Source organism: Echinococcus granulosus (genome assembly GCF_000524195.1).
Source record: "Echinococcus granulosus chromosome Unknown EG_S00070, whole genome shotgun sequence".
In the NCBI taxonomy this organism is placed as follows: Eukaryota; Metazoa; Platyhelminthes; class Cestoda; order Cyclophyllidea; family Taeniidae; genus Echinococcus; species Echinococcus granulosus.
The window spans coordinates 1-64,472 of record NW_020170450.1 but is presented as its reverse complement, the minus strand read 5'-3'; the positions used below and the strand labels follow the sequence as shown (position 1 = coordinate 64,472).

The following is a 64,472-nucleotide window of genomic DNA, read 5'->3' as shown; positions in this document are numbered from 1 at the left end:
CCACCCCCAAGTTGCCCGCCGCCCGTTTGTCCACCACCTCAAAAACCTTCCTGCTGCCCACCTCGGATGCTAACATGTCAAATGTGCCCTCCGAAGACTGCTTTACCCTCCTGTTGTCCAAAGATTCGATCCGCTCCTAACTCTCAAAGCTGTTGTCCACCTCCGATGCCGCCTTGTTGTCCTAAGCCATCATGCCTGATTGGCTGTCCAACGTGCCCACCACCTTCAAACTGTTGTCAGCCATCACAGCCACCATCTCACAATCTTCTAGCTTCAGCGATTCGTCCAAAACCGCCTTGTTGCCAGAATCCCCGGCCAAAGTGTTGTCCAGATGCTCCACCAGCACCACCGATTTGTTACATCAGGTCAATTTCCTGTTCCCCTCCGGTGAACTCGTGTCGAGGTTGTGCTGTTTCCCCTTCGCCTACTTGCTGTCGACCTACAATGACAAGATCAACATCTTTATGCGGTGATTCTGGAGGGAGTAAGAACTGCCAATCTACGCCCTGTCCTGGGGGTCCTTACTGTCCGAAAAGGCCGCCGTGTCCACGACCAAATTGTTAGGGCCACGTGAAATGGAAAATCTGCCAGACTACAAGTTTTATTTCTGGTCTTCTTTCTTTTTTCATTCTCTGCGTTCATGTTCTTTTATTTATGTTTGTTAATTTGAAGAATATACTATTATTTTAACCTCAGATTATCGGCGTCTTGTTACTTAGATAGGATTAAGTAGTATATGTCTTATAACAGATGGATATCGCGTCTAGAAAATTTTGATGTAATTGCTTAATAATTAGATGGTATATTTAGGCAAAAATGATTGCTTATGCGTCTAATAATTTTGTGCTTAAAGGATATTCATTGGCTTAACTAGTGCAGACCAATTTTGGTCGCCTACGATTCATCCCTCGTGTTGGTGTCATGGGAGGGGTCTACAAGCTTCTTGGCTATTACAAAATTTGCGATAAGCTTAAATTCCACTTTGGTGACTGTAGTTAGCAAGTTTGCGCCGAAAAAAATCAACAGTATTAAGTCTTACTGGCTGGGTACTTGATAAAAGCGTTACAAGGACTCAATTCAGACCTACGGATAACAGTTGCTGATAGATCTTAGATTGGAATAATCTATAGCAGCAGTGAATTCCAAAAAGGTAATATTTATGACCACCATGTGCAGATGGGGTGTCTGTTTATGGTGCTGGTAACTGAGATGAACGTTTGAGTCATCCTGCTGCAACGACTTGTCGTAATCAGTGAGGGCCCCAGAAATGCGGGCGTAATGAAACACCGTTCACTGTGTTCCGGACTATTGTCCTCAGAATTTGCAGTCTCGTATACTTAGATGCCGACATCGTTTAATCGCGAAACCTTCCTTGCACCTTCATGTTTGGTGGCTGCAAAAGCTGATTCGGGTTATGAAGCACTCAAAGGGAGGCGCGTCACTGTCAAAATGGCTCCCTCTTCTTCATAATACAGGAGAGATGTTAAGGTGTCAAGAGTAACCCGTGAAAATGGAATATCTTGGCGAAAGCGCTTCATAAGGTGCATCGTAGACAGAAATTATCAGATAGGCAATTATGAGTGGGGTGCTCCCGGAGGCGTGCAGGAGCGCTTTCACCAGGGTCGGTATGAACTAGTCACTCAGTCGTGTTTCTCTTCCTCTTAAAGCAGGGGAAGCTAGAATCTCCTATTACAATATTCATCCATGAATAGATTCATATTTTACTAGAGGGTGGCGGATGAGGTTTGCTGTCTAGTCCCTATTCTCACCTTTCGACCTTCGTATCCTCCCTCACGCACCTGAGTAGTTACCACCTTTTGTAGGCATTATGCATTTACATGATCACTGACGGAATCGAATGCACATTATTCAATTTATCAAGGTTGGGAAATGGAGGCGACAGAGGCTAACTGCCACCTCATAAGTGGCAGGTGATCTTACTTTGAGCTGTCAGTTGTAATAAGGCTGACCTACTTATCATATTAAAGCCACTTATGACTTGTGACCAAAAATTTTGGCACGATGGATGCCTATTGTTACTCGTTTCATCTCAAGCAGTTCTCGTGTACATCAGATTAGCAGAAGTTTGAACAACACCAAATTGTTCGTGCCACTCTGGAGCCGCCTAATTCAAAGTAGCATATTCAAACAAATACTGATGATGATAGTTGTGTAAAATTAATGTCAGAACATAAAAACAGAAAATTTTGAAGGAAAAAAATAAAAAAAACAAAATCTTCACTTCATTTTTTCATCAGTACCTCTCGTGTGATGTATCTTGGAGAACTTGCCGCAGCTAAACCAAGTCTCATTATACTCGAGGAGATTGTCGATGTGTCTGTGTCCTCAGGTAGGATTGGTGTCACCTCTGGATCAAATTCAACATCTACTTCACAATGATTAAGCGCACATCCACAATGGCTACTCACTCCATCATTACTGGGTTTTTTTTCAGGCACAATATAGATGGACTCCGTGGAACAGGCATCATCATCACAACAGGGGGATCCCTTTTGAGCAACGGTGGACCTCCATCGAGGAATAGCCGCGGAACAGTTGCGTGGAATGAAACAGATTGAGCATGGCCTGCATCCCTTGCAAGGATTCTGCTTCACCTGTGGCTGACACTCAAATTCCACGCTGCAAGTGGAGACTGGAGTTTGACAACACTGATCGGTTGATTGGCATGACAATTCAACGCATTGTACCCATTGGTGGCGTTTATCCAGTTCAGAAAACGTCTGAACACAATTGTCTCGCAATATTGGGGTATAGGTGTTACCAAACCATGCATTCGAAGTACTCACGCCCCCACCTAGTGTAGAGCATGAGTATCGTCGATAACACGGCTCCCCTCGGCCCAACTTGGTGCCAGCTCTTCCCTTACAGGGTCGGCAGCAGAAAGTGAAGTCATCGGTGCAAGACTTGGTTCGCGTAATCACCTGGCACTCTGAGTTACTCGCTCCTGTGAAACAATTTTTGGAATCGTCCTTAAGTCGAACTTGATTTCCCTCCTTTTGGCGCAGAATAATCTCGAATCCGCTGTCGCCGCAAGAACTCTCCAGTTCGCGTGTTGTGCCGGGGTTGCCTTTATCGCGACACAAAATTCCTTCGTCGAAACGTCTTTTGTGACGAGAGCTAGAAGGAGGTGGAAGTTCGAAGTTAACCTTTAAATTTCCATCACAGTCACCAACTTTGATTAGTAGGGGTTCCTGTTGGGACTTCCCCGAACCTTTTCTCTTCACCAGGTATCTGCACGAAGAGCATGACTTATTAGTTGAGCTGACAGAATATCTAGAAGGCTGGATTGGGCTTGAAGGAGGAACTGATGAGCAATAGTCTTCTGAACATTCGTCGTCATTGAAGGCGTCAGCATATGGACCTGGTGAACGGTTCTCATAAAAGGAGCTGGAATAAGAATCTGACGATTCATGAATTCTCAGCACGGAGTCCTGACAGTCACTCCAACGTTTCTCAGGTTCCATGGAAATTTGAAGGGTTCTTTTGGAAATAATGCGAGGCTTTCGAGGCACACGATCGCATAAATTGGTCCATTTGACACTTTGGGGGGAATCTTTGCATTCTGGCAACCTGCCTTGGTGACGAGATTTACAAGAACAACTTGTTACCTCACTTACATTATTTGACTGAGCGCCTTCGAGATAGCCCTCTTCTGGAGACGCAACCATACGGGGTGGCGATGTATTATCAACATCACAGCCATGATAATCTATGTTGACATTGCGTTCGCTCGCCTCCATGATACTACTAGATGTCAAGCCATAATTTCCATCTGTTTCGTTGTTAAAATTCGGTGAACATCCCATTAGAAGAGCTGTGTCTGAAAGAGAATTCTCCCCAGATTCATTGAGATTTATTTCCACAGACTCTTCATTTTCCGGAAAGGAGTTGTCAAACCCACACAGCTTAAAAATGTTACTACTGGGAGAGAAATTGTCAATTTTTGATGGTCCACTTCTAACTTTGCAGCCTAGAGGGATGTCAGTGTCATATTTTTCCATGGCAAAGCTGTTGTTAGGTCAAATTTGACCCTTTGAAAAGCATGGAGCTAGGACCTTGACAAAGTCATGTCAAACATGTGGCAAATGCGTGGTGAACCCTTATTGATTATCGATTTTGTGTGACACGCTTCCACATGGCCGCTCATGGAGTAGGGTCCAAAGAGGACGCACCGAGTCCTCGTTTCCCTTTTCCCCTAGAAGAATTATTCCTAATATTTGCGTAATATATTTCTATTAACATCCAGCATTAAAAAATTTATTTTCACTTGATTGCCAATCAGAAAGTAAACTGGGAAACATTTGGGATGGGAACCACTTTTCAAGATGAAAAAGGGATACCGTGACGTCACAATCAAAAATTCGAGTATTTTGTTTACTTTACAAAAAGATTTGTTGGTAATTTTTTGGAGCTGATTTGAAAATCTCTCCATAAATAACAATTGCAAGACCTCTAGATTGAGATACAGATTTGACAATGTCGCTGCCACCGGGATATCGCGGGCTGCAGTCACTCGGGGGTGCCCTGTAAGTGACTTTCTCAACAAGACCCCAAACTGGTCCTGAAGGGCTTGTAGCCTGGCCACTAGCATAAAGATGGGCTGAACGAATGGTAGCAGAGGCGGCATTACCATGGCTTAATGATATTACAAATATGGCTGATTTGTGAGAATATTTAAATAACCAGCCCATTGAAATATGCAAGTTAAACAAGAGATTTTCGTGTACTTATATGTAGCTCCCCTAAACATCTCTGAAGGAGAATTAAGATAGAATACTCGGGTAGACTATGTATCACCAACGCACAAAGGGTTGAGTGTCTACTGACATCTTCCAGGAGCCATGCCGTCCAGTGTTACTACAAGGGCAGAGCTTTAAGTGCCCGCGTAAATAAACCGAAGAGATAAACAATCTAGCTGGCACATACCCACTCTCTTCTTTTGAGCATCTTCCACGGCGCTCTCCTTGGTTAACCTCCAGCTCAAGCCATCTCAGCGCAATCAGTGCTGTAAGAGGGCACCCACGTCCCGGCCGTGTCAGTCATCAGTTCTGTTTGCAAAGGAAGAAATGTTTGATTCCTACGTCATTGACGCCCCTTGGCAGTTCTACTAGAAATGGAGTTTTGTCCTAAATGGGAAGTGGTTTCGGAGATGTGGATTGTGCTGGTCATCACGCGTTTATTGCTAGTCCTAGTCATTTGACGCGGGACGGGGTGTAAAATTATTGCTTGAGGACAAAAATTTGTATTCGTTTCTTCCGGCCAATTTGTTTTCATTTCAGAGCCGCCCATATATGTTTACCTGATTCCCAATCAGTTAGTAAAGGGGGGACTCTGCTGGCCATCGCTCGTGCCCATGCCTGGCGGTGGGAACACTGCCTCGAAGGCAAAGTCATGTGCCAAAGAATGGGTTTGAAAAAAGTTCCATGGGGGTGGAAAAATCGCTTCTCTTCCTACTTGTCGTGTTGTTTTCATTTCAAAACTGCTAATTTGTATCTGTCTATCCGGTTCTTTATCCAGCTAATAAAGAGTTGGTGGAGGTATCGCGAGTTCACATATTTCATATCCTCATGCCGATACGGTCCACAGTTTCATTACAAAACTTTTCCAGGTGGTTCACAGCTGGCGTTGATTTTGCCATTAATAGTTCTGCAGATCACGCAATTAGGGTAGTTGCTGAAGGTAGACGTTATTTACAACCCTATCAATAAAGATCGTCACCGATTCTTTCATCCGTAGCGTATACACTTCTTCCGCCACTCTAATATCAATCACCCAGGATAGATGCCCTCCAAGATCGTGTCTCCTTTCTGCTGGTACCAAAGTATCACCCTGAGACGTCTCTGAAGGCAAAAGAAGGCATAAAAATCAGACAGAACATTTAAATGTAGTCTTCGTGCAGTAAAAGTTGGGGCTACTGGTATGACCCGAACGAAGGTGCAATGGTGGAGCATCCAAGTGACCTTTTTAACAAAACCTCGGGTTAAACAAACAGCCAACGTATTACGTTTTGTCTTTAAACTATCTTGCTGTCATAAAATGTGCAAAAAGAGAGGTGAGAATTTTGGCTACTAAATTTTTGAAAAAAAATAGTAATTTTGAAAAGCAGAAGGCAGTAACTATTAGGGGATAAAGGCAAAAATAAAAGGAGGCAAATTCAATGCAGTGAGCGTAGGACTGCTGACCTTGAAACGTGATCACTAACACAAACAAAAAAGGCGATTTTTTTATGCAGCTCATCACTATGGTGAGATGCACCAAGCACAGGCCACTTATTCCACACTCCTGATACAGCATGGCACAAGTGGGAATTTGACGGCGTCTCATTTGGGGCTCGCACCTGAGGTAACTTTTATTTTCTATTGTATTAATACCTTTTTGTGTCTTAAACACGAATTTCCTCCAGTCTTTTTTCATGTAAAGTTGTAATACTTTCTTGATGTTAAGTACCTGAACTTCTGAGCCCCTCACAAGGAGACAAATAGATAAGCTAGTGAGGGGTATGGACGGCAGGATACCATATGACCAAATGGTAACCCAAATCGTAGGTTTCGTAGGACCTCAATAGTTGGATGTCGCCGTTTTTTGAGCATCATCTCTCCCATTCTCCGTGGATATTTCTTTTAGTTATTGCTTTGTAAAATCACCCCGACCAAAGTTATGTTAGTTTACTGAGCGAAGGCGACGTCCATCTTTTACAATTTCCTCCTCTATGTATACTGGTCTGTAAAAATTTGCTGATACCGTCTTGCTTACGGTTAAATTATGCCTTCGGACAATAGGCGCCATTTGTCAATCGCTGCCTGGGTTTTGAAGTAGCTAAACAGAAGTAAAATATTCTATCTACTCCCTTTTGCCGCTTTTACTTCACTTCAATGCAGTCCAGGATCCGGTGAGCTCTTGAGAGGTTATATTTACTGACACACTACCTCGACCAATAGTTTGGACGTCTCCGAGATGCTCCTGTCTAGCGCTGTTTCACTTGCTGGGCACTTCCTACCGAAACAAGAAATTGGGATGGAGACAGCTTGGATTCACCTTCCATTGTGATCCCCAACAAAGCTAGCCGCCAAAAGCACTTGTCTTTTTGTCCATCACAACTAGTAATGCGGTACCCTGAGCCACTCTTAGAGATCCAAAAAGTCTATAAGAAGTAAGATTTGCTGGCCTCGTGGAGAGGCTCTGACACGTATGACATGTTAACACGGGGAAAGATCAAAGCTTCAGTGACTGGAGAGTGCATGTGATACAATCCTGGAACGAAAAAAATTTCCTTTGTTGAAGTGTTAAAAATTAATGTTAACTGTGATAAATGTTTTTTTTAAAGAATTTGGCTCAAATGTGCCCTTAGCTGATTTGAAGGAAGATGGTCAAACTTATTTCCCTAAAACAGGACAAGAGTACGGATGGAACCATTCATCCACTAAAACAGATTATGGAGAGAAAACAAATAGCTCTGCTTCCCCCTCCAAGTAATCATCGTCTAAATCATCTTTTTGTTACAAAAAATGGCCTTGATTACTTTTTCTCCTTTTGCCAATTTTAGTTGACCAAATTTTATCACTCGAATGCCGCCGTTTATACCAGCCAAAGACACAAATCAAATGGCTTTACTCTCATAGAACAAAACTAGGGGCAAGAATGCAATTCGAGAGCAAAATTGAAATGTCAAACTTGGTATAATGAGCTGACGTTCATGTGGGTGAATCACGACATCTTGAAGATCGTAACCCTTATTTGTCAAGGAATTAAACTTTGAGATTCGGAACCTTTAACATAAACGACTTGCCGGCAGTCCAAGTGGCTGCATCCGCTTTTTAAATGCGGGATTATGGAAGGGTTCCATTTTGTGGAGTCACTGGGTTCTGACTGGCATTGCCTTATTATTGTCGACACTAGCACCCTTCAAGTGTCTCCTCATCATTATTGACCAATGACAAGGAAGAATTCTGGAACTAATGCAAAAAAGGCTTGTGGGAAATTTTGGTACATGAACTAATTCTGAGGTCACAGGCATCTCCGTGAAGTTTGGTGAAATTTTTCCGATGGCCTAAGCACAATTGCGATATTAACTCATTTTCAAATGAGAAAGAAGTTGTAATCTCTAGAAGCAAACAACTAGCGATAGCCTCTGCTACCTCCGATTTTATCTTACATCAAGTTCATGCACATCCAGTTGATTTCCTCTGCGGTCGTGGGATTGGACAATGTCAAGAGAAGGTGGCCCCCGCTTCGAATGGTGCGAAGCGGAAATGAAGGGCAAAAGACGAGGGTGAGGATGAAGACGAGGCAGTATCTCTCTCTCCCTATCTCTCCTCACCCACTCCTCTCTTGAAACCTGAGTCTGCTACATAAGGTCATGCTTTGTCTTGTGGGAAGAAGAGGACAATGGAGAGGAATATGCCATTTTATCCAACCGCTTGACTGACCCAGGCTGCTCCCGATGGAGACTCTCCTTCCATCTAGTTGACATTGAGTGGATAGAAACCAGTCGCAACTATTTGACCTCCAGCCGTATTAAACAATGAGTTAGTGGGTAGTTAAGCGGATACTTCTTTCGGAAGAGCTTAATAAAAAGTCCATGGCGCTAGGATAAAGATTTCTGCTAAACTTAGGCCACATTAGAGATGCCAGAGACTTGTCATACCGTGATTCCGTTCAGCATCAATCTTATTTGTATGTCACACGGCCACAGTACAGATTAATCGCCGTCGACACATGTGCCCACTGAGGGGGTTGAGCTCTCTGTATATAAAAGCATGACGGATAAATAACATTTCAAATTTTCAGCCATTCATAACCACGGTTACGAGATTCGACTAGTATTTTAAATGACTGTCACTTTAGAGGAGAAAAATGCAGGCTGAAGATACTTTGGTAATGTTAAATAAAGCAATAATTATTAAACATCAATCAAAATCTAAAAATTGGCAAAAATTGAAAGTGTGTCAAATGAAAAAGCTGCAATTGCTTATAATATTGCCTTAAATTTAGAATGACCACCCATGAGTTAGCGTTTCCGGGTCACTTGACTCCACCCGATATCCAGGCGTATCAACAATTTTCCAACCAATCTGGCAGTCCCCTCCTTTCAACATATCGGCTCCGTAGCTTTCGAAAATACACGCCTCTCTTAATTGACGGTGTTGATGGACGTCTCAATCCGGAATCCTTCTACATCAAGTCTAAATCTGCTGGCAAGCTTAGGCGAAATCTCCCAGTACGGGCCATTTTGCCAGTAGGCAGATTTTTGGGACTGCCTCCGTTGGATTTATTTGAAAATGAGGTGGGTTCTAAAGCAAGTCGCTTCTAAGATGGTTCAGGACTATCAATCAGAAGAAAAAAAAATCCGTGAGCCATTGGCTATTAATGGATTGGAAATTAGACGACCCAACTCAATTCATCAAGCTGTGGACGCCTATATGAGGAGCGTCGAGGTTAAAAGCTCTTCAAGTACCGAAAAAAACACAAAAATAGAAGCCTTATATGGTTTTTTAATGCCTGAGCCTTCTCTCCATACCTGGAAGATGACTAACGAAATTGTTGAAATGCTCCTTGAAGGTCAAATCTCTTGGAAACAAATTAAAGCCAACTTCAGCTGTCACGAACCAGAAAAACAAGAAATTGAATTATTTTGCCAACTTTCACCCCTACAAAAAAGGGTATACTACATCCAAGCTCCTCATTTTTTGAACCCCCCTAGACCATTCATTTTAGTGCTTCAAAATTAGGATTTCTCGTTACTACCAAAAGCAAAAATACCTGCTTCGAGATTGTCGATAGATGGGGTGTGAGAAGAAATATTAACGGCCCGTTCTGGCCGTTTGGTTTGGGGCCTCTTGGTCCTCCACCAAATCTTCGGGATGGAGTTGAATTGTGGGAAATTGATAGGACACGTCAGATGCGAGAGAAGGTCCTTTCCAAACTGGAACACCTCTTTGTCAGACGGCCAATGGGAGAAGTAGAAGATAATGCGGCCTTCAGGCAACCAATCGTGGTGTTTGATACAGATTCGAGTCCACCAATGGAAGTGAGAATTAGAAGAGCGGATGTTTTGAAAGAGGAGGGGCTATTGATCTTTGAGTCGAGATTTGAGTCGGGCAATCTGAAACAGGCTAGAAGAATGTGAGTTAATGAAATTTTTAACCTGTGTGAAAATGCTAACTTTTGTGCACTATAAATACCCTCAAGGAGATATTTAGGGACTTCCCTAGGACATAATAAAGTAAAAAATTGTAGTACCAACCAACCTTTTTACAAACGCTATGCTGTTCTTCCCCTTTTTAACTGCTAGATGCTGACATATGAAAGCATGTAAAACTATCTGGCACATTACTTTTAGTGGCACCTACGAATACGAACTTGTGTTGACTCCAGATCTAGTGACCGAATCGCATGTCCAGTGGTACTTCTTCCAGCTAGCTGGCGCCCAGTGTGGCGTGGAGTACACCTTTCGTATCGTAAACTTGCTTAAAAGTAAACGGCTAGTGAAAAGTGGTACGTTTTAATCCTTTGCGTTTACAATCGCTTTTATGTAGGCGAAAAAATTCTATTTCATTCAAAGAAATTGGCCGAGAAAACGGGTAATGGATGGACCAGAGTTGGAACGGATACAAGGTAAAAAATTAAAAAATTATGCTTATTTATTATCAGTATCATTATTAATTGTTAATAAGTTGCTTTAAAGAGTATGAATCAGGATAGTTTGAGTTGTTATGGTTAGTGAAAATCTAAATTTTCCTGTAATCGATCACAAAGACAACACAGAAAGGCAAGTAAGAAGCTAGTTTAACTTGCAATTTCGCCAATTTAAGTGAGTGTAAACATGATAAGCCCTTTTAAATGTTTGTTTTGATAAAAATGAAATAAGATAAAGTGAGTTGCATTTGCTTTGTTTTGTCTGGCTGCATTCTAACTCAGCTACGGGAGGAATCTGAGGTCAGAAAAAAATCCGGTCCTGAAGAGGGGCACTACCTACTACGAATTAATTTGGAAAATGGTAGGTGGTGTAAGTGCATACTTCCCGATGAAAAACAGGCAAGTTAGACGGTTTGTGTGGTTCTTTGTGACTTGAAGAAGAGACTTTGAAATGCTTGTATTATAAGCCATAAGTAGGTGTCAGTTGGCCAACAGGGCAACTTTTTCTCATTCCTCGTCTTCCCGTACTTTTCCGAGGCATGAGCAGCGCCTATTTTGACCTGGTCACAGTCGAGAAGTGAAAGTGAGATAGCAAGGGATGTGGCTAGAGTTAGGCCTGATTGTTTCCTTATAGCGATGAATTACTTCACAGTGAGCCTTTTTCCTGTTGGAAAGAGCTAACAGATCACAGCCGTGTTTAGTCTAAATGGAAAAAAATGTAGATTTTGAGGAGCTGTTTGACATTTTTTACATTTTGCTGCAACATGAAACCGGAGAAGTTATACGGCCGCCTGACAGTTATACGACTTTTAGGTTTTTCCCTACAATAACGATGTGTGCGTATTTGCCCACTGTTATCCCTACACATATACCGATTTGAAAGTGGACATTAGTGATATGATGCAAAGGGCGGGAAAGTTACCCTCCGGCAGTGTTAGATGTGAGAAGTTGTGCTCCACTTTTGCCGGAAATACCTGCTTTCTCATAACTATTACTGACCCGGGTAAGTCCTTCGCATCTGGCATAATCTACCTTGCTTATTGCCCCGGGGTGTCATTTTTCCCTTGCCCATAGACTGCATTGTCAAAAGACTTAAAAATGGAATCTTTTATAACTTTAGTTTTTAAAAAACTGCTCAGTTGAGTTTTGTCTCTTATTAATAACTCGTTAACAAAGTGAATGCCATCATACTTCATTTAATGCATAAACTGTACAATGTCGAAGTTTCCGAGCCTCCATTCAGTACTCCAGTCAGCGGCTTAAAATTTGCAAGAAAACTTTGCTGGATTTTTTAAGTAATGAAGATAGTGGAGTTATGATTAGACGATGAAGCCTCAGTTGAATTTCACCTTTGGCACCCTATCAAATTCATTGGTCAAAAAATCGCCTTTTGGGGTAAAAGGTTAAAAGGCGGAAAAAAGATCCATCTAGACTGCCAATCTTTAATCCTTTTATGCAGAATCAGGTGCTTTTATGAACAAAATTCGAAAGAACTTGGAGCACAGTACCTAAGTAGCGTCTATTGTGTTGTCACTTTGATTGTCCTTTACCTTGCTGTGGGTAGTGTCGCATTTAAAGTCGATCTGCACACAATACTGACTAATCAGGAGGAACTCGGCAAGAGACCCGCCTAGAATTGGCTTTTAGAACCTTCTAAGACTCCTGAAATCCAAAAATTGTAACGCTGTATCCGCGGTCATAGGCAACTCTGACAGTTTCAACACTGAACTTGAAATGGGCAGCTGGGTGAATAATTGGGTAAAGTCGTTAATGGGTAGCAAGATAGATGGGTGAATGGCCAAAAGTATTATCTTATAGATGAAATATCTTGTAGCGGATTGGCAAATATAAGAACGAGTGGATCTGTAGACAAGTGGCCTGAAGAAAGGTAAAATGATCAGAAACGACTGACGTTTGGTAGCTGAACGAAATAAGGGTTGATGTTTAGATATGGGACGATGTGCAAGAATTTGATGAATGGTTGGATGGATGGACTGGTGATTAGACGGATAAGATAGGAAATGTACACACTTGAGCGAGTTTGTAATGTGTATGCCATGATGGATTGGCAATTTGGTAGACTGGGCACGGGTAGACTGGTAGACTAGAGTTGCTTTCAGCTAAGGTGTGAAGTATCTGTATCAAGGCAAACTCCTTCTTTGTTGTACGTTTCTCCTTTCTTTTAATACCTTTAACAAATTTCTTTTTTGTTTGCCATCCTAACGGCCTATCTTTCTTTCAGCTAAAAACAACTTTTCATTGAGTGCAAGCTCAAAAATCTGTCTCGTTTCATTATAATACACTAGTATCATTCAAACCTACCATTCATGCTAGAAGTAGTTAACGATGGCATAAAGTATTGAAGCACTATCCTCCATTGGATGCATTAACATATCTGATAAATAAAGTGGATGCATTAAAATGTTTCCCATTAAAATCATTTGTTTGTAAATCCTTTAAAATTAGTAAATTTAATTAGGCTTTCGCTATGCAACTTATAACTGAGGGACATTCTACTGATAAATAATTAAGTAGATGTTCCACTTTGCCAGCGATTCCGGATAGTGAGAAATATGCTGCAGTTCTTACTGCACGCGTTCATCCCGGTGAAACGGTTGGTTCGTGGAACATGAAGGGTATAATGGAATTCCTGACCCATCCGCGTAACGAAAAAGCTAAGGAATTGAGACGTCGGTACGTTTTTAAGCTGGTCCCAATGTTGAATGCAGATGGAGTCATAGTGGGAAATTATAGGTGAGAGGAGAGAGTTTGATATTCTGTAATGAGATATTTTAGATGTTCGCTTGTTGGTAGAGATGTCAATAGGACGTACACTATCTATGGGCCGGATAGTATACCAGAAGTGCACTATACGAGAAAACTTGTACAGCACTGTCAGGAAATCTGCAAAGTAATTTACTATCATGAACATGGGAGATTATTTTGATCATACTGATATTGCTTTCACAGGATGTGATATTCTGCGATTTCCATGGACACAGCCAGGCCTTCAATGCATTCATCTACGGAACAGACTCCGAATACCGATCTGTTAGCGTCGGAGGTCTAATCGAACCACCCAAGACATATCTTACAAATCCAAAACAATACTTAGTCGACAGAATGATTCCCTTTCTGATTAGCAAACAAGTAAAAAGATTTTTACTTCGTTAAAAAAAAGAAATTAAAATTGCTTATTTATTTCACATACAAATCCATCAAATTTAGTCAAATGCGCATACAAAAACCCCTTCAGCCAATAAACACGATTGCTACTTAATTTATGTAAAAGAATTTTTTCATTTATTTACAGGATCCACGTCGATTTTCCTTCCAAAGTTGTCGGTTTTCCTTACAGCCCTGGCGAGAGGGATGCGCTCGGATATCCCTATGGCGGCTGTTCAAATTAACCCACTGTTTTACCATGGAAACGTCACTTTTTGGCACCAATCTAGAGCCTGGGTATGTCAATTCATTCTTCAAGCCTAACTCTCCTCCTCGTTTAACCTCAGATCCACTCTTCGCTACTTCGATCGCGGAGACCTTCAGGCACTTGGCCAAAGCGTCGTCCTAGCTCTCTTAGAATTTCACAAAATTCAAAGCAACGAAACGTAAGCCAGAAGTGATTGCAATTACTGGTACTTTTTAACAGTAGGTTTACGGAAACACTGATTGAAATGGGCAAAGCTATGCTGCAAGAGATGATGCTTAATCGAATCGTGGCGATGAGAACAAAAAACTCTCTGAAATCTTCAAACCCTAGTATTGCTTTATCTAAAAATATGCCTTAAAGCTGTTACTTGAAACTATTTAAGTAGACGTGTTTAAACTACAAAACCTTTAGGGCAACTGGAAATTAACAAAGAATTAGAAAATAATATACACTCTGTGGATGATTTTGCGAGTGCCTTCTATGAATATGGCGATCTTTTGGTGGAAGGAGAAGAGGTCGAAAGTAGCAGTGCTTCTGATGCCAGCTCCATCCGTGATTATGACTTCATTACGGAAGAGTCCCAAAACATGGAGGAGGGGGAAAACTATGCGCCAGTGATGCAACGCAAAAGGCGACGTCGCAAGCATCGAAAGTGTAGGCGACGAAGGAAGAATCGGAGGCGTAGACTAGCACTCCAGAAATCCGCATCAGAAAATAAACCAAAGGTTTTTGATTATTTATCGTATGGCTGGTTCTACTTACTTCTTATAAGTAGCTGCTCATCTTAAAATTCAAAAACATCCGATGCTTACATTGATGTGTTTTATAAAATGGCAGAAATCAGCGAATACTCACCTGAAGAACTATTTGTTATCTTAAATGTTAGCAATCCCATTTTTTGAACGCTGTGTTACAACTTTGTTACTTTTAAGGTAGCTTAAAATTCCTCCATTTTCTTCACTACAATATGCAAGCAATTCATAAAAGAAAAATGTCTGCTATATTTACCACCAAAAATGAATTAACCTCACCAGCCCGCCCTTCGTAAACTTGTGAAATTCAAACCGTAAACTGCGGTTTGATCAAAGAGAGTTTTAAGAATTGTCACATCAGGCCCAGCCTTTATTTTTAAACTCTTTTACCCTCGGGCTAATTGGTTTCCACAATTAATTAACTTGTTTTTTTAAAATAAAACCCGTATTTGATTTTCCAAATAATCAGAAGACACGCCTACACAATACATATTTTACTTTTTAACCAGCACTCTAGAATGTCCTTAGCTTTGGTGGCTGTCCTAGGGCAACTTAACTGACCCAGTATCCTGATTGTACCAACTTGTGGATGGAGGATTGTGGATGAAGACAGGAGTGTGTGGATTCGAGTTATGCAAGTGAACAAATAAAAAAGCGCAGCTGTCGTTATGCCGGTTTTTTCAAAATTTAAACCCTGTACGCACATTCGAACGCCTCGAATGGTTAAGCGTGTCATCTGATCTTCTCACATGTATTTCGATGAGCAAATGCAAATCAACAACTATTTTTTCCAAGCATTATCATCAGGAAGTTGTGGGTAAAACCAAATGATGCAGCTCCTTTTCCATGGCTATTCAATAAAGAAGCTGTTTTTAATTGTCTACCAAGGTATTCGGGGAATGGCCTTCATAATTTTTTTTGTCCTTTTGGTATTCCTTTGACGAATGGTTATGCGTGATTTTCCATTACCGCAAGGAATAGAGGACATTCTCGAAGGTGAGACATCATCTACCATTTCTGATGGTAGTAGTAAATTTCGCTGTAGCATCTTCTTTAAATTCCGTGCAACACCTCGTATGCACAGCTCCTCCAGCTTTAGAACCAATTTAAACTCGCTTTGTATGGTAATCATACTTAAATTCCATCCGCCCGATTCAACCAGACGAGAGTAAAGCGGACTAAATGACCAACTTCCGTGTTCCACACCTCATCCGTGTAAACAATCGTAGACATTTAGCAGGCTCGTGTGATTTACTAGCTATTTACATCTAGCATATGAAGTCCTTTCCTGCTTGACGGAAGTTAACGCCCCAATGACAAATTGATGAGCGCATTGTTTACTTACAGCAAACGGCTCCTTAAATTTTGCACTTCGAAGCTAAGTTATTCACTAAACAAAGGAAACTGCAGTTGTAAACCTCTTTTTGTTTGCACTTTTTTGTTTCCTAGGCCCTGGTGATCAACTGACCATCTCAGGATTCATATTCCTTTCCTGCTTTTGCATTAAGATGTCTTATTTATAAATAATTTAATAACTTCAGCAATTTTAACATCTTATTGTCCCAAATATTAAAATAATGAGTTTTTAAGGTTCCTTTTAGGGGAATCGACGCCTCTATAAAACCACCTATACCACTTTCCCTAATCAAGCGGACCAACAGTCTAAGAATCTATCAATGAAAGATGTCTCACTTCTAATTAGTGTCTCATCTGCTACCGATTCAGCATTTTACGACCTTTGTTTTCAAAATGAGGGACTCATTTGGCTTGTTTTAAGCGAAGATTTCCTTGCGCAAAAACACAATTTTCCACCCCTTAATCAGGCTGATTCACAGTCCGAACATCAACCGAATGGACCAATAGAGAGCGGACGAGTGGAAAGGCGTTCTTCTTCCAAACGCGTATCTTCAGGACCTCAAGTGAGGATCACTTTTTTCTGCTGGGAGAGATTTGAGACATGAGTACAATAGGCGGGTAGGTTAAGGTTGCCACTGCCAATTACGATAGGCGACTTATTTCACTCACCCACCATCAAGCCCCCGTTAGCCTGTTTTGGCTAATCTACCATAAAATGATTGCACAATCGACATCACATGATAAAGTCATATATTCAAGGCAAAACAACGGATGTGAGACGAAAGTGGCGATTGCAAGCTGACAAGAATGACAATTATGAGGTAGTGTATTTCTCAGGGACTCAGCAGCTTCGATACATGAATGAAGGACCAGAATCTCCGTGGATGAAACTGAAGGAATAACTGGATGAGTAGATGGAAAGATAACACACGGATGGACAGATCTAAATGGATGCATGAACCAGTGACAAATACACGAATGGGTAGAAGCAAAGCAGTTTGGACAGGTATCCAGGTAAACAGATCATTGCGTGATATTACGGATGACTGGATCTGAAACGGATACATTTGGTGTAGATTGAGGGATGGACGATCAGAAATGACAATGTGTGCTATAAAGACGAAGCTCCGATGGCTTAATCTTTAGCCCGTACGCATTGTCAGTACCGTCAAATACTCCACTTAAAAGTCTCATTGAATGAGAACAACTACGTCTTTGTTATTACATCTCGATCTAATTAATCCACCTTTTCCTCCTTCAGAAATGCAAACATGACCCAGTAGGAAGAATGGGAAAAAAGAAACCGCCCAATAGAACGGTGCTAAAACTGCCCATGCGTTCCCCTTCCCTGTTTGACCTTGAAGTCGCCTACACCAGCCAACCAGAGACAAGAACAAAGCCAATTGATAGAAGTAACTTCATCCGACAACGAAGGAAAAAAAATTTCCCTAGTCGATTAGCTTAACTTGGAAAATAAAACTCGCCTATTTCGAACTTCGAAGTCTACAAATGGTTTTGTGCTCTTTTGGGGCCAAAGTCAGCTTCCGGGTTCCTAATAAACCAAAAATAATGCCGCAGCAGGGGAGTAGTCAAAATCAACTTTTTTTCTGGCTCATAAATTTAATAAAGTTCACGAATCGCCGGGATGTACAGGGAATTTGACAAGCCAGCCTAACCTCGGATGACAATGCGAGCATAGCAAGCGCCGGTAGCCGGGGTTATTGCTAAACACGGTTTTGGAAAACATTATTTTCTGTAACAAAAAAAGCAAAAAAAACCACACTTTTTGTCTGCTAATAGAGGGATGCTTCTCTCAGATGCCACTGCGATGACTCGATTTAGCAGCCAACCCACACCCTAAAAGTGTCACATGACAGAATGATAAACAAAAGCAGACTTGCCATTGGAAAGTACCAACCTGCACTCTAGAATGAAACAAAGTGGCAGCACAGAAAATGCCTCAAGGGATGGGAGAAATGAACGTTGGCTAGCTAATTTCTACGTGGAAGTTATATCCCATTCTGATAAGCGGTTTTGACCAAGTAAACGAACCAGTCAGCCAGGATGCACCACAGCAACCAGATCTGAGACCAAGGCGGTGATGATGCAGTAAAAGTGGATGACGAAGTGGAAGTAGCAATTTAATGAAAACCATTCATTAATTAATAAGGCTTTTATTGTTTGATCAAGGTTACTCAATTGTCAAAGCTAGCAGATCATGAGAATAACAACAGTGTAAGAGTAGGGACCTAATTTTATGCCACGCAGTTGTCACCTTTTCCGGCTTCAGCAAGAAATTGGACAACCTCGCCCACATCTTCTGAACTGCCAAGGTAGATGGGAGTCCGTTGATGAATGCGAGTTGGTTTAATGTCCAAAATGCTCAAACCATTCTTTGCCATCGCCTTGCCACCAGCTTGTTCTACTATGTAGGCCATTGGAATACACTCATAGAGTAATCGTAGCTAAAAAGAACAATCGGGACACTGAAGTGTCCGGCAAAAGGCACGTAAAGTTGCAAAAAATGTTGGCAGAAAAAAGGCATTCCTTCCACGAGGGATTAATGGAGAGATAAAACAATGAAAGACTGGAAGGTGGGTGAATAAGTAAACCGAATGGATGGATACGAAGTGGATGGGTGAGTGGAAAGGTCGCTGTTTCGCTACTATCTGCCAAAGTGTACGAATTGTTAAGAATGTCAAGTCGCATCGCGTCCCTTCGCAATTTGATCGAAGGTAGGCTAGGGATGCCTGCGAGCCCTGAAAAACCGTTCCCGTTCAATTTCCTAGGAGTGCCAACTGTGCCCAACCTCCAAACATTCCGTCTCTCCTGATTGCTTTGTATCAAGCGGAGATGTGTCCGATGAGTACTGACGCCCACTCAAAGGTTGAGGTAAGTCAACTACTAGAAAAACGTGCGACTGAAATCATCAGCACACAGACACTCAGGGCGGACCTCGTTCCCTAGCCGCCATAGCTGTGTGCACCGATCGTAGTCCCCACGATTACGCATTTACGTCGGTGACAAAGACACCTGCCCTGAAGTCTTTGTCATTTATCTGGTTGGGTATTTGGATAGGATGCTGGCTATGCGAACATAGAAACCCCAGTCTCCAATATCTACCGACAAGGTTTACGCCAGCTAGACGTGGGAGTCAGGAGATGGATAGATTCCTGCTCCGAAGGAAGGTTTAATGGATGCACGAAAGGGATGGACGCACAAAAATATGGGTTGGTAGTTACATGGCCGGAGTAAGGAACACAACGAACCTAGAGTGAACTAGAACAATCATAGCCAAAATTCCAGACTTTTTTCCAAGGCCGATGTCTTCCCCACACCTTCTATTTACCTGATGGATTGCCAGAGCGATGCACTAGTGAAGGAATTAGACGTAGGGACGGTTGTACTGGTGGAGAGCCAGACGGTTGCATGGATGAATGATTAAATGGACGATTGAACTAATGGATGGATGATAAGTGATTTTCAGCGCATATGTCAAAAAAGATGAATAGGCACTGAAACAAATATTGGAACGAATCTCCAAAGAATGGATAGAAGGCTGGGTTGAAGAACAGCAAGATGATGAAAAATGGGTTGATAATGAAATTATTGTACAGATGAGTAGAAAAAAGGGTACGATTGAGCCGACAACTAAATCCGTGCTCGGATGCATAGAGCAATTGATAGAGTCAAATAGTTGAGCGGTGTCAGGTAGGAGGTAACCGCTAAATAGGTAGGAATGATGGTCGGATAGGCCTGAGTAAGAGGAGAGGGGAGGCGGGGGAACGAATGGATGAGAGGCGGTACAATGGAATGTAGGAATGGTTGACAGATGAAATCTTGACAAGTAGGCAGCTAACTGATTGATATGATGAACGGGTAGAGTGAAGGATGAATGGATAGAAGGTGGAAAAGATTCAATCCATGGACTCACAAAAGAAGGGCAAATTAACGAACAGATAGATGAAACACACAAATCCCAATTATTTGCCAATTGTTTGTAACTTTGGGTGGTTTGGTAAGAACACATTTCAAAAAAATGGTGCTCACAAACTCCTTGAAAGTTAGGCCACCTTAATTTTCTCTCACCTTTCGACCAAATCTCCTCCCAATTCCTTTTTTAAAAACGGCAAGTATGCCTCCAATTTAATCTCATTTCCAGTTTTAAAAGTATTTATTTACATATCATCAAATTCATTACCTACCAGATGAGTATGGAACAAACGATTCGTTGATCAGTAAGTAAAGGGACTCACCTTGCCTTCAGGAGCAGTGCTTAGGTCGGGATAAAGAAAGATACCTCCGTAGAGCAAGGTTCGATGAACATCGGCTACCATGGATCCAATGTACCGACTCGCATAGGGCTTACCATTCTAAAATAAATAGATCAGTATAAGTTCACACGCCAAGATGAAGAAAGCGAAATAAATTAGGAAATTTGACCGGCTTCCCATAAATGTGTGATCCTTGTACCACGTGATTCTGTCCGTCTGCGATTCAGAGGGGTTCTTCACCTATTTTACTCGGTTAAAGGCTCACTACTTTATTCATTCCATCCTCCACCGACGACGAGAGGCGCAACAAAAGTGAACAAGAAGGAGATTGCCTCAGTCATTTTACTTTTTTGTTGGTCCAGAGTTCACTTTACATGTGGTTGCCCAGTGCCAGGAAAAAGTGGGGACAATGGGCTATCTTCCGCTACCTCTCGCCCCATATCCTCCCATCTCTGAGTCTACACCTTTTCACAAGAAAGACAAATCCTTTCCTTTGATGGATTAATGGACTTTGGCTAGTTTTCAAGATCACACTTGTCTCATCTCAGCTAGGGATTTCCACAACCGCAGATAACATCCCTGCTTTGAGTTTCTAGGATCTATTTTTCTTCATGTCTAAAGCCAGCCCGTGCGCATACAGTGCACCCGCAGCCTACTCAGGCTTATTGGCAACAAATAGCTTCGTATTGAAGTCGTTATCTCTCATCTGATCTGAGTGGAAGCTCGGCAGGAGTTTGTAACAATCTTCGAGTTGGATTACTGTGTTTGGCGCTGCATGGTGTTGATAAAGCTCAGTCATAAATGTTTGAACTTCATTAAGTTAATAGCTCATTGTAACTGATTCCCTATGTAGTTCTTCATGCGAACCAGGCAAGGTTTTCTAGGGTTGAAACAACACATGCCTTGAAAATTACCATTTAGGAGTAGTCAAAGAACCAACTCTTATCACAAATCAAGCAGTCAGACAGCAAACAATCCTTTCCTAACAAATTAGGTTCTCGGGTTAGATAAGGTTAAAAATAAGAACAAACCTTTGGGAACTTCTTTTCATGAATATAGTTCGCTATGCCTTTGAACCAACAGGAGGCGTAGCCTTCGTTAATGGAGTAAATTTTGCCGCGTTTGGGAATCGTAATATTCGGTGAAGTGAGAATGAACTCGCCCAAGGACTAGGATCACAAAAATTATGACATTACACGATTGAAGAAAGAAGGCAGCTGCACATATAGATGAGCAAACTGAATTAAAATCGGGTTGATGAAATAGGTGAAAGATTCAGTGAACACAAGGTGGGTGGATGGGCGGATGAATTGATGCATACGGTATGGATGGACAGATGGATAAGGGAGGGATGGATGAATCTATAAGGTGGGCGTAGATGCCAGATGGATGGAAGCATGCAATGAATGACATCTTCCTATCTAATTTGTTAAGAATCTCACCGGATCCAGCGTGAATCCATGCACTCCCAATCCCAAGGACAGCACAATCATCGTCGAGCTCCCATAGATCGCATATCCTGCAGCCACCGCATTCCGTCCGCTCTGCAGTGCCTCACTCAGGTCCGCTCGACTATGATCTTGGCGCTTTCTCCGAAACACTGTAAAAATTGATCCCACCGAACCCAAGCAGTCAATATTTGATGAACCATCCAGCGGATCGAAAGCCACAATATACTTTCCCTGGTGTGTTGGTTCCACAATAATCGGTTCTTCGTTCTCCTCCGAGATAAGCATGCAGGTAGTGTAGGACGAAATCATCATGTTGATGAAGAGTTCATTGGAAATGACATCTAGCTTCTTCACTTCTTCGCCTTGAATGTTTGAGCTCCCCGTGAAGCCATAGCTGCAGTAAAGACGGTGAATCTATTAAACTGAAGAGTCTTCTAGCAGTGACACGTGAGTACGTTTGTGATTTTTTCCCGTAGCTGGTTTGGTTCAGAGATCTAATTCAAAGTGGGAAATGTAACAAAGTGCTGTCTGTGGCTAGAAAAGCGAAGATTCAGACAACATCAACATCGGCGTTGACGTAGTTAGCGAAAATATGCACCACCACCACCACCAATGAACTCTATAACCTCGATGTAAAGCAGGTTCATGATCATCAAATCGTCGTGATCGCAGTCTCGGCGATTAAGCAATGGATGGGTGAAACGTGTCTACAGACGATGACCACTCACATTGTTGCGAAGCTCAATGTACTATAGAAGCGCACGCATAACTCTGGGGAAATCGAATAGGTCAGTGTGGTTCCCTGTCCGAAAAAAAATGAACTATTGCAAAAAAACATCCCGTAAGTTCCACTGTGAAACAACTAAGCCCAGCCCCAAGTCATTGCAGTGAGTCATTTTGAAGAACGCATGAACTTCTTTGATTCCATAATAACAATTGAAAGCGGACGGAGGATTACTCGAGAATCAATGCTGACAAACGAATAGAAAGGGGACTATATAGTATGCCGTGAATGCTTTCAGTCTACCATAGGTGCGTGACGCAGCTTCTGCGCCAGTTGTAAGGGCACAGCGCGGTCCCATTTATCTTTCGTCCGACCGTGCATACTTCTTACCTTCCTTTTGGGATGTGCAGGATCTTGTAATGTATCCTCCAAAAAATTAAGCATCATTTGTGAAATCTCAGCTACTTCTATTTGTCTGACTTATAATCCTCATTAACGAACAGCAAAAGTTAAAAATGGGGAGGCAAATGTACGGTTACTTACAGTTCGGCGATACCCGCCTTCCTCACACCATTTGAAATCGCCTTCACAGCCGTTTGAATTCCATTCATGAGTTGCGTCAACTCGCCGGAGGCTGCGGGGTACTTCATCTGCTCGTTGATAATGAATCGAGTCAGAGTCATACAGTTGGTGTCGATTTTGTGGGAAGTCATGGTGCCTGAAACAGCAAACAGCCAAGATCGACTCCAATTTACTAAGAAGGTGAGACTACAGGATTTGGCTTAGCACATAAATTATATGGAATACTACCAATGACAGGCTTATTAGGACATATTTATGCCTGGTGCTGTTTCCAAATTATATAAATGAATGCTTTACTCTACGATAACTAATGTCAGAAGATATGACAGGTAAAGCGGGTGTTTACTATTCACCTTCATCGAGTTCTTTTCAACAAATGAAATGAAAAAAGACAGCACGCCGCTTCAATTCTGCCTCTAATTCCTCTAAAAAACCCATATGTACGCTCGATAGTGTGGAAATACCAGAGAAACGGTACTAAGGGTTTATTATATCGCTTTAATGAGTGGATACCTAATTTATAGAAGACGAGGTAAGTGGCCTTATTAATTCTACTATACAATTTTTATTGTCGACATGGAAATAAAGTGTCCGTATAATTTGTAGACTAGCGTTTAAAAAGCGACAGTTTAGTCTACCTAGAATTAGATACATTTTTTTAATTGTGTATGTGAACACTGCCATGCTAAAAGTACACATATGCTGGGTAAAAACAGGCTGATATTTAACACACAAACAGGAAGTCTTTCATAGCATAATCTATGATACAAACACGGAAGAGGATGTTACCAAGTAACCTCGATTCCTCCCAAGATTGGAAAGTATCTTTGCAACATATATGTAGAATTCGCTTCGATGATACAGGTTTATACAGATTGATAGATTTTCCAAGCACAAGAGGATGTGAAAAGTTACAAAATGGTAAATGAAATTTAAAATGGCATTTGTAGAGGGACAAGTAAGCTGCTGCTTATCAATGGTAAGCAAGGACTATGAACTATCATCTAAAATACCCAAGAACTAGAAGTAATTGTAAACGCAACGAAAGCAGCTTTGAATTAATGGACAAAAACTGTGCAAAGTTACAACCCTCAACGAGATGTTAGAACGTGTTGTAAGGGAAAAATGTGATCAAGATATTAAAAAGCAACATAAAAAACAGAAAATCCACTAAAATCAGACCAAATATCATTCCTTATAGCTATGATAAAGTCAAAAGGCTTCCGTAGACTGAAGGTGAAATTCTAACAACCGATCTGGTCGAGTTATATTGCGACGGATAAAAACAAAACCCGCTACTAATAGATGTGACAAAACAAGTTCCACAAAAAGGCAATCGTTCCATTAAACCAGAAAGAGAAATTCAAAATGATTTCACAAACTAAGTCGGCTGCGAAAACACAAACACCCGATGAAACAATACCGCTAGAGAAGTTCCATTTTGAAAGAGGAAACAAATAAATAATTAACCGGGTAAAGTGCATTCACACAAATTAATTGTTAGTCATGTCCCATCAGCGCACTACGCAAAACCGGCAACAGAATTGCCCAAGCACGAGGTAGGCTCATAAAACGCTCAGCAAGCTACGGCGACCTTTACGCAATGTTTGCGTTTGACTGGCTTAAATAAACAAAAAAATTTTTGCAAAGAATATTTTAAAGCTGAAATTTAAAAAATTTTTAAATGTCTTTTAGCTCACTTTAGTGAAAAGCAGAAAGCCGTTCTTTGTGCTACTGTAACTCATGTTTTGCAGAAATTACAATTTAGAAGAACGGATGAATTAAACAATTGCTTTTTTATTATCTAATGAGCAATACCATTTATTGCACCCTAAACACAATTACTGCATGTATGTCTCTAATCGGTCCCAGAATAGCCAGAGAGGTAGTGATTCCTTTGTGATATTCATTAATGGTTTTGCTTTTTGTCACCATTAATCTATGTAGTATAACGGGTAAGATTTTTTTGTTATTAGTCTTGCCTTGTTCGCACACTAGCAAACATACCCTTTTGCATTATTTGAATTTTAGAAAGTGCTGGAATAACTGTTAAAATGATTTTAGACTAAGAAGGTGTATATTATCCACAAGCGACTGACCATTGTTAATCAGTATCGGCTTCCGGTTACAGCCAAGCAACACCAATAGTAGAATGGGAAGACCAGATTTGAGCAAAATCTGAAGAATGAAAAAAAAATTTGATCGAAGTAAAATAGTTGCTACTTAAATGGGTAGTTCAAATGCTTAGTTTAATTGCTACTTGATTTTTGGTACCGAGTAATAGGCTCTGTATTGATTTCTGGTCCCCTGAATAAATATTTACACACCTATGTGTCCTGTATGTAAGACAAGCCGACAACCTCCAGCGGTTACGGACAGTACCTTCTGTCCAGTTCGACCCGGAAACGAACCTATTTCGCCGTCCCATTTGGGAGACATCATTCATCTGGAACACTGGTGTTTATTAGCCACCCTTTTGACACATTCCAGTCTCGTGCGTCCATGTTATCTACGCATTCGACCTGTCAGTTACCTATTCATGTGTCTCATCGTTTTGCAATTGATCAAATAACTCATTCATCCATCTTTCTACTCAAGTCAGACTTTAATTCATTTGTCAATCTCTCACTTCCTCCATCCATCTACTGATATTGCTAACTCTCCTTTTATTTATCTAACCGTCGATCTGTCGATCAGGCCATCTTTTAGGTATACTTGATCGTCTTTTGGTTGGCTACCAAAACCATTAATTTGTCAAGGAGTTATTCCATTGTTAGATTCATTTATCCTTTCACCCATCTCCAATCCATTCAGTCCTATCTATCCGCCAGCTCATAAATTTAACAACGCGAAGCCGTCTTGTTTCTACCGACCCAGATTTATCCAAAAATCCATGTATCAGCCTATTTGGTTCCTTTACTCCGATGACCTGCTTCAAAATATTCATCAGTGTTGGAGAGATAGTTAAATTAAAAATATAACGAGTTGCTTTAAGGTAATGCACATTGGGCAGAGAAATTATGAAATAATTGTGAGATGAATGAATGGGTGGATACGGGTTGAGTGGGTTAAGAATGGATGGATGGATGGACGGACACAGGATGGTTGGATGACACGTCAACACTTCACTTCCTTGCTTTAACCACTCGCCTACCTTCACTACCTTCACCTTTAGTTCCGCATATCTGGTTCACTTCCAAAAGTTTTTTATCAAACAGGCTAGTAGCCTGATTTTGTGAGATGGAAACAATTAGTCTTTTCCATTTTCACCGCTTTAAATGTCTTTTGCTTAAATTTTTAGTAAATTTGAAGGGCCTCCTATGCTGTTTAATTACGATGAACGGAAAGCCTCCCGCGCAACCGAAATAAACTAAACCTTTTGCGTAATTATCTAAATAACTTCAAACGTATTTCATTTTTTTTCTGCCCAGTTATCACCATAACAATCCATTCGGACGTAAGCCTATTAATTTCACTCCTCCTTAGCTCTTTTCCCTTTCTCTGGAAGCACACAAACAGGGATGCCTGGGCCCAGGCTATTCACTTTGCGCGTGATTGCGCAATGGCAGGAAGGGAAAAGAATGAGAGAGTATCATCTTCTCTCCCTTTCTCTGTTCACACGTAGTTTGCTTCGTTTTTATGTGAATAGCACGCTCTTCACTTATGGCTCATTTTTGGCTGATTTATTGCCTCTGGCACTTTCCCACCTTCAAGGTGTACCATTTTTTGTTGCACTGAGCCAAAGTATGATTGTTTGGCTGTCAAAAAATCTAACACTCCATTGTGAGCAATTTCGTAAGCAGTCTACGTTACAAATGCACACACGAAGCTAGCACAGTCTTCTAACGTTGAAAGTAAAATGTCGTCTAAAGGTAATCAATGAGACGCCCAATGAAAAGGCATCTCTCATTAGAAAACAATCAGTCAGGCCGCAAGCAATCTTCTCCACACAGTGCGTTTTAGAACCTGCGGAGATGGTGATGATCTTAGGTGTTGGAGTCATCCTGTGTTTATGGATGGCTTCAAACTTCAGCCACGACTCTCTTACCTAAGGCGCTTTGTATAGATACTATTGACATTTCGAAAGTGGTGCATTAATCGATCCTCAAAAATTCATCACAAGCTCTGAAATGTACTTTCCAACATTGCATTTACTTAGAATACCACAAAATGCATTGTACGTGCAGTTTTTCTAGCATTAGAAGTGACTAATCTGGCATCGTAAAAAACAATCTCATATCGCATCAGTTTCATTCAGCATCGCATGTGTAACAATTCATAGTATGAGAAAAGTAGAAGAGTGTCAAAAGTATGGATAGACAGATTCATACTCATGCTTTATAACGTGTCACAACAACCACAATTTTCAAGCACTCAAAATATTCCACAACTTCTAGCTGCGAGGTGCAATGTAGACCCACACTATCTCCTTTTGGCTACCTGATATGGTTTTAACACCTAATACCAATGTGTGATTTCACCGCAAATTCCTACCTCCAAAAAAAATTATCAAAGTGCCCAAATCATTAAAACGGTAAAAGGACAACTTAGAGGTCCACCGTTCGCTGAATTCGGATTGGTTATAAGTGATGTCACGCGTAAATCGATAACAGCCAATGAACGTCTTCCTATCTAGCCAAAACGCAACTCCAAAGCATTGTCAAATACTGCCAAAATATCACCGGCAAATGGTGACTGATTAAGTGCTGACACCCCTTTGAATAAACACTGACATGAATAATAACCATTGGAATTGAACAAGTGCGTAAGAAATGATTGGCGGCACATTGAAATCAAGGCACTTGAATGTTGCTTGCTTTAGCCAAATCTGCAACAGCCTTTTATGAAAGCAAGTAAATGGCATCTTTTGCAACCACTCCATACCACATACTTCTTTCAGTGGTAACGAATGAGTGGAGTAACATTACGCTTGAAAGATTCTAAGTGCTCACCATGGGAGCGACAATGCTACTCACTTTGAAATGTGTCATTTACGTAAGCAATGCTAACTGTTGCTTCTAACAACATGCAACTGCTGCTTCTGCACGTCCCTTTTCAAATGCTATTCGCACCCTGAGGAATCCGGGACTCAGGCTTACGCAAAGGCAAACTTTACTCACTCCAGTCACAACTGATCAACTCGTGACGACTGGTGCATGAATAAAATAGGAGGCAAGATATGTACCCACCCAAATTCTTTCCTCTCCCTTCGTCTTGCCACAGACTGGAAGTCAAGATTCGAAGAAGGAAGGAAAGGAGGATATTTTGAGTAGCAATGCCGTTCTTTAGAAGAGAAGTACTTCAAGCGACACAAGGCCTGAACCTTCGTTCTACATTTACCAACCACCTTCAAATGTCAAATATTTTTCTTGCATATAAGTTAACTTTGTGAAGTGATTCACGCATTGTACTGGCCTTCACATTATGCCGATTCTTTCACCCAAAGTAGAAACGGGTACACTTATATATGTGCCCTCTTCTTAGCTTACTTTAGGCTCTATTTACCCTAGGCTTTAGCAGGGAATACACAAGTCATCTGAAAACAGAAGTGGTCATTCGCCAGATTCTTATCGCCACGATCTCACCGGCCCATTCACAAGCCGACAATAAACCAACCCAAGGTCGCGCATAAAATGGATGGAAGTGATGACCAATGCAAGTCCACGAAGTGAGTAATTAGTAGGTGGCTCTCCATACCTAGGGTAATTCGAGTACATTGTGCAAAAATGGAAAATGCTACCGCTTAATTAGCAGTTAGAAATGATAGAGTGGCTGTAAGCCCCTGACTAAGTTAAGAAGGAATTATCTATGTGAGTGTTTTGGTGGAATATTGTTCTACCTCACAACCTGCAAGCCTCAGAAATGAACAATCATTGCCTTACCTTTTGTTGAGTAGACCACAGCTCCTCCGGGTCTTCAAGCTCCACCTCTATTTTAAACCCCTTATACAGTTACTACGTTTGATGTTCCGGGAAGTGTAACGCTGCCAAACGTGCTCTCCGTGTACCAATCACTACGCTCGAATATCTATTAAGGTAAACAATGTTACGAAATTGTTTTCCGCACTCACTTGGCTGTAGATGTGGTCGACTATGCGACAGGTAATATTCAGACAACGTGACGCTTTCACTACTGACAACGCATGCACGGGATGTCCTGACTTCCCCGTTTGTGCTTACGGTGTCCGATATATGCAGTATGACAGCGCCGCTTTTTTCGCTAATTATCTCACATAATCTTTGGCTAGGGATAGTCTAGACGATCCTATTTTGAGCAATAACTGGCTAATAGCCGAATTCTAAATGTTTCTATTAAAACTTACGTCAATTAATTAGTAAAGATGGCACTTAAATTTCGGCTTATTTATTTTAGAGGATTTCGGTCATTTTCAGTATATGATTGGTTATTCTAACAACTGACCAATAACCTGTCGACACCATTTGACCTTGAAATAGTGGATTGGCTAATTTACATCTTCGCAAATGGTTAAAATTAACCAGTTTTATGCAGGCGTAACAACCCGCGACTTCACTAGAGGCGAAAAGAACGCATAATATTCGTTTATAATATATACATTTTACACATAATAGGGCCTAGGGCTACTGGCATTGCCTGTGGGCGAGCCCACTCGTCGATGATACAATACCGGAGCTCCGAAGTGGCCCCTCTAGCAAAACCGAGAGTTAAACAACCAACATATTACGTAGTCCCTCTCCTCTTTTGACTCACAAGGTTACAGTCCACTCAATACTGCAAAAGTACACAGATTATAGCAAGCCTAACTTACCACATGATCACTTGCACAAAAATCACCTCTGGCATGTGACAAGTATTAAATGAGGCAAATAAGTGCATTTACTCCTTACTAAAAACTAAAATGCAGATCTACAAATTACAAAATCGCGATAGGATGAATTCTGCTGTCTGTTTATATTAGCTCTCTCCTGATTGGTCTTTTCAAGGGGTTGAAGAAACCTCAACCAATCAGTTGCCGAGTTGGAGGTCTACCGTACGTAAACCTCCTCATTTTGATCTGTAGGCTCAGGTGAGGCCCAGTCCATGTTTAGTCAAAGCAATTTTGCATTATTCAAGGTAATTTTGCAAGACCCATAAACTGAAAAACTTGGTTGTTTGTAGGGGACTTTGAATACCCTTGCACAAGTTAGCCATTAACATTTTCCTCAGGAGTGACTCATCATGGAATGGTTAATAGTCACCTAGAAAATGAAATTTAATCTCTCTTTGTGACTAGGTAAAATAAACTTTAATTTGCCCATTCAAATGACATCTTTGCAGTTTCCACTTCGTCAATGGTAAAAAACTCAGCTGATTGTGTTTGGGCTTAATTAGGACCTACATTCGCATCCTTAAAATATTTTGAGTGTGCTTGCTGGGAACTTTCTTAGCAAACCTCTAAAAATAAAAGAGCACTTGAATATCATTCTTTTATCACAATTCGGACTATTTATATGTATTAATCAGCCATTCAGATCTTTAAGGATAATTTTTACATTAGTATATTCTCACTTGATCTATTTCTGGTCGCAATGTGATGGTTTTAAAGTCCGAGAGTTTTAATAACCCTTTTATTGCAAATCTTTAGAGGCTCAACAATCCCTAGCAGGTATCTATTAGGCATTAGTCTAGTCAGTCAGCCATGGAAACGATAAAAGTTGTATTATTTTGATTTAGCTTTGTTATCAACATCCAGGAAGGGAAGGCGCCTACTGGTGCCGATGACAGGGACAACAGTGAATCACAATTGGCCAAAGTTTCCACGATTCATTTTTTTAAGCTAAAAAAGAATAATTTCTGGAAGAATCAAAATGAAAAGTTCTACCGAATCATCTAAAAGTGCAGAATGCTCTAAAGTTGCTTTCCGGTTAAAATACTGGATGGATTGACTCTGAATTTCATTGACAAAACCCGCTTTCATAGGTTTGACACAGAAGCTTGACTATTTTATTGCTGAAAGAACCACTTTCGCAAGATTCTGTGCAATAGCAATCATCAAAAACTTGGAGATAACGTATGACACATATGAGTAATATTCAGAGGAAACAGGAACTTCAAAAGTTTCCCACTTTAGCCATTGGTGACCAGTGAAAGGAGCATGTGGTTTGGAGTGGTTGCAAAGACTGTTGCGATTTGGCTGGGCGTTCTGTTGTGCACCAGCACGAATCGAAACAAGCACGGACTTTGCTTTCCATCCTCACTATCTAAATGAGGCATTAACGCACATTGGGTAGGATTGTTGTCCACTTGTATCCGCCCCACATATTGCGTTCTCCAGGGAGACGCTGCGAGTTGTGAGGATGTGGTGGAGTGCTGTCAGACGTTTTTATAAAACAGAAAGTGTTTTAGAACTCACAGCATTTTAAGGATACCGAGAAAGGCAAACTGCAAGAATGTTCATTTCGAAATCAACAAAATCATTTCCCTTTTTTGTCCTGACACAGAGAAGCATTTACCTTATTTAGTGGATGGAGGAAGTGCAAAGTGGAAGGCAATTCATCCTTTCCAATTTGCACCACTTTACCTAATCGACGTGAATGCAAGATTTCCTAATCATTTTCTCCATGACTTCTCACTCGGCTTTGTTAATTCAGTCCCTTTTTTTTACTTTTCCACTAATTGGGATGGAGGAGAATTACACTTTCGACGTTGTTGAAGCTCATCTCTCTCGGCTACGCACGCAGTACAGCGGTAGGATCTTTGCCTCAACCTCTTCTAGTTTCCTTGCATTTGATAAACCGAGACATCTGCAAAATCTTCTCTAATTCACACATAACCACGCAAAAAGATGCTATTTACTCGTTTTATTGAAAGGCGGTAGCGGATTTGGGTGAAGCAAGCGGCTTTCCATTGCCATGACTTCAATTTGCTCAGAACTATTTTTGCCCACTTGTTCAAGTCCAATGGTAAACATTCAAGTCACTGCTCATACGATAAAACCGTCTGTACTTAACTAGTAATTATTTGTCGGTACTTTTTATGGTAGTATTTGGCAATACTTTAGAGTTGTAGTTATTCAAATAGGAAGACGTTCATTGGCTGTTATCGATTTACGCGTGATACCATTTATGACCAATCACAGTTCAGCGACCGGTTGACCGTTGAATTGCCCCTCCCCTATTGCCATGGTTTAAACACTCGTAGGTATTTCGATCAACTGATTTATTTTTTTGGGGCTAAATGGAATTCGTGATAAAATCACGCAGTCGCAAGCACGCGTCACTTTCTTTTTTGTTTACCATGTTGCTTTTGAAGGGTTATGAGTTGGTGAGGAAAGCTGTCATTCTGTCCAGCATGCATTAACCACTTAAAATTGTAAATGTTCGCAATTGATTATATTCAGACGTTATAAGCGTAGTGTTTTGAGAGAAATAAATACAGTGAAAGTGGATGCTATCAAAGTCAAAATTGGCTTCCATCACTTTCCTGTGCTTCAACTCGTATGTATGAGTGGGTGTCTGTAGGTTTTCTCTTCCATGGGTGGCTCATTTTACAATGTGCAGAAGGGAATAAAAGCACTTCCCTCTTCTCAGTAAGACGATTATGTATCTTGACACACGCTTGAACATAAACTGTGACAATGACTTTATTGTGCTCATTTTAAATAAAAAATACTCTTTCCTCTTGGCTGTCCATTCAGCAGTGCACTAGAATACGCATAGCTGAAAATAATAAACACGTCATGATAACTCCAGCGTTCACTTAATCATGTTTAAACGATAATCCCTCCATCGTGCGATTAGGCGACAATGCATGACGGATACTTAGAACCATCAGAATGGCATATGTTAAGGAGGTGCTCCAAAAAATAGTAATTTCTCCATAATTCGCATACAGGAAGTCCATCTTAAACAGGACTCAGAAAAAATTCAACTACTGGCTTTTTGGTAGGAAGAGCAACAAAGAGACTCCACTTCTTAGTCTCATTCTGTCAAAACAGGATTTGGTCCATTTTTAGGGTCCGATTATTTCAACCAATCTAAACAATCTTCTGCAGCCGTCACCATCCCCTCATTTGATCATTGAAGCGAAGTGCTGCTTTTTTGTGTTGGGTGACTAGGCTCTCTCTCCCTACACCTGCTGCGTCATTTCCTGGTACGATAGCGTGGGTGGATATGGAGTAAAAATCGCTCCATTATCTTTAGAAGGTCAGAACAAGGTAACCCAGAGCATTTTAGGCCTAAACAGACGTAGATGTTTCTGTGAAGGTGATTGTCCGGCAGCAAACCCATTAATCTTTTTTTCTTGGATTGACTAGAACTTCTAACATCTTTGACTGCAACTTTGCGAAAGACTTGTCTTCATTTTAGGACTGGGCGAATATTCTCTACCTACCTAATGAATTTGCCAAATTAATAATGCTCGCTTTGTGTTGGACGGTACGACTTAATTATGTCCGACTATCATCCCAGTCTGTTTTTTTTGTAATTCATCAATTTAAAAACCTTTGCCGGCAGCTGTGTCTCGAATTGTATCATAACGAAGTGGAAGAAGAAATATGATGCCATGGCTTAGATGGCATTCAGCATTAATGACTAAAATTCCCTATTTATTGCTTCTGGTTTTTCTGGCTGATTTAATTACAAGTAGGGTCCCACACAATTTGGATAAGGTGGTAATATACGTCTATTACTAACAGTAACTGTCACCCATTTTCAGAAATCATTTGCTGCTGTTCGTAAAAGTCTGCTGCCTCCTTTTCTAAGCAGCAACTGTAGAGTCGAGAGGTAGACCAGAGGCGCTGTGGAGCGTTCTGCCTCCATCTTGCGTCCTAGCTAGTGAAGCCAAGTTGCTATTGTTAAACCACCTGATCCTGCAGGCGAGAACACACATTGTACACCGCTATCATAGAAGGCGAGGTGAAATGCTCTCAAATGATCCATAAATAAATCAGTAAATTGCTATTAATATATCTCATTTTCTTAATTGAATAGTCGACGTTTCAAACGCCAAGAAAACCAGGTGTCTGGAACTCGCGTATCCATGTCGAAAATAGATGATCATCTAATTGAGGCGAATTCAACTTCAATCGCTTAATTAATTTCCTCGAAATTTGATTGGTTCGGGGTGAGAAAAAAACTGACATCCTATTGGTGTTTCTTCTTTAGGAGTTATTACTTCGCTCTTTTTTTTTAAGGCGGCAAGTTTCTCACACTTTGCTTCCACTTTAGCGGGTCAGCGTTAAAATGACATCATGGGTGCAATTGTGTGTAAAATAACGCGAATTTTTTCATCTCTCCTATGACCTGAAGCATCTAGCTCCTTTTTTAAGTGATGATTGAGCAAATTAGCAAAAGAAAACAGCAATTTTGAGTAACTTTATTTGAATTTAATAAAAGACTGGCAATGCAATAACTCAAATTGGTTGTTTCAAGTCAGCCATTTATCTAGAAACCGGCTGTAGTGCTGAGCATGAGCTGGACGAGTTTCATGAGGGAGTGATATTTTGAACTCGACATCACGCCGACGAGCAGAATTTGGTCACTTGACGGTTCGACGATGCCACGGTTTGAAAAGCCTTAAATCGCATAAGGCAGAACGACAGGCTGATTACAAATGGTTACCAAAGGGGACAAAGCAATAGGCCGTGAAGACGAGATTAAGTCCTTCATGTTGTAGACTTGTTTACGTCACAAGGACGCGCTGACCGATTGTTGTGGTCTTGGCTAGCCGAACTATTCGGTAGCGTCTCACAACCACCACTTTGCAGCACCAAATGCACTTAAGCAGCAGGTGTAGCCTTCAACCAATCAGATTTGCTCTTCGTTGGTCACATTTGAATTAAATACACCGCTGACTGGTCGACTAGGTGGTCAAATGAAAAAATAAACAAATCAAGGTTAACATAAGGCAGTTGGGTATAAATGGGTATTTTGAGAACCAATGACTGTAATACGTTGGTTGTTTACCCCCCGTTCTTGATAAAGAGCCACTTTGATTCGCCATCATTGTGCCTTCGATGGTTAGGATGGTCTCGGGGCCCCAAATGTAGGGCGAACCCGATCCCCAAAACGGTGGTTATCCTGATTTCTACCGCTGGAGCGGAGGAAGTGCACGTGATGCGGATGGGAGGATCAGTGACCAGCCATGACAGAAGGGCTGCAAATGATGTCTACCTTCGGCAACTACCCCAGTCCCGTGGTCGGCAGAAAAGCTATGCACAAAGGAAGCACGAATAGTCGCGAATCATTTGGAACAGTTTCATTATGGAATTGCCTACCATACCTGCATGAAGATGGAACCCAGATAGACTGATATGAATGGGCAGCTTTGAAATGAGAACAAAGTTGCAAGGAGAAATAGGAAAGAAACCCCACCTCCACGAAACTCTGTTCAAACCCGTCCTTTGTTACATGACTCTGCTTTTGGGCCAGTGTTCCTACGACTAGCTGTGGGCACGCATGGTAGTTAGCACATTCCCTTGTCCCCGAATCTAGGTCCCATATAGGATGGAACTCCAGACCTAGTGGGATTGTCAAGAGGGATCAGTGACGCTGCGGTTAAGTGTCGCCTCAGTTGAATGGATATTCGATGACTAGCACGGTTGGCTTGTGAGTGTCAACTTACAGCGACAATTGCATCGTTGTGATGGCCGTTGTGGGACGTTGAACAAAAGACTCACCGAGGACGACATTCGAAAGAGGAGAGAAGCCACGTAAAACGTTAATTGCTTGTTTAACTATCGGTTTTGGTAAAGGGGCCACTTTGGCTCTCCGCCACTGTACATTCGCCGAATGGGTTGACTTCTGGGTTATGCCAGTAACCCCTTGCTCTTCTGCATGTTGAGAATACATGTCCTACCCGAGTACGTTATCTTCAATCGCCTTCAGGGGAATCCCGAGGCACTACAATAACATCCACTCAAGTTACACAAATCCGTAGTTTTAATGCAAGAATTAGTTACGCTGCGCTTTTGTTAAATTAATAATTTGACTCAATAAACAATTTTTATCGTGTAATCACCTTCCTCATATCAGAAAGTGCCCAATTAGTAATGCCAAATAACTGGCAGCGCTGCCATGTCCACTTAACTAATCGATTTGGTGATGTCACCTTTTCTCCTCGTCTAACCAATCACGTGACGCTGCCAGCGTTTGGACCCGCACTGTGTCGGCATGGTGACTCATCCAACCTATGCCAATTTGTGTCGGTGTGTGTGTGCATCGGTACGCCAGGCTTACATAGGCCTCGCGTTTCTGGCATTGGGGGAGGCAGGATTTGATGAAAGTGGGAGAGAGACCCTTCCACTGTTCCTAGAAGAATCGACGAATGGACGTATCCTGAACCGTTAAACGAAATGGATGAGCGGATCTGAGATGGATGGGCACAGATGCAGGTGGATGCAGAAATTAGGGGGTGGCAAATAGATAACTGTGGAATAGATGGAAGGGTGGATGGATGAACGGACAGACGACAAGCGGCCGAAGAATGAATCCCGGAGTCGATGGACCGGGAGGGGATAAACAAATAGCTCTCAGATAGATGAATGCATGCTCTTGCATTGGCAGTACAAGGACGGAGATAGTGGGGATGAAGGCGGGATTTGTGGAGACACGTTGGATAAATGGATGGATGGGTGGATATATTGATTTTGGACGAAGAAATGTGTCGAGGAGAGATGAGTGAATGCGAGTTTGTTGATCAATTAATCGGTGAATAAAATTGCGTTTCGATGGTTAAACAGAGCTGCAGTGGCTCAAGGAAGGATGATTTAGCGGAAGGACTGATTGACGATATAGCAAATTCGATGGAAGGAGAGAACTTGGCTGCGATTAGTCGAATGCCCTTGTTATTTAATTTGACAAAAGACCTAACTATTCAATTTCCGACTTGACAGATGAATGCATAATGCGGAAGAAGAGCCAACGGACAGGTGACTAGCCATCCCGCGCGGATGGATGGATGTATGGTTGAATCAAATTTGGAAATAACGGCTAGACGGGCTGTCAAATGGACGGCCGGATGACGCCTGACCGAATCAGCGGAGAGCGTTGACGGGAAGGTACCTCAATACAGGCGAAAGAATGCTGGTCGAATGCCTTGAAACCCAGATGCTCCGATACGAGTCAACGAATGAAAGATATGATCGACTACTTGTCAACACCTTCAAGTGGAAGTACAATGGACGGACAGATAGTTGGATTGACGTGTACATTCGTCGAAATTAAGGAGCAGAGGAAGCGAAGGACCTACTTCAAGAAAGTCACTTGTACCTTGAACCCTTTCACCAAACGGTGCACAAAATTCGTGTGCAAGTTACCGATCAAAGTTGTAAAAAAAAGTAGTCAATTCACATACCACAATTTGTCACTGGTGGGGTCACGGAGATATCGAAAATTATTTCATTTACCAGAGGTGTTCCACTGGAGCTTGGAAACATTTGTAGGTAAAGCTTGAATCTCCATTACCAGGCCATTCAGAACGCGCCAGACCATACATCCTGACCGGTCGACCTACGTGCTCAGTGACTGCTATGATGTGGTCTGAGAGAGGAACCACCACGGCCTCGCCTGGATTGCCACTAGCCGTTGTGCGGACGCCTTTGAATTTCAACCGTCCTGTAGGTGAGCCCTTCCGACCCGGATGCGAGCATCCAAGGTTTCCGATCCTATGCCTTTGTTCGTGTGAGACAAACTTGATTGACAATGTCTGGATTGAACCTGTCCACGACGTCACACTTATCACCGGTTGAGGGCAAAGACGTCTCTCGCCTCGTCACGATGAAAGCAGCTGATTTTACAATCCACTATGCCTAATTCAGGGAGGCAGAATATCTAGACCTTAAAGAGAGTTGTGAGGTTTCAAATTGAGGAGGAGTTGCTAATGTGCCTTACGGCAAGACTCGGCTTCTGTTCACCTACCTTGTATGATGTGGAAGCGGACGTTCGACGGTTTTCATGATCTTGTCAACCTTTACTCCATTTACCCAACTCAACTCATTCGAACCCCTTCAAAGAACCATCTTAGAGAAATGTGGAAGGCGAGAATGAGACGGTACTCCTTCCCATGCACATCTTCTCATAACTAAGTTTTGAGGTAATAGACTCTCCCGACTGTCTGACTAGTCGCGTCTAGTTTGAGTACGAAGAATCTCTACAACCTTGAGACCGAGTTAAACCCTCCATTGTAAAACCGACAAGCTCAAATCACATTCACCAGATTCAACAGACCCTCGGTGACGGCTCAAGATGTGGCAACAGAGTAGAGGACATTACAAGTACTGCAGAAGTAGGCAGACGCACTTTTGTGGTTCATGCTGGATACAAAAAACCACATTAAACGAGGCATCGAAAGGCTGCATGGAATCTCTTCAATAGAGGACGACTATTCTGGAGGAGCCGAAACGAAGGGCGACAACGATCTATGATGCCGCTTTCCGTCTGCTGCAATCCAACCGTCACGACTCCATAACAGAGGTCCACAATGTCTTGTCTTGTCGCTTTCAAGAACAACTCAACCATCGGCATTACTGGTGGTGTTTGGAACCACTCTAGTCTTTCCATGCTACCTTCAAGACGTTGCCAATGAACGCAGTTGGTAAAAAACCTCATTGTTCCAGAGGAATCCTCCCGGTGGGGAACGCAGTGTACCCAGGCATTCAACACTTCAAAAACATCTCTAGGTCAAACATATTCTTGCCTCTGGTCTTCCAGTTCAGTGGAGTGAAGTGCTTGCATAAATCACAACAAGAGTCAACCATAAAGAGGAATAGAGACTATAAGAAATGCTGTGGATGCATTAAGCGTGCATGAAAAAGCTCTAACCGTCTGCAGTGCGTCTGTGCTCATGCTAGCCCTCCATTCCAGATTGTATCCATGGATTCCATGCTCAAAGCGAAGACAGCGGATCAGAAAATTTCGGCCAAGTAATCCTCAAACCACGGCATATCAGCCAATCAAAGATCAAGGGAGAGTCCCACGTGAGAACTTTCCCCAATAACACTGCAAGTCCAATCAAATTCAATACCAGCACATTGAGAAGAGAGAGAGAGACGTAGAGATGCGTCTAGCGACAATTTCTTCGATTCAGTCACTCATTCGTTCCTCATTCATTCAGTCAGTCAGAATAAAAGAGGAGCTAGGGCAAAGTGGGGTGAAGTGGGCGAGTGGGAGAGTAAGACAATAGCCGCTTAGAAAAAAAAGGAAAAAAAACCAAGAGAAGAAGAGACGGAGAAACGCAAACACACGCGAAGAGGGCGAGAGGGAGAAAAACACACCGAGAAGATAAAGGAAGAATAACCTAGAGAGGGAGCGAGGGCGGGATAGAGCTCAAGCGCATACTGTACACAGTTTCTTTCCTTTTCACTTAACTGGATGTGCGGCTAGGGGGCGTGTGTAGATGTGTTAAGATGTTATAAGGTGGACAAAAACCGACAAGAAATCGATAATCATGAGGCGGAACGGAGCATCTTTTGTCCTCATTTTCTTTTTGAAGCGGGGAAAATGGAGAGGAAAAGGGCAGAACGGGAGGGGGACGTTCGCTTCAAACAAGACTGCAGCTGCGTTTGTTGAGCTTGGTGTGTGGAATTAGAACTGCCCGAATGGCCTCATCAAAGACGGCTTTCAGGCCGGTTTGGGTGAGGGCGGAGCATTCCAGATAGCGGATGGCATTGATCTCCTTAGCGAGAGCCAGTCCCTAAGGCGGGAAAAAGGTGGTTGGAGTGGCGACGATGAAAAGAGGTCGTCACTGGAACGACTTCCCAGGTGTTAGTGACTTGAAAAAAAGCGGCAAGGCAAGTGGCACCGTCGAACGTTAAAATATGAAACAAACGCCTACCAAAGCACCGTCTTGACAGAGCGATTGTTTGCGAATGAGTAAACTCAAGTCCGTGTTTTGTAAGCTGCTTCACAAACAACTGGAATGTGAGTCACCAAGCATGCAAGGACGATGTACCCACCCTCCGCAATTCTGACTCAGCATCAAGATTTTCGAAAAAGTGCTACAACCTTTCAATGCCATTGAAAAAATACGGAAAAGCAGCACATGGAACAAGAAGCCTTTGTAGTTCTTTTTTTCTTAAAACGAAGGTGTAAGAGTTTAAAAAATGGAATCTTGAAACAACCAAATTAAACCAGATTCCCTTTATGAAGAAAAATACGCTTGTGAACAGCAAAAGCTATTTTGCCTTAACCCTTCCCTCCGAAAGCAAAACAGATAGCAAAATGTGAAGCGCCTTGCGTTTTCATAAAAAGCATGATTATTTTACAAGTTCCAAGGCAAAGGTATAATCCCAAGCCATCGGCTGTACAAAGGAGATTAAGCGTGACGATGGTCGGGAATCCAGTTAACCATGGTTCTGATAAAATAGCAAAACGGTAGTTTTATCCGCGAAAACGAGTCAATGTCTTGGAAACCGGACGGTTGAATTTAGGGTAGGAAATCAGAGAAAACGATGAAGACAAGTTCGGCTCCAGTAGTGACCAAAAAAGAGCGAAAATCAAGAGAAAAATGATGCAGGGACAATTACCCCCCTTAAGGCGCACCTTAGCCATGTGCGTAACCGGTTGGATAACTGGCATCTGACGCACGCTAACACATGCTGATCTAAGAAGGAACCGCCACTTACAGAAACCTTAATAATATGACATGATAGTACAAATAAGCTTTTCAATCTAATATCCTGAGCTTTCAGGTGCATTAATGAGCAAATGCTAAAGTAATGTGGAAAATTTAAAGAATCAGACAATTTGGCGCGGAATTGTAGTTTTATTAAGGGCCATTACTTCCAAAAACCAACATCAATGGGAACAACAATCCGCGAGGCTAACAAACTGAAAAAATGAAATTGAGCAGAGTTCCTAGCAAATATAGAGAAGTTTGACAACCTCACTCGCTCAAAAGAACAAATACGCGTTGCTCTGAAGTCGCATGCAGAAATAATTTAGCAGACACAAATAGCAAAAACTTGAACTACGCATAACATGGAAATCCCAGTGACACCCGAGAAGACGGAATACTCTCAGCTGGCCAAGCAAAAAACTGAACTACATTTGATGAAATAGATCGTAGCGCCTACAGCAGACTATGAATGCTAAAAAAGCCGCGTCGGAAGGGTTGACGTCAGTCCTACTTGCCAGAGTATATTACCAGGCCGGAAGGGAAAACACATGAAGACAGATCGCCAAATCAAAAAGAGCACTTGTATGAATTCTATTGACGGTTCTAAAAGCTTAATGCTAAGAGGCTGTTTGCATGGAGAAGTGAAGAGCCAAATTCACAAAAAAATATGCTACCAAACATCTTACATCGACAAGAGTGAAAAGAGCAATTAAATGACACTAACAATGAATACCACACAACAACCCACAAACATAATTTCATCACTTAATTTCGAAAAGTAACTACATCTGCTGAACAATATATAACAAGATCCATAAATGATTAAAAAGCGATAAAAGGGCTGATAAGAGGTGACGAAATTACAAAAACGTGTAAAAACACGAAAGCCCCACATAATAATCACATGATGAAGCTAAAATACATTGGACTTTGATGTGAAGGAATGTACCAAAGATCGTAGTTAATGCTAGACCTTGTTCAACGAATGAAAAGATAGAAATAGGGTAAATTACTGATTAACACTGGCCAACTTCATCCCGACCAGAAAGTCCATTTTTTCCCAACCACAAGCGGAGTCATTCTCGAAATCTTGAAGCAGTGCAAGGCCTTTTTTAAGCATCTGTCGATGTACCCACACGACAACTAGCACAAATAAATAAAGCACACACGCCTGACGCAATCCGAGTTGGATGACCAAACAGTGGAGCGACGAAATTAGAACCCGAAAGAATAAACAAACACACATAAGAAAATACACAAAAAGCTACCTGAGGGTAAGTGATGGGAGCCAGTTTGTGCCCCTTTAGTTTTTCCAACGTCTCCCTATCGTCACGGAGATCCAATTTAGTTCCAACGAGAATGACGGGAGTTTTGGGACAATGATGTCTTACTTCAGGTACCCACTTGGCCCGCACGTTTTCAAACGACGCTGGACTGACCACGGAAAAGCAGATCAAGAAAACGTCGGTCTGTGGATACGACAGAGGTCGCAACCTGTCATAATCTTCCTGACCTAATAACATTTTGAAAAAAAGCTAAAACCCATGTCACAAATAACGTGTCAAAGCATTTTGCGCAAGCCATACACATTATCCAAGGCATAAATCAGTGAAGCGCATGAAATTGGTTCATGCAGTCGAAGTAGATAAAGGCCGGAAGATTACGAAACGGACAAAGACAGGTGATTTCCAAAACAATAACAAGTAAGCAGAAAACAAACCCGCGGTATCCCAGAGAGCCAAGTTGATAGGCTTCTTGTCCACCATAACATTGGCTGAATAATTGTCAAATACAGTGGGAATATATTCGCCGGGGAAAGCGTTGGAAGTGTAACTAATAAGCAGGCAGGTTTTACCCACTGCGCCGTCTCCAACAACAACACATTTAATCGCTTGCATCTTATCCTACTTAGGACTATGTTGACCGAAATAGACAAGGAAACAACTGCAGACGTACAATAAATAAGGCCTTAACGAAAGAGGTCAGGCCCTAGAACAATCCACAGAACCCGCCAATCGCTTATTGACCAATTAAAACGAAACCATCCATGGAAATGTAATGCATCTAGTTTGCTCTAGTAAAAATGTAGTTTAGGTGAAATTTTGCATAAAACATAATAACGATTTCTAATTGTTGTTAAAAAGTATAAAAAATTGAAATTCTGGTTAACTTGTCACACTTGGATAATGTGAAAACTGCAAAATTGGCAAACTAATGATGAACTGCACAAATTCCCATCTGAACTTTATGTGAATATTTTTCGCTAGTGCTATGCAAAAAGATGAAAACTCAATCCATGCAGTCTTTGCATGCACGTTTTCAGTTATTCAAAAATTTATGTAAATGCCTCTGTTTTGATCAAATATTTGTAGAAGACAAGTAAACCCTGATTTTTCCTAGCATTTTTGCTCACTTTTTGCAAAAGTCTCTTTCTGAAATTTTTAAATCTATCTTTCCAATATTGCACCGGTACTGATCAACAATTCGCACCTTTTCGCTTTTCCACCTCTAGCCTCATATCTTTGCATCACGTAGGCCGCTTGGCTGTAGACGTCTTGTGCTGGAGTGACTGTGCATTTTACGATTACTCAAAGTGCATGGAAAACTGGATTTCGTCTTCCCTATGAGATTCGATGATATCTGCTTAGTCATGAGGCTTCTCCGTTCTCTCCACTCGGCACCATTCAAAAAATGTATTGCATCATTTTAATCCCTAATTTTTTCTTACTTGCTTCTTATTTTCCTCTTTAATTTGTTTTCTTAGAAATCAAGTGACTTGAATTCATCCAAATACTTACTTAGTACTCTCAATAGCATTATTCACTTTTAAGCACAGTAGTCAAGTAGTGAGCAAGACCTCTTCACCAAGCTATTCGAAGTATAATTAAGGTAAACGGATGAACATAAGCATGCACCAAACATGTTAATTTTCGAGAAGCAGTCATTTTGCTTTTACAATGGTCCATAATTTATTTCATAATTTAGTGCTTACCAGTCAATCTCGCCACTGGTGCTACTGCCTCAACATATTTGGTCTAATAAAGGTGTAGAGCACCCTTGCAAAATTATGTAGTATTCCACTTAAATAGCATGATTGGTAGCACACCGCTGTGGCTCGGTCTGAATTTGAACGCCAAAGAATAATTGCATTCAAGAGAACTACTACATCCTGCGTCATAGTGTGTAAATTTAACGCTACATTTTGCAAATCCAAGTGAATAAATCCAATCAGACTAAATATTTGCAAACACATGATAACTGAATACTGTAAGGGTTGGGGACTAAAGTAAGGTGTGCACTTGTCACGTACTGTCAACCACCTTTATTGGGTTGGTTTGATAACCTTATTCCATGGAATTCAGTCGATCAGTTAAAGATTTTTGCATGTTTCTGATATTAAAGGAAATTTCTAGGACTAAAAATTAAGATAGAGAAATGATGGCGTGAAATGTGTTACTCGGTAGTTTCCAAATGCATTTAATTGCTTTGGGTCATTATCATTTGGTTTTCAGGTCTTGGAAAAACGATTTCCATCCTAGCTGAAAATATCAGTTAACCAGAGGATCTTTGGCATTATGGATTTTGAATGGCATCTACATTTCACCTGGACTGGAGGCTACCTAAGAAGGATTATCACATCTTCAACCAAACACAAATCTGATTGACTATTGGTGCATAAAGCGGTTAAAAATATCGCAACTATTTTACATTTATAAGTGGCACAACAGATAGAGCAAAGTTATCCACACACTCAATGACTGAGAAAGTTGTAAAGTGTGTTGTCGTAGGAGACGGAATGGTGGGTAAGACCTGCCTCATCCTCCGCTACATCCTTGACGATCTAAGCAGTATGGATGTCTATATACCAACTATTGCGGACACCTACACCTCCAAACTGAAGGCTGGGAATACCTCCGTTGTATTCAATCTCTTGGACACAGCTGGTAAGACATCCGGCCTCTCAATCGCCTAATCACTTCTACTTAAAGGTCAACAGGAGTATGCGCGATTACGACAACTGTCCTATCCCCAAACTGACATCTTTATTGTCTGCTTTGCCGTGAATGACACCGATTCCTATCAAAATGCACGAGAATTGTGGATTCCAGAGGTCCGACACTTCTGCCCAAATGCGTTGATTCTTCTGGCAGGGACTAAAACGGATAAAAGAGGTGCCGATGGACAGGAGCAGCCAATTATCTCCACATCTAAGGTAATTACGGTTACATACCAAATAATATCATCTGCAGTAAAGTAAAATACCTACATTGCTACCAGTCTGTTTGACGAGGATAAAGTAATAGGTGACCTATATTTGTTTGAAATGGTTCCAGCTTGATTTCTTTTGCGCCTAATTTAACAGGGGCATCGACTGGCGAGTCGTATAAAAGTTGCTGGTTACGTTGAATGCTCAGCAATCACAGGCGAGGGAGTAAAAACCGTTTTCGATACAGCTATCAGACTGACTTTGACCCGCAAAATTCATCCCAAAAGGCGCGCCTGCTCCATTATGTAACAAACAGCCAGAAACAGGGACAAGAATAGTTTCCCACTACCCATTATATGTACGAAGATGCAAATAAATTTTTGGCGCTCGGAATTGTGTTATCAATCATTTTTATTGTAAAGGAATCACATAAATTGAGAAAGTGGAAGTGGCTCTATAAAAAGTTGTGCCTCGCAGTCGACCTTGAAGCCCACTAGCTCCATGAGTTTTGAAACTGTTTATGCGCTCCTCCTATTGACCTAATTGGGGCCAGTGAAGAAGCGGCATCAGTGTTCACTCCGCGTATCATTGGTTGATGCACTGTTTGGACAAAATTAGCCCAAATTTGTCACTCATTTCACCTGAAAAGAAGTCAAAATACATTCAGTAGTGGTAATTAAAAGGAAGTTTGTTGGTCATAATATCGAGGGTAATTCATAATTACGGCAAATAAGCAGGGCTAAAAATGTTTTCGCCTTGGGTCTGAACAGATTGTGCGCTCATCCGCTACTTTGCACATGCCGGTGCACGGGTGTATGCACCGAATGCACCAATCACTAGCGCATTAATAAATGTAGGCCAATGAGAGGAGCGAAGGTAGGCCTGTCTGCACACACGTGCGCACTTACAGCCTGTTTTGTTGCAGCTCTCGTTGTATGCGTGCGCGACTGCGTTTAAAACTGCAGCTCCCCTCTCATCATGGCGAATGCAGATCCACCTGCTCCAACACTTGCCTTGGAATCCACCGAAAAACCGCCAAAACCCAAGAAAACGCATCCCCTTCATACCAGCTGGATATTTTATAGTAAGCTCCACCCACTTATTGATTGCGGTTTAAACAACTAGTTGATGGGGCTCAACTGGTCGTGAATAGCCTGTCATTGTAGAGCTGGTGTTATTTCTTTTTTTTTATTTGAATATTTTAACTCCTTCCAAGAGAATATACCATCGTCTTTGTCTGGGAATGATCAGTGCTTGCTGCGGTGTGGACAGTTTCTTACGACCTTTCTTACTGCCGATCTTTTCAGCCAAGTAGACTAGCATCCTATTTTCAGCCTTCATGCATTTATTTCTTGCCTTCATAATGGGGTAGTTATTTGTGATTATGCTGTCTCACCTGTTAATAGCAAAGTGGTCGCTTAAATTGATTGATTTTGTTCATCCAAACTGAAAGTACCGGTTAAAAACGAACCAAAACTGTTTGTGTTTTTATGCTTGACGTGTTTTCCTTATCACATGGATGTGGTGTTCAATCAGCGTTAAATAAACATGCCATAGGCAGTCATGTCATGCCTAGGATGGTGTGGAAACAAACCATTAACAGGAAAGGCACGGAAATGACGGAATTTCACCATAGCACTACAGTTGCATGTTTTTGATAATACTAATTTAGGAAAGGTCGGCTTAAATAGGAAATGGCCTTTCCAGATCCAAAAGCAATTATGTAAATCCCAACCTCTTTGTAAATGCAGTGTTCTCCAGTCGCCTTTCTGGATTATTTTCGATGCCAGATATCTAGATTTTGACTGCATTTTAACCGCGCAATGGTACAAAGAATTTTAGCCTAGAGAACAAGATATGGTAAGAAATAGAAGAACTAATTGTCTGATTAGCATTTGGGAGATCATAGCAAAAAAGGGTTTTGATCGAAAAATTAAGCTCCTTTGCTCCAGTTCGAGCAGGTTTTGTCTGATCAAGTATCTTTGAAATGTCAGTATTGGTAATGGTTAAAAGATTTTCAAGTAAGCAAGCTTTGAATCTGTTCACTTTTCATGCCTCCTATAGCGCTGTCGCATTTGATTCGCAAGGAATTCGACTTTCTCCATTGAACCCCTAAACAAATGGCTCAGCTAAACACCTACAGCATATTGAACAATTCATTTCATAGTCTTCAGGCCCGAAGTAAACTGAAAATTTTCCCACTTTCATCTATAAAGACATTCTGGAAAACTTTTGACCTGAAAATAATTCTCAGTAGCTTTCACTGTTCTGTAAAGAAAACACTGCTATTAAGACTGCACCAAACGTGCTATGATGAGTTGTTTATGTTTAAAATAAGGGGAGATTGATTTCAGGAGGTGGTAGGATATATGAGAAGGTGGTTTTATTCACCTAAAATTACTCTAAAGGCAATTGTTCGGATGAATATCAATCAAGCCATGCTCACACACTTATTTCAGTTAATGAATTACCCCAGGATCAACGCGGTCGTCCCAATGCAAAACATGAAGGCCATCAAATTCGGTGCCTTGGAAAGTGCTCCACAGTGGAGGAGTTCTGGAAAGTGTTCAAAGAGACAGAAAAACCAAGTGAACTTCAGTTCACCGAGGCCTTCTATCTCATGCGTGAACCCTGTGATCCGCAATGGTGAGTTGTTTACAATTTGGTACACTGTATGTACCGAATCCGTCCATCGAATGCTTCAAACATGCCAAATTCACCACTTTGCTATGAAGAAAAGATTGAGCCATCCGCTCAACAATTAGTTCGTCTATCTTGGAGTAATTTGGTCATCAGTCACTTAACTATCAAATTGTTTCTCCCTCTTTTCTTGGTGGTGCTGGTGGTGACTCTCTTCCTCGACTACAACGAGTCGTCCTGTGAGGTGTAGTCGACCACATGGCGTCAACATAATTATTGGGGAAAAAGATGTTTCTTAAACATTCAGGGCGAAGAGAGTTAAACACTAGCTGGGGCATTCGTGCTTAATCTGTTCATTCACCAAAAAATCAGTAAGTAAATTAGTCGAGGCGTGCCTCTACCAATCAGTCCATTCTAGATCTATCCACCTTATCATCCCGAAATCGGCCGTCTCCGGTCGATTCATTCATCCTCAATAAGCTTAAACTACACGAAATTATCCGTCATCTCGTCCTGCATCCATGCATCCTTTTGTCCATCGGTTCCATCTCTTCAAACAGGGAGAAACCAGAGTACTCCAACGGTGGCAGATGGCGTCTGCGCCACGGGGATGTTCGGAGCGCGGACTACCTTTGGTGCGAGTTGGCCATGAGTGCAGTGGGCGAGAAACTCGGTCAACTGGTGGACTCACGCAACTCCATCCTCGGCGTCGGCGTCTCACCACGGCCCACCAGCGTCGTGGTGGAGATCTGGACAGCCTCCTTAGACTTCGACGCCGACAAGACAATCGAATTTGCCGAACGCTTCAACAGTCTTATTCTACCCCACCCTGTCTCCTTCAAGACTGTTTACTATGAAAGTGAGTGAATTGACTAAAATAGTCCCTAGTGTACATAGACCTTTTGAGGTCAAGAGTTTATCTTGAATGATTTAAAAACTCTGCTTCTGGCCTCCTGCCATCAACTGATTTGCCTTCAACATATTTACTGAAAGGCTTCGCGGAGGTACGCAAAAAGGGCGCAAAGTAGAGTTGGGGTCTGACTCACCGAGTCCCGAGCATGTTTCCCTCTGTGATGGCGTCCAAGACGGCTGCTAGTCGATTGGCTCTTCATTCCCGTCCCGCAGAGGTTAATTTTTTCCTGCATAGCACCAGCAACAGTCATTGATACGCGTCAAAATTGTGTACAATTAAACATCATTTATTATCAGAAGTTGATTGTATTTTCAGGCCTTCTTTTTTGTGAAAAAGAGATGGTAATGCTTTGTAATTTACGATGATTTGGGTAAATTTCTCCAAATTCTCCATCATTCCGGTGTCTCGATTTTGTAGGAATTAAAAGGATTCATCATTCTTCTTGTAGCAAAAAGTTAATGGGTTTTTTAGCAGGTTGTTGCCATGGCAAACTCATTTAGCCAAGTCATTCATTCAAGCAGATAATGGGAAAGACTTTCCCTTATTCTAAATATTATTCTAAAAATGTTTTGACCATTCTCTTAGTAAGTCAAATTAAGGATTTCAAAGTATTTGGGCGGGCATTTCCAATTTTGAGGGTATCCATTCTCAAAATCCGAGAATGGACCCCTGAATGCAGCAAAGATTCAGAGCCTTTTTTACTTCGTCTTTTTTACACTACTGAATAAATTCAGTAGTCAATAATTTGTCGAATTGGCAGGTTTGCCTCAGCATTGGTTTGCACACCTACAGAACACTTAACACGTACTGCCAGGGAAATGCCCAAAACCGGAAACGGATCACACGGAAAGGTGCTTAATGGTCAGTTCGATATCTCTCCTTACTGCTGTTCCCCACTCATCCATGATTATGCACAGCATCTTGCAGAGCAGTCGCTTCAAAGGCTTCAACTGAAGACACTGCGGAGTAACCTAAACTGCTCTTCTAGCTGGAAGGATCACACGTTTAACTAAGCTGTGGCCCAATAAAACTTTCTTAAAATAAACTCCTCCTTCCCATTAATTTATTCTTTCTGCCTGCATTAGACTAAACTCGCATTCAATCTCTCAACCGGATATGTCACCATTCCACGCACTTGATAAAAACACGCTTCCAACTTGCACCAGCATCACTGTGGTACCAATGCACACATTTATCCAGAGAGGTGGAGCAGGTGTCAGATTTCATCTAATTTATGGCTTAAAGTTGGGTGCCACAGTGAAGTCAGTGCAAGTAGAAATTGTGTTGTGATCAGTTGCGCGGAATGGCGACATTTTTGACTGCCTTAGAGGGATTAAAAAGAAGTCGTATGATGTGATTTCAAATTTTGACATTCCCAACCAACATGGAGCCGCCTCAACAGGACAGGACAGCGCAGTGTTTGATCACCACGTGATTGAGACGGAAGTAGATGAATCACAACAACGGTCAAGGTGTCGTGTCACCCAACCCCTAAGGCATAACTATATGTCGAGCTTCTGTTCACAACTTATGGGCCTTCAATAGCAGTCAAATAATGATCTTATTCTTGGTGCGCTTCATCGGTATACAAAATAAAAAAAATACATGCACTACAAAGCTAAGTAGCGTGTCATACGGACAATGACATCAAAATCACATTTGATTTATGTTAAAATCCTAAAAAAATGAGGACAAAGGTATTACAAACTGGCTAGGGCCTTGTTTCACGAGCGCCACACAAGTCCACCTCTCCGACGCCTTCCACATGGATCGCACAGCCCAGGCAGTGGTGATAAAAGGCCCGCCTAAGTCCTACCACTCTACCATGTTGGTGATATATATCGTCAGGATAGTTATTACCTAATCCCCGCATTGTGAATCAAACATCGGCAGCCAATGAAGACTTTAACTCAGTGACAAGGTTATTTCAATTTTTTACCTTTAGCTGTCTACCAAACTACGTATAACCTCTCACCTTGAGAGCAAGTATGGACAGGAGGAATCGTCTCAACTACGGGCACCCTGATGTCTGTAAAAAAAACGATAGCTTGAAAATCTCGTATTAAAATTAACTCTTTAATTTAGGAATATGACAAAAGTAGCTGACGCATCCGACACCTAATAATTATTAACTGACTAATAAACTATGTGTTTAACACAATTTAAATTAAAAGAAATTAGAAGTCCTTGATTTTTTTGTGTTCTATTTGAGAGTCAAAGTAATACCTTACGAAAGTACTTTGAAACTGGAATTGACATAGGGATTGATGATGAGCACTGGCGCATGCGGTGAGTGGGACCCGCCCTTGAGTAGTAAATGGAATCGTCACAAAAAATTTACCTATATTTTGCAAAAAAACTTGTTACAAGACTTGCTATTTCCACGTATCCAATCTTCGGTCATGTGTCAAGCGTTTAAAGGAGCATGCGGTGCGCTGCCCATAAATTTGACCTACTTATAAATTAAAATTGGGCATTAAAGGTTTATAAGCGTCAAGGTTGGGCGTGTAATGCAGTACAACGTATTTAAAGTTGTATTAAATCTCTAATAAGGTTATCATATTATCTCATTTTTCGGATGACAAAGTTTGGCATTGCTTAATAACCTTGGCTCAAGGACTTCATGGCAACTGACATGGCATCCATCCATTTGCACATCCATAAAGCAGACACGCATTTGCCACATAGCCACACCAACGGCATTTTGTAAGAAAAAAAGCATAATAAACAAGAAATAAGGTCCAAATGGAGGGATGGGTACGTAAGCAAAAATAGACGATAAATTAGAGGGTGGTGGTAAATCGCATCATAGTACTCCTTTATGACTAGCGAAATGTCTTGAATGAATTTGTATGCTCTATTAAAGCTGGGAATGGAAGAGCTTTGATGTCACATTAGCCTAAACCATGGTTTAGCCAGAATACGTGGGTGTAAGTTTGGTGCCTATAGTATGCCCATACCAGTTTTGCACATACACACTTGCGGGGAAGCTACGTGGACACATCCAAGTGGTCTCCTTTATACGCAATTTAGTGTATTCACCACAAACAAGTGTAAATGCTCCCATGATTGTGGCCTGCGCTTATGGATTTCTTTGAAATGAAACCATTGTTGATCCACACAACGTTTAGTAGCATGAGTAACCGGAGAAAAGTGAAAATTTAATGAAGGACTAAGTGATTGCCATGCGTTGAGGCATTTGCGTATCACCAATATTATCAGCAGTCTAGCCGTAGGTGCCATTTCATTTCAGAGATTAGACCGACTTGGTGCTTCTGCAAACCACTAAGGCCACTTAAATTCACTCAAGTATGCTCACATGGTTAAAGGCGTTTGCGCAACCACATGCAATCGCGCTTCAGGGTATCTTGATGTAGTCTGTGAAGTGTGCATCAGAAGAAGGAGGTAAGCTGAGATTGAAAAGTATGTGTGAAATAACGGGAAGATGGGTGATTATAATCAGACAGGTTTTATAGCATATATATATGTAGATAGAGGAGTCAGTACTTGAATCTTACTAAGTTGAAATTGTTAATCCTCTGTGGATCAAAGTAAAACGGTTTTGGATGTAGTGACTTTTCCAGTTTTGAAAGGGGTTAAATCTTGCTAATTGGCAAAATTGTAACAGTACTTTCACCAATTGTAGACTTAAACTTTGATGCTCACTAATGATTAACGGTATGAATGGCAGTTTGTTTTACTTGGACTGAAGTAGAGGTAAAAGCAAAGCAGATGGGGTTTTCCTAACTTTTTAGACGGAGATGGATCTGCTTGACTTACCAGTCAAGGCCATCAGCACTCCAATGCATTTCACTGCTATTATGGCTCTCCCAAAGACGGCTGATAAAGTTGTAGAGGAAACAAAATCAAATATGTTTAAGAACACTTTATCAATTATGTACCAGTCGTCATCATTTAGGTTCATCAGTGACAGTCGCATCTGAACGTGGGTTGTCACTAAGAGTTTTTCTACAATTTCTTGCGCATGTGAAAATGATAGCCTTTTCTCCTATGAGGCAGTTTCAGTTTACTCCTGTTAAAGTCACCAATCAAGTGAGCATCTAAAAGCAGCTCAACTTCAATTCCTCTTTTTAACTCACATGATCCGCCAATTTGTATAGCAGTTTCCTGCAAGGCACTTACTCGTAAATCATTTTAAAATTGGGGGGATTAGGAGTTTTGCATTCAATAGTTTAGCCTACTGGTTACATTGTAAGTGGGCACATTCGAGCGTAATTAATCAACCATTGTGCGAAATGACTGCTTAACCTATTTCCATCGCAGAGGACCTGCGCTGGTCTACGCTATTGGAGGTGAGATAAATAGATTCCCTTAGCCCTACAGCACACTTTTCTCCATACTCATGATTCTAAGACGGCTATACTATATTCAAGAATCGTAAAAACAAGTTACCACGGCTTCTATTTTCACATCTTCTTCCCAGATGTGACAGCACTCCCATAACCCCCATCCTCTCAAGTCAAAACATTAAAAATGACCAAAGAGGTTTCGTTTCAGGCGTCATTTATATTTTGCTTTAGCTTCTTTCATTTCGTATTGTATTTGTGCTCGAGTCAATACTGGTGCTGATGTAGTTACGATTCCACCAATGAATGAGAAGGATGGTGGAATTAAACATCTTTGTTTTTATTTGCGTATACCTATTTTCTTGTCCACCGACCAACTTTTCTTCCTTCTTTAGCATTGCAAGTACCTCAAAATACACTTGAAAAGCATAGAGGTAAAAAGAACGAGCAAACTTTTACCTTATTTGCAATTTATTACGACTCTTCTTACAGAACTCAAAACTAGGGAATTCACACAAAATGTGCAAGGATAACGGAGAGAAGGAATCCCTAAAATAGCTGCCCTTTGGTGCATACAAGTCGTCAGTGCCTTAAAAAATTATGTGCTAAAACGAAAATAAATTAATATTTAAGTAATCTAGTAACAGTTATTGCGATTCAAAATAAAAGTAGGTTACACAGTTGGCACACAGAAGATTGTTAATCCACTATTAAAACACACAATTATGAGGGAAGTTAGCCCAATTTAGACAGCAATAGACAAAATGGCTCTAGTTGTTTTAAGGCGTATTTCCAAGTCAAAGTAATTTCTCACAGAAATCTGCACATGGCGAAAACAGCGGAGGGATTGGGGGCGAGGGCTATTATCTGCGGTGAGTAGGACCTGCCCTCTAGTTGCAAATGGCAATCATCACAAGCTATTGACGCGCCACACTAACCGAAGAAAAAAATATTGCATAAACACTACTGTGGGACTTGTTGGCTCAGACATCAGATCTTCAGCCATGGACAAAACATTGGCTCAATGTCTCAATGAACTAAACTGGGGACTTAAATTATCACAATGGTCAGGATTAAGCGTATGACATAGTGAGAACATTGAAGGCTGCATTAAATCCAAAAAATTCGCCGATGTAGCATAGCATAGTGGCTGACAGTTTTCAGTGCATCTAATGAGTTGTGACTCAGAGGCATCATGGTGATAAGCACAGCGGCATCGCGATTGGCTAGTTTCCCATTTGTTGCTTCCGCAAATTATCTCTCTTGTATCTATCCACTTATCAATCCATCTACTCATATATCCTGTCATGCTTAATGCCACAAATTTCAAATAATAAGCAAATCAAACACGCATTAACCACACAGACAATTCAGTGGCCTGTTGTGAGACACCCGCTAATTCAAGCCAACAAACTCGTTTAAATAGCACGCGGTGAATTGAGGGTTGGACACAAAATATTTTAATGCATGACATGACAAACGCCAGCATCACTGGAGCATACCAGTATTTCTTTGAATTTGCCCCCGCACCAAAGCTGGCCTAAGTGATCTCTAAATGACGGCATTGCTACCTGAAATTTGAATTATCATCCGTTTTCCACATCGCTTCAACAACCAAATGTCATTGCTTGCCTATAATAGCTCTCAAGTAATTATTTAAATGAGAATTATTTGTGGGTATAACAAGGGCTTTTTATCCAAGCAGATTGACCGGAATTCACTCGCACTTGACCTACAAAAAAGGGCACCCTACGTAAGCAAAGGTGATGAGGGACCACGATGCAAAACGTGTGTGAATTAACTCCTACCAGTGTGGGTAAATAAACATTTTAGGAGCCCAGAGAAGACAGATTTTAAGGAATTGAAAATGCCCTAAGAATAAAAGTGCACTTTATTCAGCAAAGGAGGGAGTGCGCATAAATATATGAAAAGTGAAGAGGGAAAAATGTGTACTGGTGAGGAAGAAAGTGGGCAAGTTTGTTAGGCGAGAGCAGAACCTTCGGTTGCATGTAGTACCGAAGGGTGCACTTCATTTGTCCACCGCGTTGCTACATCCCCACAAACGTCAGCACAAGCACTGACCCGAGCAGGCCTGAAACGCGAAAGTGGGCATTTCAGCACAGAGCTCCATCTACCTCGACAATACAGCATCTCAGCTCAGTATTTTGTGCCTGGAACTTGAAGTGGGCAAGATATAAAAGGAGTTTTGAGCAGAGTATTGCTAGACTGGTAGAAGTATTCACACCAAATCTCACAAAGCTTTGCCGGTTACATGCAAGCCTGTTTTCTTCTGCCGCATTGATAGTCTTGGAGAACAAATGTATTTAATGCAAGCGAGTGCATGATAGGAAATGTGCACTTTCGTGGACTGTGTAATGAGCCATGCGGGAGAGTTGAGTGTTTTCAGGTCATTGGCCGTGCATGTCTTAGCTTACCTCCGACGGTGTGGGTCAGCACAGGTCCTGTGTGATGAACGTAGGGCAAATGAGACAACAGTAGCAGTAAACCATCTATTTAGATGCCCACATCCAAGTTTTAACTTGCCAACTTTGTAGTTGTTCGACCAACTTACTAAGCGGCGCTCTTGTTATTTACGGTAAATTGTTTTCGGAATGGGCAAAAACTTGGGGCATCAATGCAACTGACACGGAAATATTTACACCTTCGCAATTTGGGCACACAGTCGAAGCATGTTATTTGATAGGTAGTGCCGGCAAATTTAGTGAATTATGCACTCACCCGAAAATGTTGTTCCTGATGATGCTACAAGAAAACACAGCGTTTAGGTGCTGGGCCAGCTACATTTGCTTACATACAAAAATGCGTATCATTACAGCAAATCTTTTTGAAACAGTGAAGCCTAATTTACGTTCATCAAGTCAAGCCATGATGAACACTCAATTAGAGCAGCTTCGCTCATCTTTATTACTTGCGTGCATGCTTTACCAAAGGGTTGTAACGTACTCTGCGCCTCCCAGTATTCTAAAAGATAATATTTACAAAGACAACTAAAACACTTGTGCAAAAGCAGGCTTAAGTGGAACTTATCAAGAGCATGAAAGGCCGCCGGTGGCGAAGGGGTCGTTTGGGAGAAATCGTGTTACGGCAGAACTTACGATTGCATTCCGCCACTTCCGGTGACGTGCCTGAAGCCGAAGTTACATTTCTTAATGTATGGAGACAAAAGCTGTCTACTGGTTCTAGCCTCATTTAGTGCATTCAACGGGACCAGACAACGTTTGTAGCTTTCATATAGGTTTCAACCAAGACAGAATGGCTGATCCATATTTCTGATTACAACTGATATAACTACAATTTCGTAATTTCCCCACTCACCATTTTGGGTATAATCCACGGACACTGACAAACCCGAAGTAGTAGTAACCCAACTAAATGTTTCATACTCCACTCCAGGTGGAATAGAAAATGTTCCGCGGAAAATCCGCAGATTTGAACTTGTATTTTTCACTAAATCGGCTGCAAAATTAAATGGAAGAAAGAGAGTTTAAAGTCCTATTTGTGTGATTAATGTAGTTTTATTATTTATTGTGCTCTTTTGAGTTGCCTGGAATGCACACTTACAAGATCCAAAAATATATAACACGCCTTGCAAATTTTAGACATGTTGAACCTACTGCAAACGGTCCTATGATATTCCGTGTTTGTGAAGTTAGCTCCTCTCCATTCGCAGATCACTTTTGACCCACTCTGAAGTGCAACCTATTCAAAATAGTCATGTGACATTAGAACAAATCGCAATCATTTGAAATTGTGTTTGTAAAATTTCGGGCACTTTAACAAATTTTTAATACGATTAAGCGTGTAGGTAGCAAGGAAGTAATTGGGGAATTTGATTTACATCTTCGTTGCTTTCTGCTCCTCCAACGGCAAAATCGAGTTGAAAGGACTTTTGGCCTTTGACAAAGCGTGAGAGGGGGAACGACATCCTCAGATCAACTTCATCTGTCATTAAAAACATGTCACGACATCAAGCCTTTGAAAAGTGATTTGGAGTTAATCGAGTTTAATCACTTTGATACCTTTCCCAGGTTGTGAGAAATTGCAGTATGGGACGAAGAAGGCTGTTAAAAATAGGGAGTCATATCTCACATCTTGATAAATATCAATACTCTTTTGTCGATTCACGTCATCCACGGTGATTGTGGCTGTACCTAATGTTGAAAAGGAAAGAGGAGATAAAAAGTCAAAAGTTAGTGGGTGAATTATCTGCACAAATGATTCGGTTTTAGGCCATCTGGTCATTGTGGATTTTCTTTAGACCCACGCGAGACTCAGCGCATTGGCACTTCGCTCAGGTATAAAGTGGTTTTAAATTAACCAGGATTTTCACACCAGCAATTCTACTGTCAGCGACAAGAGCGGATTTCCATTTGGCTTCAATAACGCGCAAAATCATTCGCATTACTATTGGCTTAGTTAAATTGAAAGTCTAGCAGACAAATCCTGTTTATGTATTTTCAAAGAACTTAATGAGTACTTATTTCGAATCAGTAAAATAGTTCTTAGAATGCACATAAATGAATGCAAACAGACATACCATTACTCATTGTGCAAGGACTGCCCCAAACTGTGCCATTGACTATGCAATTGCCGTCCATAAACGACATGTCTTCAGCCCCTTTTGCAGTGGAAACACGTATACTCTAAATCCAATTATTGTGTAGTCAAGTATTTTTCGTCAAATCTTTGCTCTTGGTAACTGTGAGTACTTGGGTGCAATCAGAAAGAATAATCAAATAAATGGGCTAATCTTTCAGGTAAAAAAATTGGTGCAATTGTTTTCAGAAATGATATTGCATTAATGCACTTACATAGAATGTAGGGATCCGATAGTTCATGACATCCGACCTTCCCATCGGCCTTCCAATGACTCGTGATCCCCACAGCTGTAGGCTTTGTTCGTCTGCGGTGAAAAGTACGCTATGTGACTGCTACCTTATTAATAATGCACTACCAAACAATAACAATTAATGCAGAACAAATGAAAGCAACAAATGATCGGCAAATGAGTGTGACGAAGTAAATACATACGCGTGCAGTAAGCCACACAGAGCAGAATCGCGATTACCGTCAACATGATCTCTCTCTCCGTGGCTAGAGAGGTGCCTGTTGTGCATATATACAAATCTCCTTTCCATCCGGCAAATTTGATTGGAGTCCTGCTCACGCTTCATTTTGCACAAATGCGACTCTGCTTTCCTGTAGACAGAGGCTGGAGTTGCACAAGAGAAAGCAGCGAATGGTACAGTGTCGTCACTGCAATGTAAGTGTGGCTGGGCATATCATGTGGTGGACTCACAAATAATAAAAACAAAGATGAAGCAAGTGGTAGAAGGAATTAATGATAGAAACGAGTTATCGTGAATCAAGTGCTTTCTACTTCCTTTTGCGCTCCCCGACAAACCTGATTTTTCACGGCTCATTGCTGTATCAACTATTTACATTTGTCTTCATTACATGAATTCGTTTTGAGGATTATAGTCGGCAGGACAGCTACTTCAGCAAAATGCATAATTTAAAGCTGTGACGGAGGGTGAAGTCATGTGATGCACTCAGATCAAAGAGGCAAATTTGCTTCCTCGATTTGACTGCGTCCATGTCCACTCACCTTGGCGTCGAGTGGTCAGGGCGACAATTCTCTCAACGACAAATGCAAATCTTATTCACCTTTACAGTTATGCAAATTGATTTTGCTTGTGTGAGATAATTGTTCCCACTTATATTAGGATATGTAAAATTATGGCACAGAGAATGTGCTTCACACATTCTGCTGCTTCATTTTCATTTTACTACCAACCATTTTACTCGCCGAGATATCAAGACACATAAACCCAAGTTTACTTAACGCCCACGTCCACAAGTTGTATGACCTTCTAAGAGATTTCCTATGCCATGGTGGCAGCGTGAGCAAACGTAGAGTGTGCGGCCTACGTCCACTCTACACGTAAAATAGTGTGAAAATTCACCAAACATTAGCTGATGAAGTACAATTTACATGTGCTATTATTTGCCTCCTCCTTATCCACGTTCGAACATCTGAATGTAGGTATCTCACTAATTCCGACTATTTTTGACTTATTTTGCAATTGCATCTCATATCTACCACATGCAACTCGTATTTGCTTCCATAAGTGCATGGGCAGGCTTACGTAATGCAGGCAATGCATCAGTTGCCATTCATCTATTTCGTAAGCTCAGATAATGATAGGTGTATGTCACATTTGACATGTCCGTTTTATTAACTCATTTGTGGTGGGCATTCGTTAACCTCGAGATGGGTTCACCCATATGAGGTGAAGTGGGGCAAGTATTCAGTGACTCTTCTCCTGCCGCTCACTTGGACAACCACGACAGCTCAAATGAAATACTTCTCACACTTTACTTCGACACCTTACATACAACTCAGTGAATGAAAAAAGAGAACTGACTGGTCTTTTCATTCTAGCACACACCAATCTAGCCCCTACTGTGAACTAGTCAGTTTCTTCTTTCATCTCTTTGCCGAACCAAGCATCTTTTGCTTCCGTTTCCCCACATCCGTGCATCAATCCACTTATTTATTCTGTTTTCAAACTACCCAACAGGGATCATCAATCCATTGCACCACAAATATTATCTGCTGACCGGTTTTTCAGGTGCAGCCATGCATTCATTTCTCCATCTACCTCAACGTTGGGGTAGCAGTCCTACTTCCGAAGTGTAATTTCTGCATCTCTTCGACCATGCCAATGTCCAGACATTCGTGTTGCAGGACAACTCCACCAACAACGAATGCGCTAGTGTGCAAGCCAAATGCCAGCCATCCTTACTGAGTTTCAATACATTTGCTGCATGCTCGAGGAATGGGACCTTCGTTAAGAGATAGCGAAGCACCATCCTGGCGAATGATGTGTGCTTGCATAGAGAGAAGGAAATTTCACCGAAACACACTGCCAAGCATGCCCACTAAAAGAATTGCTTGCTGATATCCACCAAGCAAATTTGTAGAGTGGGCGTGAAGCCACACACTCTACGTTTACACACGCTGCCATCACGCCATAAGAAATTTCTTAGAAGGCCAAACAAGTTTTAGACGTGGGTGTTAGGTGAGCTTGGGTTTATGTGTATTGATGTCTCGGCGAGTAAAATGCTTGGTAGTAAATTGTAAATGCAGTTGCAAAGTGTGATGAAATATATTCTCAGTGTCAAAATAATGCATATTCTAAAATAATTCGAGACAATAATCTTCCATTAGCGAAATCAATTTGCATTTGTAGCCAAGCAATTGCAATCACGTTGGCATGACAATTTGAGAAACCGTACGAGGTGGAGTATTTGATGGTGCACGCCAGGGCCTGTGCGCAGCCCTGGAATGATTCGCTCTCCCAAACGAACTAACTAGGAACGCTTTGGTCAAGTCGCATTCACTTTTGCAAGTAACCCCAAAAGCCGGATCTGTCAACGATTCTGACTCCCAGTTGGCTAATTAAGAAAGGGATGACGACGCTAACATTGGAAGTCTACCATTGATCCGGTTCTTCTCTTCAGCAAATATAGGAGCTGGTATAGCCTAGCCTAATATTCGCATTCTGCACCATATTCTCAAACAACGTAAGTTGTAAGTCAATCCAGCGTCTATTTGATCAGACACAGAATGCAAACAACTAATTAATGGGCTTTTATAGGCAATTACTGATATTTATTTTGCTCTATTTCAGTGCATCCACATGGAATCATCCTAGCAATTGTTTAATAACCTATTAGACACGGCAACGGATATTCGAACTCCTTACTTCACAAGCAGTTATCTTCACTTTCGGACAAAGGTGCAACCTAAATATATACACGAAGCAGAAGTACCAGCAAAGCTAGGGTCTCAAATACCTGCATGATTAGAGCAGCTTGAAACAACGATATTTAAAACGAATCAGTCCATCCAGGGAGGTGGGGAGAAATGGGGAGGAATGTAGACATTAAAGTCAACTTCACCGAATGGAAGCAAGGAGATGGATCAGTGTCGAGGTGCATGGATGAATAATCAGAGTAGAGGAAAGTAAAGTGGAGTGTAGATGAATAAAATGCGATAATGTAAGCCAGCAAGCCTGGATGTACCAGAGACGACACCCATTCAGGTACTGAGCCAGCACGACGCAGCATCAATTCGATGGAGACATGGCGATACGAGGTTTCTATGCTGCGTGGTCACTGATGTTGATTGTTCCTCCGCCTCTTATCATTCATCTTCCACCTTCCCGAATTAACTGTGAGTGACATTACTTCCAACTTCTGCAAATCTGCTCCGTTAGTCCTCACCATATCCCTTCCTTCCTTTAATTATTCGTCCCCACGTGCTTCCATCACAGTTAACCAGGAGATACTGGCATTAGTGATTTCCCTCCACCTTGCGTCACGCTCTCTCCCTCACTCCATATTTTACGCTCAGGCCCCCACTTATCCCACTCTCAACCCACATTGAAGTGGCAAACGCAGCTGCCCATGCACTTATGGAGGCAAAAATGAGTTGCATGTGGTGGATATGCGATGTAATTGCAAGGTAAGGCAAGAATAGTCGGAATTAGTGAGATATCTACATTAAACTTCTGAAATTGGTCAAAGAGGAGCAGGAAATGCAGAAAGACCGATTCACATTGTTGCAACATGAAAGGACATGCATCAATTGCTCGCTGTTTCTCAACGTTCATATGCTGCGTGTAATCACAAATATCAGTGCCTGTTGCTGTGAAAGCACCTCCTTCCCCTTTCCTGCGACGGAGTGGAAATGAATTATGGATTGACGTTTGATTGACTTTATTATGGACGCATTATTTGGTAGAGGAGTTGTCGAACAACACGACTGAGTAAGTATTGACACATTAAAGATGGATAGATAAAGTGAGCTGCGCGCATACGATGTGGTGTCCCTATCTAAGTATTAGATGTGCCAGTGTATTTGGATACATCTTGCGACAACCTCTTTGATTTATATTAACGAGCACAGATTATCACTTGGATAGCAGCACTTGACTAGTTAGAAAACCTGCACAAAGCCTTTCAGTCATGCCTTAGGGGAGTAATCTGCCAGCCAGATACAGGCTTTTCATAAAGCATCGGATGCTGATGTCTGGTAGAAAGTTGGTTTGTTCAGGCTGGAAACGAAACCATTTTGAGATGATGGGCAGCCGAACCAAGGCTGCTACCTCTCATATTTCTCGCTACGCCACTTTTTCGCCATCCATGGAAATAATTTTTATGCAAAATCAAAACTGATTTGCTTAACTCTCAAGGCAAACAATGATTGGCATTTGTCGTTGAGACAATAGTTGCGCTGACCAATTGACACCAAGGTGAGTGGACGTGGGCATAGTCAATTTGAAGGAGCAAATTCGCCTCTTAAATTTGAGTGCAATATACGACTTTACCACCGAATGCTGTCTTGAATGATACATTTTGCTGAGGTGGTTAAACTGACGACTAAAATGCTTACGACAAATAAATAAATTGAAGCAAAATATGCATGGATGCTACAGCTTTGTGGGTGAATTACCAAGCTTTGTTAGTAAATATTAAGGTGAATGAAAGGTCACATGGTTCAAAAGATCTTGTTTCAATCATCAGATTATTCTACTATGTGCTTATCTTCTACTAGTAGCATTTACTTTACGATGACAGCAACGTAAGATTCAGCATTTTATCCCTAGCAAATCTGACCCCTACTTACAAGAAACCTAAACCACACTTGTGGCAAATGAAACGTGAGAACGCCTCCAATTAAATTTGGCAAATGATTAGGCCATCTATATAAATACATAATGGGTATTACTCATGTAGCATAGAGGGAGACCATGCTGTTGATAATGACGGTTCTGCTCTGTATGGCATACTGCACGGGTAGGTATTTGCTTTTTCAACTGTATTTCCCGGTTAGTGATTATTATCAGTCCTTTTTTTATTGCTCCCTTTTGTACTAGAATATTGTTAATCTAGTAAAAGTAACATGATATATTTTTAGCAAAAGGTGAAAAAATAGAGCTGTGGGGATCTCGAGTTGTTGGAATACCAAAGGGACAATGGAAAACGATGCAGTTCCGGTTTGAGAAACGATGGGTAAGTGCACTAATGCAGTGAAGTTTGCATAAAAATTTTAAAAAGGAAGTACGAGGAAGTACACGCAGCAGAGTAATTCACTTAGCAGAATATACCTCCTGATTACAGTTGGGTACTTGGGCTAATATAAACAGATTGAATGGTAATTGCATTTGGGCAGCAGTCGATACTAGCAAAGAATCAACGGGTAACTTGACGATTGAAGATGACAAATGCATGGTCAATAATACAGTTTGGGGCAGTCTATGCAGAGAGGAGAAAAGCATGTCTCATTTCACTTATTCCTGCACATTTTAAGCAGTCTCCTAATGATTTGACATATGTTATCTTCATTTCCACTCATTACAGAAAAGTGGGACTCGTCCACTTAACTTATATTCTACCCATGCTACACATGATATGGATTATTTCGCACGTTACTTGACTTTGAATGGAATCTCTTCTACCCATTGTCAGCTTAACCCCTGATATAAACTGTTCCGCTCAAAAACAATGCAAAATTTAAATGATTTGTAACGTATTTAAAGGAAAGCCCGGATAAACAGGAGAAATAACAATTGAATACCCTTCTGCAAGTGAATCATCTTTCGAATGTCATTCACATTCCTCATACTTTTTCAATTATAGACTGTTTACATCACCGTAGATGAAGTAACTTTGCAGAAGAGGCTCGATGTTTTCGAGGGTCAGGAATTTGACACTCCTCTTTCAACTACACTATTCCTACCATACTGTAATTTGTCACCACCTGCAGAAGGTATCGAAGTGAACATCTTTAGCTGTCTTAACACGAGTTTCAAAGTTTCAAATAACAGATGAATTCGATGTGCAGACGTGGTTTCCACTCTCACGCTTTGTCAAGGGCCAAGAGTCCCATCAAATTAATTTTGCAATTGGTGGAGCAGGTAGCAATGGATGGGTAAATCAAATTCTTCAATGATTATTTACCTTTATGCACGTAATTATTGCAGAATATTTGTATAAACTGGAATTTAATGAGCATACTACGGTGATTAAGATTTTAAATGGTGCATAAGTATTTCAAATAGACTCTGCTTGGTGCGAACGGACAGCTGGCCTGTGTATGGAGAGGAGTTAAACTCGAGTGGAATGTCACCGACATTTGCAGTGAGCACAACAGAATCAAAATTAAGAAAACATTGTTTGTATTTGTGGCTTTGATAAGGGTGCTGCACAGCCTACTCAGATGGGCAGTGAAAGTTGATAAAACCATTTTCAAATATTTTGGTAACTGAGGTTTTACTGTTTATTGAAGACCTCATTCAGATTTGCGATATTTTGAAGCGCTTTCTCTGAGCCCATGCTACTATTTAATTTTGCAGCTGACATGAAAATAAACGAAACTTCAAATTTGCGAGTTTTTCGGGCAAAATTCCCTATACGATCTAACGTAGAAGGTGGCAGCATATTTAGGGGTAACAATAGCTCACTTCTGACGGTGACCGTGGATTTTACCCAAAATGGTGAGTTGACGAATT

At 41.3% G+C, this 64,472-nt stretch overlaps 8 protein-coding genes across 8 annotated transcripts; 4 read left to right on the top strand and 4 right to left on the bottom strand. All coding sequences in view use genetic code 11, as the record gives it.

Moving 5' to 3' along the window:
• Positions 1–2,243: 2,243 nt before the first annotated feature.
• Positions 2,244–4,022, bottom strand: EGR_07108 (hypothetical protein; the record flags this gene model as incomplete). The annotated part of the gene is made up of 1 exon (XM_024496357.1): positions 2,244–4,022. One exon carries the CDS (start codon positions 4,020–4,022, stop codon positions 2,244–2,246), a length of 1,779 nt encoding a protein of 592 aa, XP_024349198.1.
• Positions 4,023–9,013: 4,991 nt separating this feature from the next.
• On the top strand, positions 9,014–16,308 carry EGR_07107 (Cytosolic carboxypeptidase 2; the record flags this gene model as incomplete). The annotated part of the gene is made up of 15 exons (XM_024496356.1): positions 9,014–9,304; positions 9,342–9,471; positions 9,750–10,143; positions 10,361–10,515; positions 10,557–10,635; positions 10,939–11,017; positions 11,470–11,659; positions 13,209–13,410; positions 13,453–13,567; positions 13,627–13,806; positions 14,015–14,118; positions 14,169–14,267; positions 14,312–14,418; positions 14,501–14,814; positions 16,291–16,308. 15 exons carry the CDS (start codon positions 9,014–9,016, stop codon positions 16,306–16,308), a joined length of 2,457 nt encoding a protein of 818 aa, XP_024349197.1.
• Positions 16,309–18,452: 2,144 nt separating this feature from the next.
• On the bottom strand, positions 18,453–27,231 carry EGR_07106 (Fructose-1,6-bisphosphatase; the record flags this gene model as incomplete). Its single annotated transcript, XM_024496355.1, has 6 exons — positions 18,453–18,662; positions 20,454–20,570; positions 21,503–21,640; positions 21,914–22,316; positions 23,190–23,364; positions 27,147–27,231. The coding sequence occupies 6 exons, from the start codon at positions 27,229–27,231 to the stop codon at positions 18,453–18,455; spliced, it is 1,128 nt and encodes a 375-aa protein (XP_024349196.1).
• A 12,494-nt stretch (positions 27,232–39,725) lies between these two features.
• Positions 39,726–42,700, bottom strand: EGR_07105 (Ras-related C3 botulinum toxin substrate 2; the record flags this gene model as incomplete). The annotated part of the gene is made up of 3 exons (XM_024496354.1): positions 39,726–39,878; positions 42,071–42,315; positions 42,523–42,700. The coding sequence occupies 3 exons, from the start codon at positions 42,698–42,700 to the stop codon at positions 39,726–39,728; spliced, it is 576 nt and encodes a 191-aa protein (XP_024349195.1).
• A 1,856-nt stretch (positions 42,701–44,556) lies between these two features.
• On the top strand, positions 44,557–45,318 carry EGR_07104 (Ras-related protein ced-10; the record flags this gene model as incomplete). Its single annotated transcript, XM_024496353.1, has 3 exons — positions 44,557–44,746; positions 44,792–45,015; positions 45,166–45,318. 3 exons carry the CDS (start codon positions 44,557–44,559, stop codon positions 45,316–45,318), a joined length of 567 nt encoding a protein of 188 aa, XP_024349194.1.
• Positions 45,319–45,987: 669 nt separating this feature from the next.
• EGR_07103 (Eukaryotic translation initiation factor 4E type 3) lies at positions 45,988–49,575 on the top strand (the record flags this gene model as incomplete). The annotated part of the gene is made up of 4 exons (XM_024496352.1): positions 45,988–46,093; positions 47,469–47,655; positions 48,210–48,508; positions 49,355–49,575. 4 exons carry the CDS (start codon positions 45,988–45,990, stop codon positions 49,573–49,575), a joined length of 813 nt encoding a protein of 270 aa, XP_024349193.1.
• A 5,274-nt stretch (positions 49,576–54,849) lies between these two features.
• On the bottom strand, positions 54,850–58,064 carry EGR_07102 (hypothetical protein; the record flags this gene model as incomplete). Its single annotated transcript, XM_024496351.1, has 6 exons — positions 54,850–54,961; positions 55,986–56,015; positions 56,202–56,346; positions 56,910–57,041; positions 57,702–57,793; positions 57,922–58,064. 6 exons carry the CDS (start codon positions 58,062–58,064, stop codon positions 54,850–54,852), a joined length of 654 nt encoding a protein of 217 aa, XP_024349192.1.
• Positions 58,065–62,711: 4,647 nt separating this feature from the next.
• On the top strand, positions 62,712–63,792 carry EGR_07101 (hypothetical protein; the record flags this gene model as incomplete). Its single annotated transcript, XM_024496350.1, has 3 exons — positions 62,712–62,757; positions 62,879–62,973; positions 63,601–63,792. The coding sequence occupies 3 exons, from the start codon at positions 62,712–62,714 to the stop codon at positions 63,790–63,792; spliced, it is 333 nt and encodes a 110-aa protein (XP_024349191.1).
• Positions 63,793–64,472: the final 680 nt, after the last annotated feature.